The sequence below is a fragment of the Orbicella faveolata genome, unplaced genomic scaffold (assembly GCF_042242905.1).
Source record: "Orbicella faveolata isolate gen_17 unplaced genomic scaffold, um_ofav_v1 contig_12, whole genome shotgun sequence".
NCBI lineage: Eukaryota > Metazoa > Cnidaria > Anthozoa > Scleractinia > Merulinidae > Orbicella > Orbicella faveolata.
In genome coordinates, this window is record NW_028301539.1 from 6,164,540 (window position 1) to 6,225,487 (window position 60,948).

General features: G+C 38.2%; 5 protein-coding genes and 1 long non-coding RNA gene across 9 annotated transcripts; 3 read left to right on the forward strand and 3 right to left on the reverse strand.

The window, feature by feature from the left end:
• Positions 1–14,506: 14,506 nt before the first annotated feature.
• Positions 14,507–18,611, forward strand: LOC110046906 (chymotrypsinogen A-like). Its single transcript, XM_020752626.2, has 6 exons — positions 14,507–14,622; positions 15,100–15,312; positions 15,744–15,962; positions 16,585–16,748; positions 17,732–17,911; positions 18,426–18,611. The coding sequence occupies exons 1-5, from the start codon at positions 14,562–14,564 to the stop codon at positions 17,891–17,893; spliced, it is 819 nt and encodes a 272-aa protein (XP_020608285.1). The 5' UTR covers positions 14,507–14,561; the 3' UTR covers positions 17,894–17,911; positions 18,426–18,611.
• A 1,094-nt stretch (positions 18,612–19,705) lies between these two features.
• On the forward strand, positions 19,706–21,021 carry LOC149116291 (uncharacterized). Its single transcript, XR_016205375.1, has 2 exons — positions 19,706–19,920; positions 20,839–21,021. It is a non-coding gene; the product is annotated as an uncharacterized LOC149116291 (long non-coding RNA).
• A 3,771-nt stretch (positions 21,022–24,792) lies between these two features.
• LOC110046901 (matrix metalloproteinase-19-like) lies at positions 24,793–36,421 on the forward strand. 2 transcript variants are annotated; one of them, XM_020752619.2, is made up of 9 exons: positions 24,797–25,154; positions 25,655–25,850; positions 26,983–27,190; positions 28,502–28,797; positions 29,368–29,400; positions 30,095–30,208; positions 31,514–31,531; positions 33,660–33,782; positions 36,116–36,421. In XM_020752619.2, the coding sequence occupies exons 1-9, from the start codon at positions 25,056–25,058 to the stop codon at positions 36,118–36,120; spliced, it is 1,092 nt and encodes a 363-aa protein (XP_020608278.1). In that variant the 5' UTR covers positions 24,797–25,055; the 3' UTR covers positions 36,121–36,421. The 2 variants fall into 2 exon arrangements, with proteins under 2 accessions (XP_020608279.1, XP_020608278.1); XM_020752620.2 differs by lacking the exon at positions 33,660–33,782 and having other exon boundaries at positions 24,793–25,154.
• A 1,436-nt stretch (positions 36,422–37,857) lies between these two features.
• LOC149116292 (chymotrypsinogen B-like) lies at positions 37,858–45,000 on the reverse strand. The gene is made up of 9 exons (XM_089282253.1): positions 44,754–45,000; positions 44,156–44,353; positions 43,349–43,561; positions 42,691–42,854; positions 41,937–42,090; positions 41,536–41,601; positions 39,916–40,011; positions 39,469–39,510; positions 37,858–38,929 (listed from the first exon to the last, which is right to left on the reverse strand). The coding sequence occupies exons 1-9, from the start codon at positions 44,806–44,808 to the stop codon at positions 38,799–38,801; spliced, it is 1,119 nt and encodes a 372-aa protein (XP_089138379.1). The 5' UTR covers positions 44,809–45,000; the 3' UTR covers positions 37,858–38,798.
• A 1,878-nt stretch (positions 45,001–46,878) lies between these two features.
• LOC110046903 (chymotrypsinogen A-like) lies at positions 46,879–51,785 on the reverse strand. Of its 2 annotated transcripts, XM_020752621.2 has the most exons (8): positions 51,030–51,783; positions 50,435–50,632; positions 49,662–49,874; positions 49,154–49,317; positions 48,600–48,753; positions 48,194–48,226; positions 47,581–47,676; positions 46,879–46,995 (listed from the first exon to the last, which is right to left on the reverse strand). In XM_020752621.2, exons 1-8 carry the CDS (start codon positions 51,082–51,084, stop codon positions 46,991–46,993), a joined length of 918 nt encoding a protein of 305 aa, XP_020608280.1. In that variant the 5' UTR covers positions 51,085–51,783; the 3' UTR covers positions 46,879–46,990. The 2 variants fall into 2 exon arrangements, with proteins under 2 accessions (XP_020608280.1, XP_089138369.1); XM_089282243.1 differs by having other exon boundaries at positions 46,879–47,676; positions 51,030–51,785.
• Positions 51,786–55,414: 3,629 nt separating this feature from the next.
• LOC110046909 (chymotrypsinogen B-like) lies at positions 55,415–60,547 on the reverse strand. Of its 2 annotated transcripts, XM_089282244.1 has the most exons (8): positions 60,456–60,547; positions 59,746–59,943; positions 58,615–58,827; positions 58,236–58,399; positions 57,185–57,338; positions 56,356–56,376; positions 55,712–55,820; positions 55,415–55,493 (listed from the first exon to the last, which is right to left on the reverse strand). In XM_089282244.1, the coding sequence occupies exons 1-7, from the start codon at positions 60,508–60,510 to the stop codon at positions 55,720–55,722; spliced, it is 906 nt and encodes a 301-aa protein (XP_089138370.1). In that variant the 5' UTR covers positions 60,511–60,547; the 3' UTR covers positions 55,415–55,493; positions 55,712–55,719. The 2 variants fall into 2 exon arrangements, with proteins under 2 accessions (XP_089138370.1, XP_020608288.2); XM_020752629.2 differs by lacking the exon at positions 56,356–56,376.
• Between the last annotated feature and the right edge of the window lie 401 nt (positions 60,548–60,948).

Here is a 60,948-nt window from a genome sequence, read left to right on the forward strand (position 1 = left end):
TATAAATTGACGTTTTGCTTAACATTTTGCTGCAGTTTGGGCATTCACGTTTTGGCGGTTTTTCTGTTTCTAACATTTTACAATGGTATTTTTATTGTGCGTGAAGTGTGTGGCATTGCGTAAACGTTTTACCACAAGCTTCACAAGGATAATCCTTAAAGGACCAAACGCTTGGTGATTTGTTTGTTGTCACCCCGTCAATACCGATTGATCTTCCTTCTTTTTCTGCGAAAAAAAGGTTGTTTAGCAAGCTCATACATTTCGCTTACTTGTATGTTGTATTTCTTTAAAGGGAAATTTTCCGGTGCGTGAAGAGCCAAATGTGCCTATTCTCCTTACTGTAACACGTGTCCCGCAGTCATAATTTTGCTGATATTCACCCGTGATCTAACTCCTGTAACGCTATCAAAATTTGGTGGTATTCATTTCCCTCATCACCTACTACTCGACATTTTTTTGTTGCTGTAATTAAGTGCCACCTCCCCATGTTGAGCTCCCTAAAGGGAAGAAACTTCTCAGATGCCACCTTAACAAAGAAGTCATATACGTATTCTCGGTATTGGAGTGGAACAAGCTTTGAACTGAGGCTAATGCGGCGAGTCTTTTCAAATACAAATGACAATAAATATATTTGTAGTGATACTCCCTGCGTGAGGCACTATTTAAGCTAGTTTCAGTTCAATACCGAGAATACTAATTTGGTCTATTTGACTCGACTCGCCAATTATTTATTTATATTCATTTTAAACCTACTGTAACAAATTATAACGTTAACCCCTGAAAAAATCAAAGTTATTTGCGCGAGCGCAGTTGGGTACACGTGTAGCGCAACGTGCTTATTACAAATTCGATTTATACTTACCAAAGTAATAAATTATGATAAAACCGTGTTCCTTATGGCGACAATAAAGCTATTGTGGAATTGAAAAAGTCCATGTTGAAATTTTCACCTACAGTTCTACAGTACTAGTTTGTTTGCAATGCTCGATTTTTCTACAAACGTACCACAGGTACATGTGTGCTACATTTTCAAGACAATAGGCAAATTCCCCATTTGTAACCGACTTATATCTCTCTCAATAAAGAGACGAAAAGGTCAATAGACCATTATCGTATTCTCGGTATTAGACTGGAACTACAATGGGCGACAAAAGTGGTTGAGACACTTTTAGGAAATGACGCTTTTCGATATTTAGCACTTGTTCTATTTTATTTGCATCTAGCGTTAATTCTCTAATACCCCGACCCCTAATTCAATGTTGTGTAGGCGCTGTGGTCTGTGCAGTCTATAAAGAAATCGAAAAATCAACATTGTTTGAGGGGTTGGGGGGGGGGGGGGGGAGGGAGAAAGGGGGGAGGAAATGTGTCCAAGACGCTCGAAAATCGAATTTTACTGCCAAGTGTCTCAACACTTTTGTCACCCATTGAACGATACTGTTTTTGAACATTCGGTTGCGCGTAACATGTTGTAGATGTTTGGTCTCCTGTTACACCATCCAAAATCTCGTAATATTTTGTGGCAGTGTGGCCAAACGTGTATAATTATCCGGAATAAAACTGCAAATGTTCCATGTAAATGTTACGTGCATTTGTCCGAGCTATAAAATATTGAGTAATTTTACCACATTTGTGGAAAGGACTACCATCAGCATTTCGTAGTCCTGCGCAGACTTGGGGACGAGATTTGACTTGCGGAAAAATGTATAAACGTCGATAAGAATGGCCGCCCAAAAGCCGGAGTCTACGTCAGCGGAGAAAAGAGGGCAAATGCGCTGCAACCTCGTTCCCAGGGTCTCTCATCTTACCGCCCCCTGAAGCGAGCGAAGAGAGACCCTGGTTGAGTCTGGTCACGCGCCACTTTGACAATTGAGAACATCAGGGAGGCGTCCTCTGTAATCAGCAGTTTGTCGCGTTGAGCTTTGTCGCGCGCTGCGACCGCCACATTACCCGCGGCGTTTATCAATACTTAGCTTTCAGGCTGAAATTTCGAATAATATCTGTTTCAACGTTTACCTAAAGGTTAAGCAAGTCTGTCTCGAGGCAATTTAGTGGTCGTGATTTTCAGTGTTGCCGTCTTACCCACTAGATTTATGGAAAGTCAGTCATATTTCAACTGTGGACGTCGAGCAGCGCAATTTCATCCCGTAGTAATTGTTGTTTCTCCTTTGAATGCACTCGATCCAATTGATGCAAAAAACACTGGCATAAGAACGTCTCTAGGAAAACGTATAGCTCTCTCGAAGTAAAGCTACAGCAGTCTCTGAAGAAAAGCTGGACGAAGATAAATATGATATTCGTGCAACGCACTGTACTTGCAAACAGTTCTAATCAAATAGCCGGGCCCGGCGTCACCTGCGGCGTCACAATATAGAATGCAAGTAAGCAATATGTTCACGGAATATTTTAATCTTTGTCCCTGGAGAGCCAATACTTAGAGCCTTAAAACATATCTTGAAATAGAAACGAACCTAAACAAAGTATAAGCACGGCATGGCAAATTACAGAGGTGTCAAACTCTGAGAAGCGACGTGCAGTTAACAGCGGAAAGCATGCAGACCTACGACCTCTAAAAATATGCTGTAACATAATCAAACGACTCCGCTCTACTTATAATTTCCATTTCTTCTAATAACACGCCACAAAAAATGCCCCTCAGAAATACGCTTGAAGCAAAGAAAGGTCGAGAGATCGAAAATTAAATGAAAATGTGCACAATTCTCTCGAACCGTTGGCGTCACGTACACTAATTTATTAACGACACAATAAAAATTAATTTTTTCTTTTTCTAGCCTCCTTTCGTTCGAAGTTAAATCCATTTTATCAGCAACGACGGCGAAATGCATACCGCGACGAGTTCGTTGTATTCATATCCTTCGCGCTCTGCAAAGTTCGGGGCGCCGACGGCGCGGTGAAACTTCAGTAAATCTCTTCACCCTTTCGCTCCTTTCGAAGTGACTTTGGCTTTCAGTGATCATTTAAAAGGCCCTGAATTCTCTAAAATTATTTAATCGCCGGTAACAAGACCTACTTTTCCGCCTACTTTTCAAGGACGTTTCTGCGTTAATTATTAATTTTTTAAATTAATAATTAATTTAATTATTGACACAAACTTTTTAAAACAAGATATTGCATAAAAAATCACAAAAGAATTCAATTGGTAGCAGATAAGTAAGCACAAATGATTAAACGGTTTACTGTTTTGTTTCCTTTTGTCTGCGTATCAGTGAAAGAAGAAGATTGTTCATTCCCGTATTCAAGAGATGGCCCGTAAACACACTTGACAGTTTCTTTCAAAGCTTTCAGCGTCTTCACTTGACTTGAAATCTGGGCTCAGAACTTTTCTTTCCGAATGAAGGTATTCCTGCTCGCACATCCTTTTCGTAATATGGTCTAATATATGGTGACGCAATTCGTGATGTCGCATACTTCGTTCGGTAAATCACTATCACTGCCATCCGGTGTGGCCATCCTGGCCAAAACAAGCCAAGCGCTTTGGAAAAGGTCGGAAGACTAGAAAAACTAGAAAGGATCGGGAGGTCAAGGTTACAGACGCAAGTATCGAAAATGTCGGAAATGGACGATATGTTTGACAGAACCTGACAGGGTACAGAGCGGTTGCTATTCATTACTTGAAACCTGACACAGCTATACGGTTCGTTTCTGCCAGCTTGTGGCTTGTGCGCTGGTCAATAACAATTTCTGAAGTCACGTACGAATTGAAATCCCGTATCCCGCTCTGTTCCCCTTGCAAATCCCGCATCCCAACCCCATAAAAACACGAAATCCCGCTCACGCTCGTAATTGTAATTCCCGCTTCCCGCCCCATCCCAAATATCACGGCGAAAAAAAGCCCAATCCCGCATCCCGTCCAACCTATTGGGAACCCTCAGTTATAGCTGCTTATCAGTGCCATGGAGTTTTGCTGTGTTACTTTCTCATTTCTAGAAAGCGACAGCAGGTTCCCATGTTAAACGCGGCTATGGAATACAATAAAGCACTCGCTTGAATGCGACATGTAAAAAGGAGAATTATTCGACGACGACGATTTCAAAGAAAACCAGGCCGTACGGATCAATGGTGGAAAAACTTATTTGAGGGCAGGATGGAGGAATTCAAAGGTTCTGGAAACGAGTAAAAAGTTGTCCCGGGTAGGAGAGTCATCCCTAGCAGAGTTTTTACAAGACAGCTAGGGTTACCCTGGTGCTTGGGTAACCCTAGCACTAGGGTAAAAACGTCGATGAAAACGTCTGTAAACACGTCGATGAAAAAAAAAGAAGAAATATGGGAGTGCTAGGGTTACCCTTCTGCTAGGGTTAGGGTTAGGGTTACCCTACCTGCTTGTAAAAAGGCCCTTAGATGTGTCTACATAAAAATTAAAAAAAATTCCCATCGATTTAACATGGAAAGTAATTCTTATTTTAAGCTGTCAAACAGAAGTTAATACATCGTTTATCACTAATATGGGTTTCATTTGGTCTAAAATTCCAAATAATTTTTTTTGAGGTCGATAAAATTTTGATCCGGTCGAAGTCGAAAATATGAAATTTTAATAGTAATTATCTACTTCGTAAACAATTCATCGTTCGCTAAAGAAGTACTCTTTTCAGTTCAATTTGCTTGTTTAACCATGATGAAGTTGGAAATTATCTTCTATTTGTTTATCCTGCGTCTAGTTCGAAAACATGGCGAGACGCACGGGGCTTCTACTGTAAGTACCGCAGACAAATGGTAGGCAATTTTTCTAGCATTCCTAACAAACTCTTACTAGGGTTCTTCGTCTTGCGGCCAGGGAAGGTGTTTCAGTGACATGTCAATGATATTAAATAAAAAATAAACCAGAAAGGGCCGATGGAATATGAGACAAGCTTTAAAATGAAGTCACGATATTAATAGTGCTTTAAAAGTAAATAGTGCGTGCGAGTCATTCCCGATGCTTTCAAATGATGGCGGACTCCACCGACGCCAATAATCTGGAATAAAACAAGATCATTATATATCGGATCACGTCTAAGCACACGTGAAGAAAGACTTGGGCAGGAAAAAAACGTGATCGGACAAAACCGGGGAATGCCGATAAATCAAGTAATCCCGCAATGATGAACAAATTACACAACATGAACCTTCCTCTGCTTCTCCCGGGGGGGGGGGGGGGGAGGGGGAGGGCACTGCCATATATGGGCTATATAGGTATGTGCCGCTGTGAAGGGGTTTTCAAGCAGTTTACTCTAGGATAGGGTATGTAAGTCAGAGCGTTTGGGTCTAGAATAGGGTACCATTTTTCACTAAACTGACCGGTTGGTTAAAGATTTTATCTAGAGTAAGGAAACCAGGAATTGCCACTCAGCAATATAAAAAAATCAAATCGGCAAATTTAAATTTACGCAAATCAGCCTCAACAGTGTCGATAGATGGGGGAGTTTACTTTAGTATAGGTTAGCAAAATTCAGTTGAACTAGCTCTGGCATAGTCTAAGGGTTCCAGGGTCCCAGCAGCACATCCCCACCCAGAAATTCCCAAAGTACCCCCTCCGGGTGGTTCTCCCCCTGAACCACGTTCAGATCTAGGAACTGAACTTAAAGATAGCAAAGTGCCTACGAATGGATGTTGAGCGCGGCGAGCAGACGTAAATGTCTTGTTTTCCCAATGAAAGCCATCACAATAAACTTTGAGCTTGCATCGAGATGCTTGTCCGGGCGTAAAGAAGCGTTTGATTGATCAATCTAAAACAGATCTTAAGGAACAAAAACCCAGATGATCTGGAACAATTGTCTAAGTATGTCGTTGGCAGTGGGAGCCACATGCAGTATTATCATGCTCGGCAATTGAAGTTATTGTGTAGAAAATATCGCACAATTATACAGCCAAGGGCTAAAAAAAAAAACAAAAAACAAAAAAACAAAAACAAACAACAAAAAAACAAAACAAAACAAAACAAAACAAAACAAAATAAAACAAAAGCGCGACGAGACACTTAGTACATGGAGCTAAGATGGATTATTAGTGCTTTAGGTGACCATGCACGGCTACCAATGGCTTGGCCAATGGCTTGGCCAATGGCTCGTACACGCAACGAATCGTAAAAGTCCGTAAGTAACGACCTCTGAAAGAAGTGAGCCCACCCCCATCCCCTGAAAATAGAGGAACTAAGGTTCAAAAGTATAATTATTTTTCCTATCAATAACCTGAAGAACGTACGATAAACTGATGACGATTAAACTAGGGAAGGTATAGCTTATTCCAGGAGGAGTCATGAAGCGCCCTGGTGAAACAAACCCCGCAAAATTTTCATCAAGTAACAACAAGGTACTAACGGGACCTTTTCTTCAAATTGAGATTACTAAAATTGACAACTTTGCATCATTTTTAACAGGAACGCATAAAAAGAACTTTTAATCATTTTGAAATTAAAAGCTCGACCAGAGCATTTAAATATTTATAAAGCAGACTGACGTAGCAGTGCATCATGAACAGTAAAAATAGTTTAAGGTATCTTACATAACGGTCTACATATAAAATTCCCACCCATGTGCCGGCAACATAAATTTGAACTGGAACGAAGAATTTCTAAACGATTTATAAGAACTCAGTGTTTTTACGAATTGCACCCACAACCCTAGAGGAATACAGCCCTGTTCTCAACTTTCTTTTCTCTCGTAAGTTCTCACGCGTTTAGAGATGCGCCACACTCGCGTTTTAGGTGCAGGGATTCCAACCAATGCTTACCTAACTTTTTAAAGATGCTACTTTTAGCCCTCCCCCAAATCTACACACGTGTATTTCACTTGTGGAAAACTATCGATTTGCACAGTGTTGGGGTTGGAGATTCTCGCCCATATCTACTTTCTTTTCTCTCGTAAGTTTTCGCGCGTTCAGAGATGCGCCACACTCGCGTTTTAGGTGCAGGGATTCCAACCAATGCTCACCTAACTTTTTAAAGATGCTACTTTTAGCCCTCCCCCAAATCTACACACGTGTATTTCACTTGTGGAAGTCTTTCGAGTTGGACAGTGCTTGGGTGAGAGATTCTCTCCCATATCAATTTTTTTTTCTCTTGTAAGTTCTCGCGCGTTTAGAGATGCTCCACACTCGCGTTTTTAACCAATCCTTACTTAACTTTTTAAAGATGCTACTTTCAGCCCTCCCCCAAATGTACACGCCACACTCGCGTTTTAGGTGCGGGGATCCCAAGCAATGCTTACCTAACTTTTTAAAGATGCTCTTTTTTAGCCTCCTCCTAAATTTACACACATGTATTTCACTTGTGGAAGTCTGTCGCTTTGGACAATGCTTGGGTTAAAGATCCCCCCCTCCCCCATTTATATCTTTTTTTTCACTCGCGTGTTTTCGCGCGTTTAGCGATGCGGCACACTCGCCTTTTTGGTGTAGGGATCCTAAACTATGCTTACGTGGCTCTTTAAAAATGACCCTCTCCCAAATCTCCCAAATCTACACAAGCGCGTATTTCACTTGTGAAAGTCTATCTATTTGGACAGTGCTTAGGTTAGATATTCTTTCCCATGTCAATTTTCCTTTCTCCTGCGTGTTCTGGCACGTTAAGCGAGGCGGAAAACTCGCTTTTAGGTGTGGGAATCCCAAACTTTGCTTACCTAGCTTTTTAATTAAAGATGCTAGTTTTAGCCGTCCCCAAAATCTACACAAGTGTATTTCACTTGTGGAAGTCTATCGATTTGGACAGTGCTTGGGTGAGAGATTCTCGCCCATATCAACTTTCTTTTCTCTAGAAAGTTCTCGCGCATTTATAGGATGCGCCCCAATGGCGGTTTTGGTGTCGGGATCTCAAACTATGTTTACTGGACTTTTTAAAGATGCTAGATTTGGCCTTTTTCAAATCTACGCAAGTGTACTTCACTTGTGGAAGTCTGTCGCTTTGGACAATGCCTGAGTTATAGATTCTCGCCCATTTATATCTTTTTTTTCACTCGCGTGTTTTCTCGAATTAGCTTAGAATCCCTGGGACTCGGAAATATCGCCCAAGTTCTTGGAAATCGACCCAAAATGTGTCAAAATTACGCTGCGCGTAGCCCGGTCTCGGCAACTTTCTAGTCACTAAGTGCGTATATTTCGGCCAGACTGCTCATAACCAAGCGTTCAAAAGTTTTTCCTCGGTCCATTTCCCTGGTAACCAAAGTCTTCTCGAATTAGTTTAGAGTCTCTGGGACTCGGAAATATCGCTCAAAATCCTAGAAATAGACCCAAAGATGGTTAAAATCACGCTGCGCGTAGCCCGGTCTCGGCGACTTTGAGAACTGTCCAAATAAATAGACTTCCACAAGTTCAAATACACGTGTGTAGAATTGGGGAAGGGTTAAAAGTAGAATCTTTACAAAGTTAGGTGAGCATTGGCTGGGATCCCCGCACCGAAAACGCGAGTGTTGCGCATCTCTAAACGTGCGAGAACTTACGAAAGATAAGAAAGTTGATTTTGGGAGAGAATCTCCAACCTAAGAACTGTCCAAATCGTAAGACTTCCACAAGTAAAATACATTTGCGTAGACTTGGAGGAGGGCCAAAATTAGCATTTTTAAAGAGCCCCGTAAGCATAGTTTGGGATCCCAAACCAAACACGCGAGTTTGCCGCAATGCTAGACGCGCGAAAACACGCGAGTGAAAACAAAGATGTAATGGGCGAATATCTTTAACCCAGGCATTGTCCAAAGCGACAGACTACCAGAAGTAAAATTTACGTACGTATATTTGAAAAAAGGGCCAAATGGGGGGAGGGAGGGCTAAAAGTAGTACCTTTGAAAAGTTAGGTAAGCATTGGTTGGGATCCCTGCGCCTAAAACGCGAGTGTGGCGCATCTCTAAACGCGCGAAAACTTACGAGAGAAAAGAAAGTTGATATGGGTGAGAACGTCCAACCCAAACACTGTGCAAATCGATAGTTTTCCACTAGTGAAATACACGTGTGTAGATTTAGGGGAGGGCTAAAAGTAGGATCTTTAAAAAGTTAGGTAAGCATTGGTATCCCTGCACCTAAAACGCGAGTGTGGCGCATCTGTAAATGCGCGAGAACTTACGAGAGAGAAGAAAGTTGGTGGGGGCGGGAATCTCTCACTCAAGCACTGTCCAAATCGATAGACTAGTACAAGTGAAATACACCTGTGTAGATTTGGGGGAGGGCTAAAAGTAGCACCTTTAAAAAGTTAGGTAAGCATTCGTTGGGATCACCGCACCTAAAACGCGAGTGTGGCGCATCTCTAGACGCGCGAGAACTTACGAGAGAAAAGGAAGTTTATATGGGCGAGGATCTCCAACCCAAACACTTTGGAAATGGATAGTTTTCCACGAGTGAAATACGCCTGTGTCGATTTGGAGGAGGGCTAAAAGTAGCATCTTTAAAAAGTTAGGTAAGCATTGGTTGGAATCCCTGCGCCTAAAACACGAGTGTTGCGCATCTGTAAACGCGCGAGAACTTACGAGAGAATTGAAAGTTGATATGGGCGAGAATCTCTCACCCCGAAGTCTTGTCATTTCTCTGCATGACTTGTTTACATGAGGCGCCATGCCGTGACTACTGACAGCGCAGGACAGTTAAATTATGTGTTTCCCGTTTGTTAGAACTTTTGCTTCGAAAATTGCGGCGCAAACTTTTGCATATTAAAATTTAGAAAGTACTGTGTAATATTTACCAGAGTTTGCAGGTTTGCCGTGAAGAAAGGTGCTTCTCTGCAACTACCGCACCGTTTGGAACGAAAGAGATCTCCTTGGAAAACATTTTTAAAACGCTGGGCAAGAAATTTATCTTGTACGTGTTTATCCCAAGTTTACTTCGAAAATACGTTTTGTCGCCATTCCAATAAAATAACATAATAATACAAAAAGTCTTGTCATATCTCCGCATCTTTGACTGATTCACCTGAGGAGCCATTGCTGCTGACAAGAATTGGGTTCCAACCCGCTCTAACCACTGTTTCTCGAAAAGTACTGAAGGGACTGGAGCTAAAAAGATCTCTTTGGAAAGGTCTTTCGAAGCGCCAGACAGTTAGAATTTTTATTTTCCTTTCCTTACGAATTACGGTCCGAAAATCCAGGCGCAATTTTTTGCATATTTGATTAACTATTAAAATTAAACCTTCGATGTTATTTAAACGTCATTTATCACTTCTACGCCATTTAAGGTTACACAAGACCTTAAGAGTGCTACTTTTGTGATATCAAATCTGACATTTCCCAGAAAATGGGAGTAAAATCCTAAAACGCGCGGGATCCATTAAGAAAAGAAGGCTTTTTAATGAAAGTTAATAACACAGTTAGGAGTTATAATCCTCATAGCGCGTCGACTTTTTGCGCGAAATGTCCTCCTCTGGTGACTCTTATTACACAATACCGTAAAAAAAATATGTTCTGTATGTCTCTTTTCCGCCAATAGTTTTAAGTATTTGAATTCTTCGTTCTACATTGAAATTATTGAATATTCTTACTTTGTTTAAGGGAGATAGCGGAGGACCTTTTGCTTGTGAAGAGAAGGCAAGTGGGTTTTGCGAGGTGTAGTCAATTGGGGAACAGGATGGTGTCTCAAAGATTACTACACTGTGTTTGCTCATGTCTCCAACTTTGTGAAGTAGATAGAGACAAACAAGACGTTCTGATTGATGAAAGATTAAATCAAAGGTATGTTAATAAGACTCTATCTTGACACGTGGCAGATGCCTAATCACCCGAGTGACAGATAGTTCAACTAACAGGTGATCCACGACGATTAAAAGCTGCGACTTAACTTTAGTCTTACATGTAGAGTAGTGAATAATTTTTTACTTACGAACATTACCAAACAAGCCAAAATCGTGAAAAATGAGGTATCTTGTCGCATAGGCGGAATTTTAGATTCTCGCCTAATCCTTATGCTAGAGAGTCAACAATTTCTGCTAGCTTGGGCGTTTTTTATACACTTGGCCGCTAAGAACTGCGCCCTTGGATGAACTTTTAAGTCAGTTTGATTACACGAGATTTCTTTTTAAGTTATATTTTGATTGGCGTTTGGTTGAATATTTTTTTTGTTTTTTTTTGTTTTTTTTTTTTTTAACTTAACGCGGTAAGCTTGTTCAAAACTTACATCGAATTTTCATAACTGTGCCTGGTTGTTGAATAGCTTTCACGTTTCTTTCCAGTTCTTTAGGTCAGACTGTCAGAACTTGTTGGTGTATACATGGACCTAGAAGAAAACAAAAGGAGAACTAGCAGGGGAGACATAATTTGGGGAATTGAAGATTATCTGACTAGAGAAATAAAATGGATGAATAAATTGGGGTTTTGGCTAATAAAGGTGTTGTTGTATCACTGTTACTTTGTTTATTTCGATATCTAATGCGCCGAGACGAATGTGTGAGCTCTAGTCCGCTACTCAAGTCATTATTTACAAGCGAGTGACACATTTTTATTTTCCAAGAGCCTTATGTTTTAAGGTTACTTCCCACCTTCGCGGGAGCCCTTCGGGAAAAAAATCGTACGCGCGCCAGTTTCAATAAAACCCCAACAAACTCTATATCATAAGAAAGCTTAATAAATGTACTTTATGAAAACAATACAATTTCAGCAATGCTTTCTTTTACGAAGTGTCAGGAGGCGGTAAGGCGTGAAACGACCGAGGCTTCTTCTACTGAATTTATCGGCTATCGGATTCCGCAGTACGAGCAAAATGGCTGCACAGTCTTATTCACAAGGCATCAATCAACAAAAGGGTGTCGTGGTTTTTCGATATTCTGATTGGTTGTCTAGATATCCACATCTAAAGTTGGAGTAGCTAAAAGTATGCGAGACGTATTGCGTAAATGTCGCCACGGGAAAAATGTGTTAAATATCAAAATTTCCCGACACACTTTGGTTTGTCATTATCTCTGGAATGTTCTGGCGAAATTTCACGAAAATCCGTCAAATCTGCATACCCTATAAATTCGCTCAAAGTGGATGTATTCCGCCAAAAATCAAATGCGAGATTTTAGCTTGTAAAGGTTCGTAAACGACTCCCGCCACGCCCGGAGATTATCACGCCTGATAAAACCGCAAACCAATGGAACAACAGGACCTCCTCATCTCGCTCAGTGGAGGTCAATTTATATAATGGGCACAAACGCCAAAGGCAAAGGCAAAGCCAAAACCCGCGCCAAAAATGTTTAAGGCGGAAAATGTGCCGCTTAAAAACAAGACGTTCAGAAATCGACGGACGGCTTAAGAAATACCCTTATTGCTGAAATGAGTTCCCTTGGGTAGGTCTCATTTTCTTCATCGCTCCCGCCAGATTCCGACGAAGAATCTTATTTTCAGCCTGCACTGACGTTGACTTTGAGTTTTAAGCTACTTGTTTCAAGGATATTTGAACCCTCCGGATCTTCAGCAGATGCCGAGATTGTCGAAGGCGTTTGGCCAAACCAAGAGCCTTTGTCGCTTTCGGCAAGGTTTTTTTTTTCTTTCCTTGGGGATATGGCGCTTTTTCTTTCTTCTTTGGGCCGGGTTTTTCGTTTTCTTTACCCAAGGACTTTTTTCTGCTTTTGATTTTTCCATAGGAGTTAGCGTAAAGAGCTTGCACGTGGGAATTTTTGTCAAGTGCGTAAAAATATGCAAATGACATGAAATACGAACGATGAGCGTTTGCCGCGAAATTTCCCTACGGTTCTCACCCGTTGACAAGATTATGACACCTTCCTAGTTTATTAACTTTATTTGAAAATACGTTTTTTTCTAAATAACTCGGCCGCTTTTTGAGATTTTTAATGTTTTTCCTTTGGAAACACTAGATAAAATGACGAACTTAAATTTTGTCAAATAAAAGAAAAAATGATCTTTTTGGCCTCTGAAGGTGGGAAGTAACCTTAAGTGTATGTCGCATGATACGTTCTTGTCCAGTTGACAGAAAAAAACAGGGAAGATTCATTAGTGATATGCGATCATGGCTGGATTTATGATCCTGATCGATGTCCCGAGTTCAAATCCTCTTCCCTGCCACTGGATGGATTTGTATTTAGTGGTCCCAGATTCAACTCTTCCATACTTTGTAAATAGTGCTCAACCGCACCGGTTGGAATTTTCAACGAGTTTTTCTTCAGGTTGCAACATTTGTTTGCTTGACTAGCAAAGAACTGGAAAGCACTTCGACACTTAAATAAAATGCTTCTTTCTTTTAGAATGTTTGTTTATCATCTTAAGACTAGCGGCGTCGCGTTCAAATGTTTACGACAACTTATCGTCGGCTGAAAACATAGCTATTACTTGAAAACAAAAGAAAAAAACAAAACAAACAACGAGTGAAAAGCCGCTAGTCAGCTCTCCTGTCTTCTTTTATTATTATTAATATTGTTCCTGGCCAATCGCGAACTAGTTCACAAGCTAATTCTGAAAAGAAAACTTCACTCCAAAGTTACTCGTTTCCAAAAGGTTTTCTTTTAGTGAGATGGAAAAGGAACGATTCAAAAAAAATTTTCGGACATAGTTCAGTCACATTCTCGTAACTTTAACTTTTAAAAGGAGAAAGCTGCATGGTTGAGAGAAAAGGTCAGTTCTATACAGTTCTTTAACGAACCAATTCGCATGTATGGGTCTTCCCAGCTGATACAATTCATTGTTCTGTCGTCAGCATTGAAACATATACTGCTAAGGCGAAGTATTCACGATTAATGGCTAAATCTTTGCTATCAACTAATGCAAATATTAACTTTTTTTCGAAATGCACCAAAATTACCTTATTTAAATGATACATTTTGAAAACATTATTTCGCGGACTAAAAGTTTTCATGTTGGGTCACACCATTGTAATATGTTACGAGACGATGGATAGTGTGACAGGATGGCCAAGCATAGTGCAACATACTGTTGGCAACGATTGTGAAATACATTGCGTCGAAATGCTGCGCGCTTACATCTTGCCGGGCTTTTACTCAGCTGTAACAATATACATTAGCAGCAATTCAACGTTCATATGCCATAGAGAAATTGGTTTCAGCGAGCTAAGAAGTTCTATATTGATTATACAGTGCAAAATGATTAGCTAAGTGTTTTGAAAGAAATGATAGTAATCTAGTGTATCATTTTTCTTGCCCATCTGATATCGGAAAATGGAAACATGCCGCAATTTAGTTTCCAGGTTATATTAAAAGCTTGCAGATGTTCCAATATTTACAAGCGATATGGCGCAAGCTTGCATAGAAGAGTTCTTTCAATTTCACTGATGCTTTCAGTATCTGAGTTCGTCATCTTGTTTTAGATCATTTTTTATTTCCTCCTCATCGATGTTAGCTTGATAAAGAACTAATATATATATCATTAAGATATATCATCGGAAGCTGAATGACTCTAGTAATGAATTGCTCCAGTTTTCATTTTGTCCCTCAAAATGGGCTCACGACCTTGAGTTTAAAGAATATTTACGTACCGAGTTACTTGTGCTAACTGACCTTTACGGTCCTTCAGTAAGTTTGTCAGTGTGTTGATGTAAAGGAAGAGAAATAAATAAACAAATCGGAGACTAAATGGATATATCTGAGTCTATAAATGATGAATACCTCATTTAGTTGGGCGCAGTTTTAATGCTCTTTCGCTCGGCGCAAGATGTTGATGATTTTGGGATTACTGGCAGTTTTATTCGTTCCTCTTCCATCGCTTACAGAAGGTAAGAGGGTGAAGGGTTCTGCTTTGTAAGATATGAGGACCTCAATACGAATGACCAAAACTAAGACGGAAAATAATTTATACTCAGTGAACCGAGATCACATTAATTCCGAGGAATGAGCGATTTCAAAGCTAAATACAACTGAAAGCATATTACATTTATGTTGTAAATCCAACTTTCGATGCTATTTCACCAGTTACTGTTTTCATGTAGCCCATCTACAAACACAATCATGTTAAAGAACACTGCACTGTGAAAAAAAAAAAAAGTGGCTAAACATTCGACCTCAAAGGTTTTCCCTAGACTTTCCTTAAAACGCTTCCTTTACATCATACACAAAAAATACTGACCTCAAAGCATCGACATACTGCAGTCAACTGATTGCCAGTTTAATTAAGTTACGTCTCAACTCGCTCGCTCAAAATGAAAAACGAAGCAATGGCTCATTATTGATTATTTTACTTTCTTTGATTAAAGCTAACAGTAAATGTGGAAGGCGTATCGATCAGCCGTCCCGCGTGGTAAATGGTGAAGATGCCGCACCTAATTCATGGCCGTGGCAGATTTCTCTCCATTACAAACATTACGGCCACATTTGTGGGGGATCACTTATTGAGAACGAGTGGGTTTTGACAGCCGCTCATTGCGTAAAGTTTGACCCCACTCCTGCGTCATTTAAAGTCGTTGTTGGTAAGTTTGCCACAGAACAGAGTCCAGGATGTGGTTGGGCAGTAGTCTATTGCTATGTCCTTATGAGAACTTCTTTGACTTCCCTATGGATCAGTTGTTTTCCCTTTCCCTACCTCCCGACCGACCGACGTCCCTACCTACCTTCCTCACTCCCAGCGACCTCTCACAACCGCTTCCCCGCTTGCCCCTTTCATCCGTCGCTTCCTCGCTTCCACGTTTCCTGGCTTACATTGCTTCCTTGCTTTCATGCTTCTATGTTTGCTAGCTACATGTACGTTTCCATAATCTCTCGCTTGCTAGCTTGCTTGCTTCATCGCTTATCTGCTTGTTTGTTCTTTTTCGTCTTGCCTGATTCCTTACTTGCTTGCCTTCTACCTGTCTGTATACCTTCTCTTAAATCACTCGAAATGTTTTCTTCATTTGGTTTCTAGGTGCTCATTACCGTGAGGGTTCTCCGACCTCGGTTCAAGAAACAATCAATGTAACCGAAGTTATCACTCACTGTGGGTTCAGCGATACAACACTCAAACACGACGTTGCATTGCTAAAACTTCAGAAGCCGATCACACCAAGTGGGAAGGTCAACGTAGTCTGTCTTCCGAGAGATATATATGATCAGATATGGCCAGGGAAAAAATGTTTTATCACTGGTAAAGTATAAGAAGTGGAAAGTTGTAGAGAAATAATGAGTATATAAACTTAACTTTCCCTTAACTAGTTGGTGAGGAGCTGGTTAATTAAAGCCCGGTTCAGGTACATGTCTTGTACTGGTCAAATGTTTCTTGCCACATTGTATTTCTCCATCCAAGCATCCAAGTGTACAAATAGGAAGAAAACGATTGTCCTAGTAGCCTGGTAGAGTTGCCGGTGTTTTCAGACGCTCTTAAAGAAAAAATAAATAAACAAACAAACAAACAAACAAACAATCAATCAAGCAAGCAAGCAAGCAAGCAAGCAAGCAAACAAACAAACAAACAAGCAAAGAAAGAAAGAAAGAAAGAAAGACAAACAGAAAGAAAGGCAGAAAAAACAAACAAACAAATAAATGATAAATAAATAAATAAATGATAAATAAACAAATAAATAGATAAATAAAATGCAGGGCTCTTGTTGTGTAGTAGATTCTGGGAGTCAGGTCTGCCCAAATTTACCAAAATTTCTCAGCTAATTCTCAGTAAATTTTGCAGAGGACGCGTCCTTGTTGTCAGCGTTTTAAGTTTAACTCCACCTAAACACTCGTTTTTTGTTTGCCTATATATGTTTTTTCCTCAGGGTGGGGACGCACAGTCGGTGGAGGGAATGCATCAGATGTATTGCAACAAGCAGTGCTTCCGATAGCGGATCACCTAACATGCCGCATAAGAAACAAGAACTTGACAAGAGTCTTTGAAGGACCAATGTTGTGTGCTGGAGGCCAAGGCAAAGGTGGATGTCATGTAAGAATTAGCAATGGTTTTTCACATCTAGGTGTACAAGCTAAGTTCTCAAAAATTAGAAGAAAAAAAATGGATTTCTCTGTCTGTCTGTCTGACTGTCTGTCTGTCTGTCTGTCTGTCAATCTATTTGTCGGTCGGTCCGTCTATCGGTCTATCTGTTTATCTCTCTGAATGTGTGTTTCTGTCTGTTTGTCAATCTGTTTTGTCAATCATGCCGCGAAAGAAACAACTTGATAAGAGCCTACAATGGACATGTGGCCATTTCATATCCATCAAATATACATATATATATATTTTTTTGTTTTGTTTTTGTTTTTGTTTTTGTTTTTGTTTTTTTGTTCAAATGAGAAAAAATGTTTGCAAAATCTATAAAACATGGCAACAAAATTTAGACACCCTACGACGGTTTGTACAAATTCAAAAGCTTGAAGGACGGCGGATTCTAGGTTATTAATAAATTCAAAAAGCACAATTTCGTGAGTAGCTGTTTTCTTCAAAATCCTCAAACTTTGAATTTCGCACATCGATTTCCCCAAATTAATGATTTCTGTGGAGATTATGTTCAGGTTTGCTGGCAGATTACCACCCTCGGCTACATGTTAATTGTATCATTATATAGTATATATCTAGTATTAGGACCTCTATGTAAACCACTTTTAGTGATGGAGCTTCCTAATAAAAGATTGTTACTACTATGTCCAGCTTCAAAAGTTAAGATAGACTACAATTGAAAGTTCCTTCGCTTAATCATGTGCTTCGTATACGTTTGTCCCGTCTGTCCTTTTGTTCATTCGTTCGTTTTTTCGTTCTTTTGCTGCATTCTTAATAGCGTTCGTGTGCCGGAGCTCTGATCGCCTTCTTATACGGTTGCTGTGGTTAAAACATATCCATTTCTAGGTTTCTCTTTTCTGCCAAGAGTTTTGATTATTTGATTTCTTTGTTTTACGTCGTATTATTTTTTTAACATGTTTACTCTGTTTTAGGGAGATAGCGGTGGACCTCTTGTTTGTGCAGAAAGAGGAGGCAAGTGGGTTTTGCGAGGTGTTGTCAGCTGGGGACACTACAATTGTGAAACGGATTACTTCTCCGTGTTTGCTCGTGTCTCCAACTACGTGAAGTGGATTGAGTCAAACACGATGTCCTGATTGGTAATAGTTTATAAGGTATGTTTATATAGCGTGCTCTTGACATGTCCCGGATGCCTAATCACCTGCATGACTGATAGTTCAACGAGTGATCCACGACGATTAACTTTAGAATAGTGAGAAATTTTTCATTTACTAACACTATAAAATAAGTCAATAGCTTGAAAAGTGAGGTAGCTAGTCACATAGGCGGATTTTTTAAATTCTCGTCTAATTTTTATTCCAGAAAGTCAAAAATTTCTGCTAGCTTAAGAGTCTTTTTGTATACGTTTGGCCGCTAAGAATTGACCCCGTGCTATGCCGGGATCTTGGATAAACTTAACTTAGTTTGGCTATACGATATTTCCCCTCAACTTATATTTAGATTAGCGCTTGGTTGAAAGTTCTTTTAACTTAACGAAGGAGCTTGTGTATAATTCACATTTAAATTTCGTAACTGTATATTGTTGTTGAATAGCTTTTTCGTTAAAAGTCACGTCGAAATGACAAAGTCTAATCTGGTTGTTTTAATAGTTTTTACGTTTCTTCCCAGGTCTTCCGGTTAGAAGCTTTCAGAACTGCTTGGTGTCGGCGGACATGGACGTAGAAGACAATAATATAAAAGGAGAAATAGCAGGGGAAACATTACTTTGGGAACTCTAAATTATCTGACTATAGTAAATGGAATGAATAAAAAGTTATCAACTTAAATTGAATAAACTGAGGTTAAGGCTAATAATGCTATCAGTTGTAACATTTTTATGTTGTTCATTTCGATAACTATTGCGCAGGGAATGTGGTTGAGCGCATGGGGAAATAAATGTGTGATCGCGGGTCCACGGCTCAAGTCATTATTTACCAAGCCAAGAATGACACATTTTTATTTTCCAAGAGCTTTATGTTTAAAGTGTGTCCCGTTTGTAGCCAATATAACAGACGTTCTGATTGGCAATTGTATCAACAATAGCCTCCATTTTTTCGCGAAAATATGCTCGGATATTTGTTATCCGTTCCGTGAGGCGAACAGTTCCCAAGAGCGTAGCTCGAGGAAAACTGTGAGCTCCGAGGAACAGATAATGTCCAAAGACAAATAACCGAGCATATTTTCACCCTAAATGGGGGGTATTGCGTTTATTTTCCTTCAAATCTTCTTCGCTACACGCGCAGTTTTGAAAATTGGAGAATATCACTCGTAAATTCCCCAGTTTTAGCTGGGGCATATTCGGTCACGTGGTGCGTTTAGACCAATCACGCGCGAGAGAAAATATTTGATGGCTTATAAAGGTCTTTTTTTATTTTTTTTCGCCTTGCCGTGTCGACCTCCTTACTCAGGTCCGTACGAAAAGGTTCGGCCTTGGTCTCAGATTTCCCCTTAAAGATCTCACTTTCGGTTAATGAGTAGTTAATCTAAAAACTACGGAACTCGTGCTCAAAAGCAAATGACAACTTATCGTCGGCTGAACTCATAGCTATTACTAAAAAGAATAACAAAACATCGTATCACCTGTCACCTGTCTACAACCCACCTGTCATACTGTTGTTCAGACCGATTCTGACATAGCGTCGACAATAGGAACTTGGCATAACAACGAAAAAGGAAATTACACTGTAAAGATACCCTTTTACCGAACGTTTTCTTAAATTGAGCTGCAAGAGAAAGAGCAATTCAAAAAACAATAACGGAGAAAGCTGGTTGAGACGAAATTCAGTAGTCTAAGTTTCTTTAATGGCCTCATTCACGCAAATGGGCTTTGCAGCTGATACAATCATTGTCCTGTCATCAGCATTGAAACTTAAACATGTCTTGCAGAGGGGAAGTAGTCATTTAAGTGGTTCCTTTTCCAAGTGTATGTACAGTATACCGTTGACAAGAGGACCCATTTAGACAAGTTTAACTGAGGAAAAATACCAAAAAATAATGTTCTGATTCTGACATAGCGTCGACAATAGGCACTTGACATAACAACGAAACAGGAAATTACACTGTAAAGATGTCCTTTTACCAAACGTTTTCTTAAATTGAGGTTGAACTGATCGTTATATCAAAGGTATGTTTATATACCGTCATCTTCATAGCAGATAGGGCAGTTAACTGTCGACAGTCGAAAAAATAAAAAGCAGCGACTCAATTGAAGTCATAAAATATTGTGTAGTTTTCATTTTACTGATACCATTTAACATGCTAAAAACTTGAAATATGAAGTAACTCATCATATCGGTGGAGTTTTCGGATTCTCGTCTTATTTTTCTCTCAGCCGGTCAAAAATCTCTGCTAGTTTGGGTGTTTTATTGCACATATTTGGAAAGTTAGAATTAACTCCGTATTAAGCTGGACTCAAGGATGAACTTATGTTAATTTGAGTATACGATATTTCCCCTATTTTTGTTATATTCAGATTGGCGATTAGTTGAAAGTTTTTCGAGCTTTAGGTGAATTCATATATTAATATGACAATAAAAGAAGTAGTTTATAACTAGACGTTTAAGAAGGAATCCAGCACGAGTTCGAGTAACAAGCGGACAAAAACTTTGTATCGAGGTTATAAACTTTGTATTGCAAACTTCTGTGCGACTCTTTGCGACTCTTCTCCCAAGAAATCATTTCTAACAACAACAAAATCATGTCGAAAACAAATTTTGAAGTTCATATGAAACACTTGAAAGTACTGGTAAAATGAAACTGGTGATGAAATTTTAATTGTGATTGCGCAATTTTTATGAACTTTGAAATTTATTTTCTCAATTTCCCACAGCAAATTGTTTGTGGTGTTATTTCAGACAATTATTTATATCATTAACTTTTAGAAAATGCAAAAAAAAAAAGACTGTAGTATGCTTAAAGTTATTCTGGTACAAGGTTTTTAATCCATTAAGAACTTAATTTGCTATCGGATTTCGTCTTAAAATTCATATCGAACTATCAAAGATGTTTCTGGTTGCTGAATAGTTGTTATGCTCCTTTCTAGGTCGCCATGCAGGTCAACAGCTTCCACGACTGCTGAAAGTAGACATGCACCCAGAACACAACAAAGGGAGAAATAGCACAGGGGAAATTATTGTGGGAATTCTAAATTATATATGACTAGAGCAAATGAAATGAATGAAAATATATCAACCTGATTTGAATAAACTGGAGTTATTGGCAATAATGTGGTCAGTTGAATTATATTTATGTTGTCCATTTCGATATCTTAAGCACGGGGAATGGGTTAAGGCGAATCAAGGAATCAAAGGTTGTCTCCTTTACATTCGCTATTTGGATTAAGGGGGGAATGGGGGGGGGGGGGGGGCGAGGGGGAAGGAGTGAGAAGGTGGGAGCAGATGGAGAGAAAGAGGAATTAGTCTAAATCTCTCCTCCTGTCTCCTACTTGGAAACTCCCTCGGGTCTTCTTTAATGTGATATGGTTCATTGCGAAGGAAGATGTTTTTGGATTTTTCACCAAAGATGTCTTACATTTAGAAGACTGTCATTGTAAGCTCTTTAAAGGAATAGTAAGCGGCTTTCTTTTTAGAATAAATATTCGACAAAAATAGACCATGACTAATTACTGATATTTTATACATTTTATGCTTCCGAGCGGAACAAACAGGATAAAAGGGCCAGGATAAAACACTTCAAATGATGTCAAAGGAAATAACTTTTTTAACCCTCTAGAGTGATTGTCGACAGTGACATATTAAATTGCCCAAATAAAATCTTCAAAGAAAGATAATTTTATAACACTGTTAAAAATAAAACTAATTAAAAAAAAAAAAATCACAGCTTGGTATAACTATACTCACTATGAAAAATTACAAAATAATTTTTTTTTGTTAAAATTTCAGCACCGCTCAGCGATCTCATCTCTCGATGTTATCTCATTGAGTAATTTCGACAGAAGTCTCAATATATTGGAATACATCGCAATTATTCGAATCTTTGTTTTCTCCAACCTTCCGATAACTTGAACCAAAAGGCACTTACAATGAATTTGCCGTCACTGCAGGCTGAATGTACTGCTACAAAAGTTCAACTTGGCAGCTAGTACAAGTTTTTCAACAATTGAAGATTAAAAATAAAAATTCACAGTTTAAATAAATGGACGTATTTCATCAATGTTTATCATTTTTACAACAATTTGTTAATAACTGCTATTGACTGCGGGGTTTAACGGGGCTGAAGCCCGTTTCTCGAGGGTCCCCAAAAAGGTTTCGCATCCGGAAAGCCGTAGCAAAATCTCAAACCCTATGACTACAGAGCTGTTTTATTCTCATGTTTTTCATATGACCAGAGGTTCTCTTCATTCAACACATTTCAGACGTATTCATCTCTCTGTTTTTAGATACCGATTGACTAAAAATGGCTTTGCGGGCCCGAAAAGTTTCCGGGACTTTCGAGAAACAGGCCCCTGGTTAGGATTGGTAATTTTAGACGATTTCTCCACCATTTGATAGGAAAGTCATACACTACACTGTTAGCGTGCATGCTGTGATCCATGATCCAGTTTTACTCACATCGACCTAAACCCAAGGTTTTCGCCATTTGAAATGAATTTTCCTACGTGTTGGCTATACACTTCTATTGTAGTTATACTGGACATCCTTGACATTTCCATTCATGATGTTTTTGGACTGCAAGCAAAGATTTTCGTCTTAGCTTCTGCTTGTCCATACTGTCCACTTGCTGCAATGATTGTGTAACAAGGGCATTCAATTGATCACTTTCTAAAAAAAAGTAATATATAAACAAGGCATATAAGTGCTCGCATTTATTAGAAACGTGGAGCAATTTCAAAGAAATAGACCAAAATATTTGGTTTAAAAACTCGAAGAAGTTCTTATTTTCTTACTATTTATCCTATTCTGCGCCATCGGAGACTTAACTCAATGTTTGTCATTCATATTGAAACTTCTTTCAGTGTATCATATAGAGGCTTGAACTAATACATAATTCAGTCTTCCTTTGTAAACTTTTAATATGTGAATTTTTTTTTTCTTTTAGAATTTCTTTCCTATTGTTATGTATAGCGTGTAAAAACGGTAGGAGACAGTTCAGTAAGTATAGATTTGAACTCAAGCCATTTACTCAATATTACTTTATACAGAATATTGTTCTAAAACCTAAAGGTACAAAGGTAGCATAGCGATAAAAGATTTGACTAAATGTGTGTGTGTCCCCAACTACATTTTTTTAAAGCTAAATAAACTCAACGAAAATCTTTTATTCATCTCCTTGTTTCTTAGTTAATATTATTTAATCATTTTGGAATTTCAAAAACACGCTGCAGCTTTTCACATACTGTACTTTTAAGACACATCGTTCTATTTTGAGCGTAATTGATCGTTAATTTGTCTCTAGGGCGCTGAATTTTGCTGCTAGTATCTGATTCATGTTTGACTGTAAGTTCTTATTTCATCTCATTTACGCGGTGTTGGTGATCCGGCTAATGACAGCTCTAACTGTTACGAGAAAGATGTATACAGTATATGAGCGATGAAATGGTTGACCTATAATAATTTATTATTATTATTATTACTATTATTATTATTATTATTATTATTATTATTACTATTATTTTGCTTAACTTTTTTGACGCTTGAATGTGTTCGACATCTTGTTAGATTCGCTCGGAAAACAGGGAAAGGCAGAATATGGCAAGTTCAATTATAATTGGAGGACTCTGTTGTTGTGAGAACTTGAGTAAAATACTTGCAATTGGTTTAAAATTTAGAAAATAGTTATCAGATAAAAGGCCAAAAAAAAAATATTCTAATTAGAGATATTTTAAGCTTTCCATGCAAAACAAACGGGAAAGTTCACACTCGAATAGGGCACTTAGGAGGAAATAAATATTTTATTCTCTAAGAGAGGCTCTCAGTGATATTCAAATTACCTAAACAAATCTCTTAAATAAAACCACTTTTTTCGACCAAGTAAGGACGAAATGTATATATTTTTAACTGACACATTTGTTTTTAACTTTGAGCTTGAGGACTTGTAGCAATGCATATTACGTGTAGTAAGTTGAATTGTACTGGCTGCTTGAGAGAGATTTGTGACAGGCAATCTTTCTGTTAAGAATTTTTCTGTTTGATCCAAGGTTAGAAATCGTATTCCCGTTTTGGGTGAAAACATACATATTTTTCCCATTCACTTCAAGTTTTATGATGTACCTTGTGTCAAACGGTAAAACTTGAAACCTCTCTTGGTTTTGTCAAAGAGATAAACCATTTAAAATAAACTTGATCGCAGAAGAGGCTTCAATGTAATTGCATCATGTCAGAGTTGTGTTTGCGCTCCCACGTCTTAAGAAAAATCTTCTTCTCAGAGACTGCGCCTTTAAGAACAAAGAATTGGAAAACAAAGAGTTGCAGTTAGTGGTGACAAACAATGAGCATAATATCTAGTGACACGAAAACAGATCTTTTTAGTAGATAAGCAAATTGGTTAAATGGCTAAAGTAAAAGCTGTGTAAGTACTTTCGGAGGTTTTTCGCGAACTATTGCTTTAATTTCCTAGATAATGTTTACTTTTACAAGATTCGGCGCTAAAGAAATTATGAGAGCTATTTCAACTACTTTAATGGGCTTTGTTATCTTTTCTGTCAGCAAACAATTAATAAAAATAACATCTTTCGAAACGAACTTTAAAACATCAAGACTGATACAGGTTTCTGAATTCAATTTTTTTTCGTGCTAATCTCGTGCAGAAGAAATCTTGCGAACGTCTCTTTTCTTGGAGGGCCTCGTTAAGTGACAACAAAAATAGAAATATAAAAATAACATAAAAGCTTCTTAGAAACATTACACTCAAGAAATTTGTCTTCTTTATTACTGGTACCACTATTGACGTCTTTGCTCTAAATTGAAGATGAAATTTCACTCAAGAGAATGGAATAAAAACAACTTAAGGTGATTTTTCTTTATTTGAAAAAGTCGAAGTAAAACGAAAGTGGACAAAAATATAACAATAACTTGTTCAAGTGTTTTTATATTGAGATATTTTTATCGAAAGATACCAGATGAAACCATGAAATTTAGCCCAAATTTAAGGTGTTGATTTCTAATACCAGTTATATTAAGAGAACAGTCTGCTCGGCTAGACGGCATAGTTTTCGATCACGTTAAGCCTTGAAGACAATTTACAAAGAAACGCCTTCGCAGAGAAGAAGTAGCACTGAAAGGAGGGGAACAAGCGAAGGCCATGAAACCATCGCGAGTTTTGCGATTGGCTCTACTTGTCTCGTGCCTTGAGTCGGTGTGGGGAACTCCCGTAGATCAAAAGGAGAAACTCTTTGCGTTGGTAAGTATAAAGTTCAAGATTTTCATGCTGGTTTCTTTTTAAATAATTCACGCAACATAGCGTTTCTATAGAGAGGCTTAATGCTAAGATTAATTTTATAAGTTAATCGAGTTCATACAACTCATCTTCATTAACCTAGCTCCCAAATACACTGCTACTTAAATTTGGATTTGACAGTGATAACCAGGTATTTTTAAACGTATACGCTTTTCTAGCTATTTTATTTCTTATCTGTGTGTTTTTCGCTAAATTACAAAAATCTTGACCAAAGGAAAGATTTAAAAGATTTGCATGCATAGATCGTTAAGCCTCCGTCAAAAGTCCAGAATATTTTAGCAACTGAATATATCCTGATAAAGATAATAGGTGAAATACTTTATCGCACGCGCGAGGATCAGTTCTTTTAAAAGAAACGTTATGAAGGGATAACCACTGCTGAAAGTAACTATGAGAAGGAGTGCTTGTATATGTTTTGACTCTTCTTTCCATGTTTTACTCAGAAATATCTCAAGGAATACCATTACCTGTCTCCCTTGAAAAGTGGAAATCACAACTTCAAGGATGCGCTGAGGATTTTTCAGCAAAATTCGGACATTCCAGACACTGGCCTACTTGACGCCAAAACAATAACAGAAATGCGCAAACCGAGATGTGGTGTCCCGGATTTTGACGAGGGTGGGAGCTCAATCAACTCTGGTGAGGATATAATGGGGGTGGAGTGGTTCAAAGACCAGAGTACTCGTGTTAAATCTGTTGGTCTAAGCCTTCTGGCAGTACGCCCGCTGGGATCTGTAGCTATCCCCTGCCCATTTGCAAAGTTTGTCAGACCGCGGGCTCCCACAAGCACAACCTTCAAATAAAGATTGCATGCACAAGACTATATTTTCACCCAGCTTACCCTCTAACCAATGATATGTTTCCAACCGGTAGTTTCAATATGGAATCAAGAGTGACTTAGGATGCTTACCATTTAGCCAAAAAATACGGAAAATTCCGGTTGAAAGTCAAATGGACCAGTATAATCCTTTCAGAAATTGTAACTTCCTCCAGAGGTAGTTCTCTTTTTCCGATTGGAACGGAACGGCGAAAATTTATTTACCATTTGCTACATTTTCCAGTTTCCAGTCTCTCAGCAGCCGAAAACAATAACGAGAATTCGAATTGCAAATGGTAAGAGCCATCTTGTTCGGTTGGTTTGCTGATTTTTGACATATCCTTACCAATATTCAACGGTCATCCCAACCGCTTTATTATGACGAATGGTAAACATCCTTATATTCGTGACGAAGTTTCTGGTATTTCTGATCTTATCAAACATTGATCAATTTACCAATTTTGAGCCCCCAGTTCTTTTCTGTATATAAAGCCTTTTTTAACAAAAGACAATGGGATAGGGAAGCGTTTAGTGAGTAACTCTTGAGAACTTTTTATATATTTTTAAAAAGGCTAAAATGTAGACGTACGGTGTTCACCTTTAGGTTTTTACCTTAGGTGTTTACCATGTATAAATAAAGACTGATTGAGTGATTTATAAATTGATTGATTGAAGTAAAATAAAATACAAATTAGAAATAAAAATCCTGGAAATACTACTGTAAGCCTTATGGGAAATTAAACGACGGCACACAAGTGTCTGTGCTCAGTCAAATACATATAATTGATTAGAATATTCTCCTCGGGTTTTGTCAGTATCAAATTGTAAGACGCATCTTAAGAACCACAACAATTTTCTCCAGGATTTTTGTTTTGATTTCCCAGGCGATGTTCTTGCTTAACCTTAATAATGAAAGTACTAGTACTGGTCTGGTCTTATCTTGCCGAATTTCAGAGAGAAAGAAGCGGTTTTCAGTTTCCGAGACCTTTTGGACGACATTCCAACTAACTTACAAGTTTCATAACTACGCGTCGAAGGGCGGATTGACTCCTGCTAAGCAGCGCAGTATCGTACTGAAGGCCTTCACGCAATGGGAAAATATCAGTCCGTTTTCCTTTAGTGATGTCACTGGCTCTAGTTCCAGTCCGGATATTACAATATCGTAAGTGCAGTCAAACGGAAAATAAATAAATAAATAAATAATAAAACAAAGAAGGAAGTTAACGTCCAGGCTCAGGCCGTTCACAGGATCGATAAGCTATCAAGCTAAGGCCAGTTTCTCAAAGGGTGAGTGTGAATAAGTGTAGGTAGTGATTTATCTTATGGATAGCGTTATCTACCATTTTGAGCAACAGGGGGCCGAATAAATCATTTTTTTTTTTTCTAGCGTGATTTGTTTTGTGAAAATTTATCCACTGGATAGCGATTTATCCAGTCCATAGAATTATCTATAAGACATTCCCAGAGTGAGCCAAAATGTAGAGCAAAAACGACGTTTGTAGCACAATTGGTTGATATGTTAGTTGCGATGTGCAAATGGAATATAGGCGGTGGGGAAATTTTCAAAATGGCTTCGTGCTTTAGAGAGGCAGGCAACAGTTTCCAGCACTTTTCTAACGGTTAACAGTTATACTTCAAATGATGAATACTACGACTGTTTAACAGGTAATGATAATGGTATCACACAAATGCCCAATCATTGGAAAACAAGTTGCGGTCATCTTGTCTATATAGAGCCGCCTTGATTTTCGAAAATTTAAGGAGGCTCTGAATCCACTCTACCAGATGTTTTTAAACTTTGTAAAAGTCACATCTTACCATGGTTATAAAATTCGATAACAAAAACTGATGGTCACCGAGCTCTTTTTTGATGTTAAGGAACTGAAAGCTAAAATTAAGGGTGTTTTTAAGAGGTTGTGTTGTTGCTATGGTAGCCTATTGTACCAGTTGACACTAACATGTTCACTAATGATAGGGCATTTGTTTGATACCATGATTGTGGCATCAACCGATACAGTGTGGTTATAATGACCCATCATAATCTACATTTTGGAAAAAAGTTGGAAAGTGTTTGAAGCCACCTTAAGGAGTGTTTCTCCGCATAGGAGGTATGCCCTGATGTGTGTAATTATAATACTAAAAGTTGCAATGGTTTTTATTTATGAACTCTAAAAAGTTATGAAATATGAGACTGTTTTAAAAAGTAAAACTCCCTGGACGGTGGCTAATTTTTATATCAGTTGAGTTTTAATGGTTAAGCTAGGCCACTGAAATCGTCAATTATTTCATCTATCTGCATACGTTTCTGTCGCGGATCTAGAGGGAGTACGGAGGACTCGCTGGAACCCCTAAATTAACAAAAAAAATGAGAAATTTTAACACCCTGACCTGGCGTGCATCTCAAACCCCCTGCACTAAAATCCTGTGTGTGCCCCAGCATTTTCTTGACGTATTCTGTAATCTGTTATTCAAGATTTTTCGCCAAAGGCCACGGCTCTTGCCCATTTCCCTTCGACAATGTTGGACAGGACCTTGCGCATGCATTTTTTCCTGAGGTGGGAACTGTGCACTTTGATGATGATGAAACATTCACCGATGGTACACCCAATGGAATTAACCTTTTTTCAGTTGCTCTCCATGAAATTGGACATCTCTTGGGGTTGAAGCATTCATTACACGCTGCGGCCATCATGCACAGCATATATAAGGCTTATGATCCAAACATGCAACTCACGAACGACGACAAAAATGGAATTGATTACATTTATGGTAGGTAAATCAGTCTTTTGATGACCTGTTGTGAGCTCAGTTTTGACCAAGTAAATACAGATGCAAATTAATTTTTCTTTTTGGGGATGGAAAGTGATACCTTTTCAAACTCATTAATAATCCATCAAGTTAAAACAGAGGAAATCATGACCTTCGTATTTTTAGTTTCTCTTCCCGGTGTTTGGAAGTGTGGTTAAACACGGTCTTTCGTGTTTGATATATTACATTAAAAAATATATATATAATTTTCTAGAGATTCAGCACGCAAGAGGTAGTGATGAGACATACTGCAAACGTCTCAAGATTAAATTACATAAAAAAAAACATGATAAAAAATGCATAGAAATAAACGCTCATTTACAATTTATTTAATTCTGTTTTGTTGCTTTTTGTTCATTTCTTTAAACATACGAATAAAATATGCACGTTACTTGATTATTCTATCTCTTTTATAATTCAAACATTAATAATTGTAAAAATTCGGTTTACAACTGTATTTGTTATTTGATTTAATTCTCCATCAATAAGGCTAAATTTTGAAAATCTACTTTTCAACAATTGTCTTTACAGCTCAGGGAAATGTGACGCCAGGAAGCACTCCCTGTGAGTATGAATGCGTTATTCTGCACGATATAAACTAGTTATGCAAAAATTTCGACTGATATACTTAACAATTAGACCCGTGGCCCTTGAGGGCGAAGGGTCTAATTGTTTTAGTATCACCCAACTAGTCGGACAGAAAAGGCAATAATAAAGTTAGCAAATGCAAGTTGAAGAAATATTTATTTGGGAATAAAACGAAAAAAATGTCACGCTCGATTGCGCCAATTTCGCTACTCGAGGACTATTACTAATAGTCCTCTAGTGGCGTAGCCAATCAAAATGCAGGATTTGCGTTAGTCCACTAGTTGGGTGATACTAACATGGAATATCCCACGAGTCACTTGTATTTTCTCGGTATACACGCAAGCCTTTAGATCCGTGGGATATTCCATGGTATACCACAAGAGAGCGTTGCATTATACAGTGGCTAACACGATCGATGCGACGTACGCGCGGCGCATGATGAGAAGGTTAGATATAATGCCGTCGAATATTCGACGGCTTTCCTGTATTTTGATTGGCTGCTTTTCTATAGCGTGGTGTAAATAGGGATCTATGCATCCCTACCACAACAACTCCGTTGATTAATTTTCTACCGTTGTTCCTGATACATTAATTGCAAAAGCCAAAAAATAGGTAAAAAAAAGTTGATGCCATATTTTGAAAGTAACCACTGTTGCATCCTTTGTTGTAGCACCATGTTCTGACAAACACCCAGGATGCATAGCTTCGCAGTCTTATTGTGATAACGTAGGTCTAATTGGTGACTCTATGAGGAGAATTTGCAGTAAAACTTGTGGACAATGCGGTAAGTTTCATATTCGGCTGCCCAATCAAGCAATTATTACATTTGGAAACTTTAAGTGCAACTAACTCCTCAGATGTTTTGACGCTGTTGTTGTTTCACACGGGTTTAGTGCTGTTAGGGTATTTAGATGAAAGTTTCAGTTTACCTCATCTTCGAGTATTCTTTGTCGATTAAGAAGATTATGACCGTTTATCTTTTAAGTTACATTTATTTTCAACCATTGATCTGGATCAGTGGAAGGACTGGACTTTGACTCCATCGCATGAGTTTTACCTTGCATTTTGGGGAAAATTTGGGAATATTTCCGAGAACCTAGAGATTTTTTTGACTCTCCAAAAGCTGAAAGTTCTGTTAGATTATATTACCCCTTTTCGTGTTCATTGACATCTTAATGACTCTTCAACAGCTGTAGGTTAACTATTCAGCCATTGTTTTAAACTGTATAGGTCAAATGGACGGGAAATTGTCGATCCTGACTTAATAATAACCGAATTAAAAAAATAAATAAATAAAAAAAATCATAATCATAATCATAATCATAATCAATTAAAAAATATACCCTGTAGCTGTCCTAATCGTATACGTAGCTAGACTCCGAATTGTTTTGATGGATGATACGTGTATTTCATTTTGCAAGTCTTGTCCATTTTTTGATAAAATATGACGTACAAATATCCCAAATGTGTTTTCAAAGTGCTCTAAGCCCAGCCAAACGTCTTTTGAGTGTTTTCTGACCAGTTCTTCCGCTATCGCCAAAAGAAGATTCCGACCTAGATCCTAATTTGCGAGGTCGTGGCTGCAAAAATTACAACTTCAAACGCCTGTAGAAGCGACGGGATCTTATCAACCGAGACTTTTTTCGCTGAGTTGGGAAAACTAGTAGACTTTACTAAAAGAAATAAATTGGGAGCACAAAGCACTTTCAGGAATTTAGCTTAATTTGCTCTTCAAACACTTTCAAATGGATGGAGAAATGCGTTCTTCTTTGTAGTGGAATGAAATACTATATGTCAGATTGAGAATCTAATAATTTTAAGCCAGTGCGATCAAACGTCTAGCTTAATCAGTTATAAATACACAAACATGGTCACAGTCAATGATGGTTTGGCATTTTGGTTTTATTTTATGATGAAGAAGATATTGCGCCATTCCTTTGGTGAGAGAGAACGCAAGCTACACGTTATCAATGATAATGATCTAAGTCGCCTATGAATGCAGTAGTTTTTCCTGTTCTAGAGTATTTTCAAACTCAAGTTTATGACTGACCTATACCAGTTGCCTCATTTCAGTTCTGTTCTCTTCTAGATGGATCGGGTGTCGTCGGTAAGTAAATCAATTTTAGTCGGCAACGGCTATTGATTGCAATGCATGCACATCACATCACATCACATCACATCACATCACATCACATCACATCACATCACATCACATCACATCACATCACATCACATCACTTCTCATCACTACGCATCACATCACATCACATCACAGCACATCATATCATACACATCACATCACATCGCATCGCATCACATCACAGCACATCACATCACATCACATCACTACGCATCACATCACATCACTTCAGCTCGTCACATCACACACATCACATTTCATCACATCACATCACTTAACATCACATCACACTTCACTTCACATCATTTCACATCACATCACATCACCTCACCTCACCTCACTTCACTTCACCTCACTTCACTTCACTTCACTTCGCTTCACTTTACTTTGCTTCATTTTACTTCACTTCACATTACATGACATGACATGACATCAAATCACATCACCTCACTTCACTTCACTTTACGTCACTCCACTCCACTTCACATCACATCACATCGCATCGCATCACATCACTGATATCATAATACATCACATCACATCACTACGCATCACATCACATCACATCACTTTACATCACATCACATCAAATCACATCACTTCACTTCACATCACATCACATCACATCAAATCTCATCACATCACATCACATCACATCACATCACTTCACATCACATCACATCACATCACTTCTCATCACTACGCATCACATCACATCAAATCTCATCACGTCACTTCACTTCACATCACATCACATCATATCACATCACCTCACTTTACTTCACTTCACCTCACCTCACTTCACTTCACATCACATCACATCACGTCACATCGCATCGCATCACTACGCATCACATCACATCACTTCACATCACTACGCATCACATCACATCAAATCACATCACTTCACTTCACTTCACTTCACTTCACATCACATCACATCACATCACGTCACATCGCATTACATCTAATCACATCACGTTAGATGTAATCACATCACGTTAATCACGTCATCATACCACGTTAATATTGAGACAAACTCTCTTTGGTCACTTGGTTTCTGTTTTGATACTGATCCAAATGCCAATCGCAGTTAGATTAATAGCCTGACCCACAGCAAACCACAATAATAACAGAACTCCAGATACAGTTGGAGACAAGAAGAGCTATTTTACGCCTTAGCATGTGTGTAATAGACCATATTTGTACTCCTGGTATTGGACTGGAACTAGACTGCAACTGAGGCTAATGCAGAGAGTCTTTTCAATTGCAAATGACATTAATCTCTTTTTAATGATATTCCTCCCGCATGAGCCTCCATTGCAAGCTAGTTTCAGTCCGGTACTGATAATACGAATATTTATTATATGGAGAAGAGTGTTTTACTGGGAACTAAACCACTCGTAGATTCCATACGCCACTTCATTCCGGACCCGAGTGGCGTATTTTCCGTATGTCACCTTTGTGAGTGTCGTATCGTTCAATGACGTCACGATTCCCGCCTTTTGCTTTTGTTGAATTGGTTTCAATATTTAGTCTCCATATAATAAAAAAAAAACAACATTACACGTTGGCTCGAAGATATGAATTTTATGTTCTCGTGGCAACAACAATATCTCACGAGTGAGCGAAGCGAACGAGTGAGATATTGTTCTTGCCACTCGAACATAAAATTCATACCTTCTCACCACCGTGTAATATCCTCTTTATATGGGTTATTGACCAAGTGTGAGGTCATGATGGCTGGATATTGGTCAAGTTCTTTTTTTTGCGTGTTTATGAAGCGAGACGAAGTCGAGGTCCATAAACTCGCAAAAAAAGAACGATGCTAATATGCAGGCCATCTTGACCGAACAAGCTTGGTCAATAAAGGGACACGGCGGGTAGTCCCGACCGGGCAAGACAGCTCCATCTTGCCCGCTCGGGTAGCTGATCACAGCGCAGGATTTGATTCATTTTGCCCGCTCAAGGAGCTAGCCATATAAGAAGGTCTATTATTGGACAACAAATTCCTCTAATAATCCTAGAATGACACTGGGTCTCTTACTTGTGATTCTTACAACGTACATTGACAGGCTTTCGCTGTTTTCTCTAGCACCCTGTCAAGATGCCGTACCACAATTTCTGTGCGCGTATTATAAAGGCCAGTCGCTCTGCTCTAAAACTAACGCTTACGTGTTTGCCAACTGCAAGAAAACGTGCAATTTTTGTAGTGCTGGTAAGTTACATGTATTATTCTTTTGTTTGATTATTGAAGAAAAATCATATATTACTTACAGGACATACATTACATGATGGGGAGGACAAGATACGATTCAATACTAAATAAGAACACTGAATATCTAATTAATAATAAAAATAACTGAAATTATAATCCATCAAATATTTCCGCTCGCGCGCGATTGGTCTAAACACGTCACGTGACCGAATATTATCCAATGTTCAAAGCTGCGGGTGTTGCGAAAAATATTTGAAGGATAATACGCTCTCGGAAAACTGTTCGCTTCTCGGAACAGATAATGTCCGCAGACAAATATCCTAACATATTTTCGCGCCAAATGGAGGCTATTGTTTATTTAACAATTAGTAAGTAAAAGAGAAAAAATAAAACAACAACAACAACAATTAAAGAGACATCAACAAGCAGACTTGTGTAACTGGTGCCTAGTGAAAAACCATAAGAAATGTTTTTAGAGTTTGCGGTTGTCGTAGTTGTCATCTTCATCGTTATCATCATTTTTTAACAAAATAAAAACAGATACAATCACAAGAAAATGACAGAGCGAAGGGACTTCTAAAAATCCACCAGGCTTTCAGTGGATGCCACCTCAGTTGTTACTTAAGTATAAATTTTAAGCTTTGTGTGCGGCATAACTGATTCAGCATCATTTATTTCATTAAAAATGTAATAATCTTTTTTCTTAAAACTAGAAAAGCTTGTTGAACTAGTAATAGATACTTCCAGGCAGAGAATTCCAAATTGTTACGATTATTTCATGCTAGGAGAAAAAGGGGCTGGCAAGTACGTTTTTACGGCAACCAATGTACGCGGACAGGGACTTCCATTTCTCAATGAAAGCTTTACTGGGAACAGCTTTGTTTCTCCACAAGTGCCAGTATTGATACGGGTCGCAAGCTGAATCCCGCGGTATCTTTTGGTGTATTTTGCAGGTGTATGAATAATATCGTGTAAGTCGTTTGTCCAGGTCAAGTCTGGTCTAGTGTTTAAGCCAAACGTCATAGGTTAGGCTTATTTGCCTCAGTTTCCGAATAATGCAATACCGAACGCTAAGATGAGCCTGGAATGTCATTCATCTCCCGACTTTAGCTTAGTCCCCGGGCGAGAGACCCGGGGACAGGAGATGACCAACATTTCAGGCCAGGCGAAGATCGACCGCTCACGAATTCGCTTCGATAAATTGCTTTTTCAGAACATTGCTAAAAGAGAAGGACGTTTTTAAGTGAAAATAATTTTCTATTGATATTTGGCAAATTTATCTATCATATGCATTCCGTGAATACCCTGATTTCTATGCCCAGTAGGACCTCACGCTAGGTTGATGACATACATGCTAGAGTTACAGAAAAGCATTTTCTTGTCTAGAAATATTTCAATAATCTTTAATTGGAAACTCCGAATTTTAAACTAGACAAAATATTTCATTCTACAATGCTTCCAATCACAATTACGACATCGACCATCATACTTTAAAAAAAAATAATAATAATCGTTAGCAAATCACAAGTTACGCGACTTTCTTCAACCTGCCGAATTGGAGAATCCTTGTTTACAATATTTGCCTCATTAGCATAAGTAATTCAGTTTCTGATGGAACTTCAAATAAATCAGCTCTGAATATTGAAAGGCCACAGTACGGTTGATTCCACCAATAAATATGAACCTGATGTATTGAATACCTTTTGCCAACACGGGTTTAAAAACTCAAAATTTTACAAAGAATGTATGCATGAGCTCATTAGCGCTTTTGCCACCCAGAAATTTTGCAGTGTTTGAAAGACAATTTCTCCTTGAATATTACACGCAAAGAGCTTAAAATCTCACCATGTATTAAGTTTCACTAGCTCTTTAGCTGCCTGGGGTCAATTCATATCTAACATGTTTCCTTCTGTACGCAAAGCCGTATGCAAATGAGCATAAATGTAAACAATGACGTCAGCATGAATCCCCCCATAGAATAACTTGATTTGAAGTAGTCCGGCTATGAACTTTATAATTAATTACAGGTAGCATAAATTAGTTATTTCTTCTGAAACTTAACTCCCTTGGCTACGACCACTGACCGAGGGCAAATAAACTTTAAGTAATTTATTCATTAATAATCTTTACACTTCTTGCCCGGGTTGTTAGAAAGGTGGACAACGTTATCCATCGGATAAATCACTATCCAGTGTATGGCGTGGTTTGTTTCATTGACAATTATCCACTGGATAGCGAATTATCCTGTGGGTAACGTTATCCACCTTTTGAACAACTGGAGCTTTGTGTTTAAGTGATTTCTAGGTAAATTTCTCTCTATATATTATCTTAAGGGTGAGGGACCAAGCTTACAGGACCGGACACCGTCTTTACAAGAAACACGAAGGAACAAAAACTTACAGCAAGTCCACTTTATAAGTAGTTTTAATTTACACGTTTAAAGCAAAGAAAACCAAAATAATATGAACATGCATAAAGTAATAAAATAGGTGAACTAAAGAAATAAAACGAACTGAGTGAAGTAAAGGTTAAGTAAAATGAATGAGAAGTAGATAATATAAGTAATCACTGTTATATTCCAAAATGTTATAGATGTAGTATTTCGTTAAAACAATAAAGAAGTGCATACAGAGATCAAAGTTATTTGTTTGCTTATATGTAATGAATATTGTGTGCCTGTAGACTACGGACTATATGAACTCTCCATATAAGTTCTTTAATTCAACGGGCAAGGGTGTCGCATGTGAAGCCACAACCATGGACAAATTTTATGGGAAATTGCGCAAAAACATGAGATCATAACCGTAAAACCTACAGAATAAGTATCAGGACCCCCATGCCCCCTTTAAATGTTGGAAAATGGTAAAATGCAAACTTGTGTCAGATAAAAGTGTTTTGTCAACATTACACAGGGGTGGGGGAAGGCAAAAAGCGTATAGACTGAATTATTCTAACCCTTGTGACCAAGGTTGTAGGTGAGTGACATGATACACATTCGACTAGCCACCACCAAAAATAAGTTAAACATAGTTATGGGAACGGAGAGATAGAGGGGTATTCTGTCTAAACAGTGACCCTCTCTTTTCCTTGCAAAAAGGTACCACGTTTAATGCATGTTCGATTCTAACTGAAGCAAAGCGTTCTATAGTATCAAATTCACTTGCAAGTGAATGCAAGCGAGCGAGTGCATTTTTTTGTTCATTGAGAAGCTAGCTTACGCAAAGTGGAGAAAAGTACCTTTTACCAGTTTCCATACTACATATGTGCATAATTTGGGCATATAAAAAAGAAAAATGACAGGCACTTCACAATTACCAGAAACCGTCTTACACATAGCAGACGTAAGGATGTGATCATGCCTCAGTTTAGATGACTGCGTCAATGAGCGATAAAGTTGCACTAAGTCTTTTTAGAAATCGGTTGAATGATAACTGATTAACGATAAAAAAGGCACGACGTTTCCACCTCGCCGAGGTCATTTTCAAGTGCTAGTAAATATATTTCATTTGGTATTTTTTCTTTTAAATATTGTATTTAGATCTAGAATTTCTAAGAAAAGCGGGGCCTTGCGACTGGACAACGACAGGATTTCTAATAAAAATTAAACCACTCGCTTCTCCAGCGGGGTCTTTTTAGCAAGAAGCTGAAGCCGGAAACAGTAGGGTTTGTTGAAGAAAGCATTTTGGGAACTGAGAATTATACTTGTGCTCTTTCTACTTGGTATTACTAAATAGCACAAAGAAAATACGCGGGCTGATAAGTTTAAAATCGTGTTTTGGGTGCGGGTGCGGCTCTTGTTTTGTTTATTTAAATTTTGATTAAAAAAAAAGGCTTTCGGCCAGAGCCTGGTAAATTCGTCTGAAAAATATCATGTACATGTTGGCCAAAGAGGACAGCGGGGTAACATAAACGAGTAATAAAATTCGTTATAGAAATTCAGGCTTTCAAAATTTATATGATCTACGTAAAATGAACTAGACAATGCAGCCTTCATTTGTAACACTTTATTCAGATTACGCAACTACAGGATCAGTGATTATCCACGTTGTCAGTGATACGGCGCTTCAACCTAGCAGAAATGCAAAATGAAATATTTCAAACAACACGTTTTATATCAACGCACCTCAAGAGAAAAACGTCTTTGAAGCCAGTCCTTTTTTTATAGTTAAAAGCTATATTATAGAAAAAAAAAAAAAAAGTATTGTCCCTGTTTTGTACTGGAATTAACGAGAGCACTTAAAAAGTATGGAGTAACCCTATACATCTTCAGGGCTTTTTTTTAAAATTTCATTTTGTGCTTTAGAAGGCAAACTAACAACAAAAAGAGATTGCAATGTTTCCAATTTTATTATATGATTGAGAGCATCAAGCAAGAGCAAGCCAATTTATCGTTGACGCGCGCGCGTTTGCAATTTTCTCAGTCATACAATTAATGAGTGATCGTATGAAAGCTCGAGCAATTAAGCATTTACATTATACGTAATATTTGAAAACTCTTTCACATTTTTTAGAGAACTTTCAAATATCACTTGTTGTGTAAATCCCTAATCCCGAATTGCGGTCGTATTCATACGATAACCTATAGTTTTTTCGAGGTTGTAAGTTAGAGAGAAAACCATAGGAACTGGAAATTATATGCACTGAGCACAGTTTTAAAACAGATTGGAGAATTGATGGTTTTGAAACCTGAAAAAGGTCTTTGTTCGTTTTTTTTTTTTTTTTTAATTTTGCCGTGAACGTACACGAAACAAAATAACTGTTTAGCTCTGAAAGAGAGATTAACCAATAGACCGTTTCAGTTGCATAATTCATGCATAGTGTTTCAGCGAAAACAAAAGATTGTGCACAGTCTTGGATTTTCTAACATAAATCTGACCATCTTTGTTTGCTCCTTTTAATGTTCGCTGGGCTTCATAACCCCTCTATTCACTATGCATCGAGGCACTGCGGTTGGCTGGTACCAAGTTGGATAACTTGCCCCAATTCCTCTCGCTCTCGATGCTTACGGACAACGCTTCAGCCAGTCCAATATACATTACTTGTGTACTCACATGCATGACATGTCTTCGGGCACAGCTCCTTCACGGACGGCATAATTTGGCAATACATTTTCCAGCCAGGACAGGCTTCATTTTTGTCTTGACAGCCTTAAAACGAACGATAATCATAGAAAAAAATAACCAAAAAAAAAAAAAAAAAAAAAATTAGAATAAAATAACAACAACAACAAAAAACAAATTATACAGTGTTTGCTGGGTGCTAAAAGTTATATTTTTGTTGCCCTGGAACCAAACTGGCGACTGCTATGCCCCTGTGTGTGTTTACATTTTTCGTGAACTACGTACCTTGCAGAGATATGGGACATGTGTTATGGTTAGAATGTGTGAAAGCTTAAGCTTTCAAACTAGATAAAGACCATGCAAACAGCCTTTTTTGTGCCAATACGGCCGCTATTCTGAATTCCATTGTTTTCAATAGCTATTATGGGAAAAAAAACGGGTCAAATTAATATTTGACCCCTTAGCATCCCATAATAGCTATTTGAAACAATGAAATGTAAAATGGCTGACGTATCGGTAAAAAGTAAATTCATTATGTACAGCTGTGGTAGAACTGAGTTTTAAATCTGTTATGTGATAATAGCATTTCTGAAAAACTTGATGACAGCAAGGAATTTTAAACTCACTTCCGCCACCACCACCTCCTCCTCCTCCTCCGCCACCACCACCTAGGGAAAAGAAAAAAAAAATGTGGTTCAAACTAAACGTGTGTTTTTGTTTATTCCCTATTAATGTTCACTGCTCTCTTAGCTTATCCCTTTTACCTGACAGAAGCTCGTGTTACAAGTTTAGCAACAGCTGCTCTACTTAAGCTCTTGTCATAAGTCACATATCAATGTTAAGCTTAGGCTATTCTTCCAAAAAAGTCCATTTTATTACAGATTTGGTTTGAATTCAGAGCTTCTTCCAAAACTATAGCTCCTCCACTTCAAAAGGATTCGCCGTTATGTCTTCCAATAACTTTATGTTTATTCCGCAGTTTCATATGTACAGATGAATTTTATATGATCAAAGGAATGCTAGTCAAGGGCTGTAATGTTTTGCGCGTAAAATGCAATGGACATAATACTTACATATACCACATGTTTTGGGGCAGTAATCCCTCACAACCTCGCTGGAACTGCAGTAATTCTTCCAGTGCGGACAGGCTAACTGTTTGTCCTTGCAGCCTTTGAATAAAACAAAAATTGCAATAAATTTTTAACTTTGAAAACCCCATCTAATGATGAAACACGAGGCGATAGAACAGTAGGGTAGAACATCGACTCTTGTTGGCAATGATTATAACCTTTAACAACTGCTCATTATTTTAAGTGTATCACCTGTCCTCATTGCACCGTTGGACGCATAAGTTTTCCAAATTTCGCCACTTTGTCTGAAATAAGACTTTTAAAAGTCTTGAGCTGTCAAGTCATTTTATTTGGAACTTGATGTTTCCATCACAATCTCAACTTGACCGGCATTGTTTTCAAAATTTTGGAGTATCGTTGTTTCCATTAACAAAATTTAACTTCAATGCAGTAATTTAAAAATTGTACGACCATAGCATTGCTCTATTGATTTTGATTAGATCTGCGTCATCACTGGAAGGTTTTTAAGCTTTTGTAAAAGTAAGAGAAAAAAGATGGCGGCTTTATGGATATCAGAAGTATCATGAAAGAATTACCAAGAGCATTGAATGTACTCCTCTCATTATTAATATTCATATTTCTTGGAAGTAATTAAGGAGGGAGAAAATTCTCACCCCATCTTCAGTGGTAAGATGTAAAAGAAACATGGTATAAAGAGCTTTAGGTGCATATTCAATTGCTCAAAGCATCTCATTGTTGTTTAATTTGAGATGGTTGTATCATGCATCGACTTTCTCTCTTATCCATGCATGTATAGTGGTAGGTAAGAGTAAACTAATGTCATATTCGGTCCATACTGTTAGAGCTTATCTTCGTTTGCGCCGCCTGCTGAATGGGATTCTTGTTCAAGTCTATAGGTTCCCTCCCAGCAATAACAACTAAATTTCAATTTAAAATAAGTAAATAATTACAATGACAGAAGCTGAGAAAAATTTGCATATAAACAATGCCAACTAATAAAGATAAAGCTTTTCGCTGCTTACATTACATTTAGGGTGGGTTTTAATTCCCTTATTAGCAGAGTCTCTTTTATCTTGCAATGTGTATCTGTCCGACCTTTTGCTTTGTACCCCTAAATAAGGTAGAACTAAGATTATTTCCTTTTTAGGGACTGCGGTGGTTGGATTCTACGGTTTGCATTGCTGCCTGTTCAGAACATCATTAATGTTGTAATTGATAACACCCGCAGGTGTCAACGTCAACTGGTCACAACTTCAAAAGGAACCGCTTTGATATATTAGCAAAAGGTCGGACAAATACACATTGCGAGATAAAAGAGACTGCTAATATTTTAAATTGAAATTTAGTTGTTCTTCTATTCCTAACGGTCACTTCTGAAGATGTATGTTGAAACATACGAAACGTCAAGTAAGTGAACTTTGTTTTTTAACATGCGTTTTATTACCATGTTTATCACCGCAGTTTGCGTGTTATTTCTTATCATGCTGTAAGACAATTGAGGAGAATTGGTTCGTGCTAGCTAGCCTCGGTGACACACCTACTTTTCCTAAAAGTGATCTATCCTTTATGCTTTATGACGGCTTGGACGTATATTTGACTTACTTCCGCCACCTCCACCGCCACCCCCTCCTCCTCCACCTCCACCGCCGCCACCGCCACCGCCTCCGCCTAAATGGCAAAAGAAAACAAGCTTCGTTACAATAAGGTCAGCCATAAATATCGACAGTAATTGTTAATTTGTCAGCAAATTACGGTGGGGAATTTAATCCAACGAAGTACTTCAAATAAATCGGCAAATAAAAAAGAAAAAAAAAATACAACAGATACACAAAGTCAAACTATAAGACTAAAACTTTCAATTTTGTTGGAAACCGACAATAACTTCCGAATCCAATTTTAATTTTTGGCCATTTACGGATTTACGACCTCTTGATTGAGTAAATCAAGAAGAGCCATGTATTGAGAAAGAATCAACAGACATTTTTTTTTTAAATTTTCATTACCTGACATCTTGTTGTTGATCCATCCGACGAAACTGCTTACTCGAGCGAACACTGTGTAATGATCGGTCCTGCAATTGGAATGTCCCCAACTAACAGCACCTCTTAAGACAAATCTTCCACCCTCATTGCAAACAAACGGCCCACCACTGTCTCCCTGGTTTTATACAAAAGAGAAAACGGAGGAATATTCACAAGCAAATTTCGATAGTATGATTTACACATCTCACAGTAAATTCCCCCTGGAATGAATCCCATATAAAACAGGAGGGGGTGCTCGTTGTGCATTTTGGGGGTTAAAAACCAGGTTTCCTTACCTCTTTGGGTGCTCAGCCTCAAATGGTCGCGAGCGGGAAATTTCGCGGTACAGTTTTGGAGTTTAATTTCAGCCAAAAATATATGATAGGAGATATATGACAATCAACTTTACTAGTGGAGGTATTCGAAGCGACCTTCTTTAAAAAAATTATAAAAGTGTGAGTTAATGTGAAGTTTTAGAATTGCAACTCTTAGGAGCGGAAAAAAAAAAAATCAAGCCATGCCCACAAAACAGGACCTTGGTACCTCTAAGGGGTTGTTTTCAAAATTTCCGACGAGCACTTCTGTCTTTTATATATGGGAGTCTCCACCGATGAGAGTAAGTCCTGTTTGAGGAATTTATACGTAGAAGGGCCCCTAAGCAAGTTCGCTGTTGGCTTGTAGGGAATATTCTTTTCATCGTAGATCATTTTCCCAAAGAGTAACACTCTTTGTTTACCTGACATCCACCTTTGCCTTGACCTCCAGCGCAAACCATGGACCTCTCATCAACAGGAACTAATCTTCCGTTCACTCTGCTGCAGGCACTGTGTTCAGCCACTGGTAACATGGCCTGCTGGAGAGTATCAGCGGCACCTCCACCTCCAACAGTTCTTCCCCAACCTAATAAATTAAATTGAATTATATTACGAAAAGAACAGTAAAATAATAAGAGATCTGGATATGCCATTTTAATGCCTTGTACAGGCAGAACGCTCAGATGCAAATCGTGCATATTGGCTCTGGAGTTCTTGATCAAGAATTAACAATGTATGTAATTATACTTGAAAAAAGCAAGCATGCCTTAAGCTTTAAACTAAACCACTAGTTGAATCGACGAACCCCTCAGTGGCCGTGTATCTAAAATAAAAGAAATACGAATATAGTATAAAATTAGATAAAACAAAAATATCTGAACTTTGTATGTTTCGTAATATGAATCAGAGTTTACCTTTATTTGTGTGCATTCATTGTTGTGTAAACGATCGGCGTTCCTAAGAAATTTTTGGGAAATCTTTGGGGAAAGGACACCTCTGAAATTTTCCTCACTCGATCCATTTTTCTTTAGAGGCAAGTAAGGAGGTTTACGCAAAATTGGCGAGGAACATTTCATTTACCTGTAATGTAACATCGTGTTCCCGCGGGAACCCTACTTCCTGAACTCGGCAAGCACACCGTGTTCACTTTGCTGCTTGCTTGTATTGGCCGCTCTAGTTGCAAAAGGGCGACGTCGTTACGCAGCTGCCTCATGCTAAATTTCTCGTGTTTGAACAACTGTTTCAAGCGGAAAGTCTGTTGAACGACAGTTGATCCAGTCCGGCGATGGGCTCCTGATAATGAAATCAGAGCTAATCAAATAATAGGCTACTGTGTTCAAGAGATCAATTAAGCGTAGGGCTTATTTTGATGGTTGGAAAAGTCTTGCAAATATTAAGTTCGCTTTCATATTGCCATTGTTTTAATCACCTAACCCTAGGAATAAGAAATTCTTGTAGGGTCCCTTTCTGTAGGGAGATTACAGATCGTGCAGTCCTTTTCAAACCTAAACTCATAATGTCTTTGTTGCCTGTTTTTGGATGTTGTTTATTTTTTCATCCCAAAGTTTGTGGCCCAACGATGGAATAAAGGATGAATTTAACTGCCATTTTCAGGGTTAAAAATAATGCTCGAGGAGGTGTACTAGATCTATGATACTTTCTTTGCAAAATACGAAAATAAATGCGAATTAAAGCCGACAATCTCCGATGGTTAAAAAGAAAAGACTTAATAGTTTTTCATAGTTGACATATCCATACTTAATAGCTTTTAAAGAGTTTTTCATAGCATCGCATACCGAAACGTCTCGTTTTAAAAACATTTTTAACCTCAGAAAAGTCCCGCGAAAAACAAAATTTACTATATTAATTTCTTTAGAAAAGACCTACCCACAACTACAGTGTAGCCACTTGGCCTCGGGTTTCGATCCACGCAGTGGGCCGCTGTGAGGACCCAGTCATTCTTTATAAGTGATCCTCCACAGATGTGGCGACCGTTGACTCTGAGAGAAATCTGCCAGGGCCAGGAGTGGGGCTGGGCATTTTGGCCATTTACGACCCTACTTGTAAATGGTCGATTTCCACAGCCTGAAATAAAGGTCGTACGCGTATCTCTGAATCTTTGGTAAAAATATTACCTTTAAATTACCAATCTACATTTTGATCCTGTTCAGCAGCGTGCTAGAACATGGTTGATTTCCACATCCTTAGCAATTAATGAAAATAGCATCGCGAGTTATATCCTGTGATACTAAACTATCATCTGGACAAAACATCAAACTGTACATGAAAACAGAAGGCTTACAACTGGCCCAACCAGATATAGATTAATTTTCCAAGATGGTTAGGTGTAAATTTCAGTTTAATTTAAATAACGATCATCAAGGTTAAATAGCGAGATCCGGAATCATTATGAGTGATAGATTTTGCAAGACAGTTACTTTACAAGACATTTTGGTTGAAAAGTAAAACAAATCCTATATCATACCTTGGGAGAATGAAACTCCAAGTAGCAGAAGCGCGACTACAATCCAGACAGTCATCTTGAAGAAATGATCTCCAAATGTCCCAACAAGGTAACATTTACGTTATTTATTGCCTTTATTGTTGCATTCGTCGTAAAGCACCTGAATTCCCTATACAAAGACATTGCACACCCATTTTCTAAGGACCTATTTACTTTTTAACCAGCGTTTTCAAAAGGTAATAGCTCAGCCGACGAATACTTCTTTAGCTTTTGATAATTCTTATTTCTCTGAATAAAAATTGTTTTACGCAGACTATTTTCACAGGCTCTTCGAAATTGTTGAATGAAAGAAAAAGATGCGCCTAGTTAAATTTGCAAGTACAGCTGAAAAAATCTGAGTCGACTTTGCGGCATTCCGCTGTGCACTGGGCAGGGTTTGCTTTGAATTCATTACAAAAGAACCATAATCCCATTTTTGCTAAAAAGTTCCACAGCTTAAACTTTTCGTTTATTGTAGTTGCTTAAGAAGTGAATGTATATATTTTTTTTAAGATTTGAATAGGTGTTGATGCAGATGATAAATGTTTATTCTGGTCTTTTGTTTAAGCTTATCCTTATATTTTTTGTTTTATGCTGCAGTGTTGTCCCAGGTGAACCGCAGAATGAAATACAGAGACAACAACAGCAATGAATAGTTCGGACTCGGTCAAGTTTTAACAAGCAAATTAAAGCCAGCCCGTAAACAACGGTACAGGTAATCTTTGTTTACCATCAAAAAAAAAAAAAAAAAAAAAAAAAAAAAAAAAGGAAAAAATGCTGTTTTAAATCACAATCTTATTTGAAAGAGGCTGTATAGAGGCTTCATTCAAAAAAACGGTTTTATCCGTACTGGTTAAGTTAATATTTCAAAACAATTTTAGACGATAAAGTAAATACCATCATTCCCGTGGCAATATTTCATATTTTCTCTTTGACAAAATTATTATGAAAACCAAAGTGCACATTGAGACCAAATAGAAATTAAAAGCCAGCTGTAGTATCTATCCACCTTTGGAGCAGTAACTAATTTTACGCATTTTTAAAAAAATATAAAAAGAATACTTTATGTACTCATAGCGCAATCAAAAACCTTGAAAGTGGGGTATTTCGTTCGAATCCACCGAGCTTCTTCAGCCACAATACAAATTTGAATGTTAAGTAGGGTTATATGTTCATTACGGTCTCCAGCGGGCTAAAATGGTGTCATAGATATTGACTATTTCGAAGCCATAGTCTCGGTTCAAGGAGGGCTTACTTAATCTGATATCGTGCGTCCCTTACGCGGTGTTTGAACGTGTTGCTTTACGTGGCAAGAACTTTTGTTTCGCTAGAACCTACTGAACACCCCGTGAGCTGGCAAATTTGCACTGTGGCTGACGAAGTTCGGTGGATACGAACAAAATATCCCACTTTTAAGGTTTTTAATTGCGCTCCGAGTAAAGAAATTATTCTTTCCATAGTTTTTAAAATCATGATTCTGCGGCAGGAAAACAATTTTTTTGACTCTAATATTACGCAGTTTGTTATGTGACTGGGAAAATTACTTCTTTGTGATTAGTTGATAGCAGGCTAATTTATTGTTAATTTGCACTGCAGTGCAAATTAACGCGCGCGTGTTCGCAATTTTCTCAGTCTTATAATAAATGAATAATCGTATGACAGCTCGAGCAATTAAGGATTTACACTACTTGTGATATCTGAAAACTATTTTCAAATTGCACTCACCTAAAAAAATACTGCATGTTAATTTCAGCCACTTGGGTCAGATTTAACTACTTTGGCAGTAATTAGGATAGCCAAATCAAATTCCAAGTCGGTACTGTATTTTACTCGTTGGAACATCGCCAATTTCGGGGCGAAAACAAATCTTTTCCTTGGATATTTTTTTCTTCAATTCTAGAATAGGGTCTAGGAAAGATGCTGATGCTTGAGAACGACTAGGAAATCATGAAAGATTTACTTGTGCTCGCCAAAAACAAGCTTCGCATAACCCTACTGCTGCCCTGAACACGTTCACATCATACACGGTCGGTATTGTTCAGGCAATACGATAGGAACGTGTCCTTGATTTAAAGACAGTGGAAGACGGAACAGAGACGACATTAAATATGTTCTTGAACTACTTTATTGTTTCTCTACATGGCTAGATATATATGTCTGTTTCATCTTGTCATGGAAGTTTAGTCCTGGTTTCAATTCCTGAAGTGTCATGTTCCATCTTAACCTAAAAGAAGATGATGTCAAAAAAGAAGATATTTATTTTTATTCTAGAATAAAGAGAGACAATGAAGAATGAGATTGCCTGCCAAACAACACATCAACATAGGGAACCGGACAAATCTGAGAAAGATCTTCCTGATCACGTACTACCCTAAAGACCAACGTATTTATTTAGTGATAATTTAGTTAAAATGAAGACCGTGAAGTGTCTAACGGTTTGAATGCTGTGCAACCGCAAAATGAAAAGAAATCCAGCCCCTCCAAAAAAAATAAACAAAAACAAAAACAAAAACAAACAAACAGCTCTATGAAGTGAAAACAAACAAAAAAGTGGGTAAAAATAAAACGATGTTTGCAATCTTTTTCTAAACACTTCAATAGTTTCAACAAAGATTGTTTTTGCACAATTTTGTCACTTTTTTTCGATAATAATTATTATTTCTAACATTAGATTTATTTAGCACTCAGTCTTTCTGAAACTATTGGTTAATTCATTAACAGATCAACACAGGACCACCACGTCCCCATCTGTAAATATTAATGGTGTGTAAAAATTCATGGTAATGCATTAATGTGATTCCCTACTTACATAGACCGCATGTCCTCGGGCAGGCCCTCTGAACATTGATGTCGTATCGGCATTGATACAAACTGTAACGACATCTCGAGCTTTGGTCTACGCAGCCTAGATGGCAATAAAAAAAAAAAAAAAAAGACAAATAAAAAAATATACATATACGCCCATGTTATGGATGTAATGGCGGTGGAGAAGGTTTATCAACCTGTTTAAATGCACGTGTTGACCTTATTTAAGATAGTCAACACGATGATATGCAATGTAGATTTGTGGTGTACCAGCGGGAAGAAAGCACTGTACGTATAAGCAAGACAGGTTTTCCCAAGATTTCCCAATATGAGTGAGAAGATTTTATGTCAGTGTCAGATGGGATACTCTTCAATCAAAGTATCTTAGAATCATTTTGCTTTGAATAGTTGTTCTATGTTTTGATAATATAATAATATTAAACAGTTCATGCTTTATAAGAACACCAAGGAATCTTTGTTATTTAGCTTTTCGGGGTAGTTATTTTATATTATTTACAGGTTTGACATCATCATTTCAAGCCTCTTCATAGCATTTAGTTTGTAATCAAATAATGCAAGTTGCAGAGTGTAGTAAAATAGACATTTATCTTACTTACCTCCTCCTCCACCTCCGCCACCGCCGCCACTCCCTGGAGAAATACAACAACAAGCAAACATGTGATGATATCTGTCTTACTGTTTTACGGCTGATAAAATTTGTAACGTTCATTTTTAGAAGACCTGATTTGACATTAGTAAGGTTATATACACCTTCTCTACGACTTTGAGAAACGCAGGCTAAGGATAATAATAATAATAATAATAATAATAATGATGATGATGATGATGATGATGATGATGGTGATGATGATGATAATAATAATGATAATAATGTAATTCTTGAATAAATATCATGCATGCATGCTCGATTAAGACATAAATTCGTAGCTAATTAAATGCAGACCTCAAAAATGAATATTTTAGTCAAACATAGGTAGTATTTTAGGCAAAACAGGAAGATACCTGACTTTTTCTGGTTAATCCATTCAATAAAGCTGCTTATACGAGCGAACACCGTGTAATGATCTGTCCTGCATTGCCTATGTCCCCAACTGACCGCCCCTCTCAAAACAAACTTTCCACCCTCGTCACAAACAAATGGTCCACCACTGTCTCCCTGTATACGTTTAAAACGGAAAAATATATATGTATATAAATTATAGTTACATTACGAGACGAGAACAGATTTCTATATGCTACAACACAGTCAGGTTTTTCCAAACCATTCCAACATAGTATTTTTTTCTGCGCAGGCCTAGGATCCTTTGAACATTGTCAAAGCTAATAAGAAGAATTGAAATGATTGCCCTCTAGCATTTTGAAAATGTTTCTCATGTTTTGACTTCATAAAAGCAAATTGTGTCATGGTTTAGGGTTAATCAGTATTATATAAATATAGGATATGTTAAATAAAATAGGGCGAAAATATGTCTTTTTTATGCTGTTGGGACAGCCTGGCAATACCGTTGGTGTAAATGTTGAATTTCAAGTTGAATTATTTGAATACCCTTGAGTACCTGACATCCACCTTTGCCTTGACCTCCAGCGCACACCATGGAACTTTCATCAACAGGAACTAATCTTCCGTTTACTCTGCTGCAGGCACTGTGTTCAGCCACTGGTAGCATGGCCTGTTGGAGAGTGTCAGCGGCACTTCCACCTCCCACAGTTCTTCCCCAACCTAAGAAATAGATTAAAATTACGCAAAGCACAACAAAAGAAAAAGAGGTATGCCACTTAACCGACAAGCCTTTGCTAGTAATTGCGTATCTTTAATTAAGCGTTTTACGTTAAACAAACGTCCGAGCTTTGCGATTAGACATTCGTTAAGAATTGTTAAGTTTGGTGACTCTAAAAAAAAAAAAAAAAAAAAAACGAACCGTGGCCGGGTAAGCGGGAATTCAAAGTTCCACGATCGCTATCATATGCGGAAAAAGTTTATACCATAATAAAACAACAACAGGAACAACAACAACAACAACAGGAACAACAACAACAACAACAAAATTTAGATTCATAAGCAACCTGTGATGTAGCAATGTGTTCCTGCCGGAATCCTGCTTCCTGAAGCTGGCAAGCAAACAGTATTCACTTTTTCACTTGTTGTTATGGATCCCTCAAGCTGAAGAAGTGCTATATCGTTACGAAGCTGCCTCATGTTGAAACCTTCGTGTTTGAATAGTTTCTTCAAGCGGAAGGTCCGCTGCACAGCCGTTGTTCCAGTACGGCGATGGGCTCCTGTCAGTGGAAAAGTGAATAAAGTGACCTTTACTAGTCATGGGTTGAATTAAAAAAAAAGCGAAAAGTAAAAAAACAAATAAGCAGAGAAACAAACAACCAAAAAGGAACGAAAACAAAACAAAACAAAACAAATACAAATAGAAGCGTGCGACCGCAGGACCTGCGACAAGTTTTAAAAATGTACGGAGTGCGTCAATGACGGCACGAAATACAAAAGATGCTTAATCGACCCTTAGGCAATAAAATGTAGGGGGGATGGGGCGGCAGGGATGGCGCAGAGCACTCACCTCCTGCCGGGATCGATTTCAACCCTGCAGCATGCATAAGTCGGTTTAGCTATAGTTTGCTGTTGGTCCTCGCCTTGAGCCTAGTGTTCTCGGAGTGCCTTAGTTTTCCTCCCTCCATAAACAGCAACCACCAGCTTACGCTAATGTGGCTTCCTCTCTAGCTAAACATTTTAATTTATTCATTTGCTGCTCCCTTGCAATAGGTGACCCGTCATTCGATAGGTATGTAAAAACCGCAGTACTAACAGAGCTTACAAGCACAAAACTCACCCACAACGACAGTGTAGCCACTTGGATAGGGATTATTTTCCACGCAATGAGCCGCAGTGACAACCCAGTCTCCGTCAATAAGTGATCCTCCACAGATGTGGCGACCGTTGACTCTGAGAGAAATTTGCCAAGGCCAGGAATGGGCCTGGGCATCTTCGCCATTCACTACCCTGCTTGTAAAAGGTCGTTTTCCGCAGTCTGAAATAAAGGTCGTATCTCGGTGAAATATTTCCTTTAGAAAGCCAGTCTACACGCGTGTTCTGAACTGAATCATTTCAAGATTCCTTAACTAAACTTGACTAAACTGTAGTTTATACCATTTCATGGTTGCTTATGCGACGATGCAACTTCTTATACTAACAACATTGCATGAAGACTGCACGAAATTTTGAAGTACTTCAGAAATGTTTTACATAACGCCTTAAACAGTATGTACCCTCGAAAGACCAAAAGTATCAATTGAATAAAATTGAACTCGTAAGAAGAACTCGGAAAAAACTTGTGAAATATCTTTACTTTCAGAACTTTACAGTAACAAAGCAATTTTGAGCAAAAATGGAAGAATCGTCATATAAATGGTAGCACAGAATCTTACCTTGAGAGTACGAAACTCCAAGCAGTAAAAGAGTGACTCCGATCCAGAGATTCATCTTGAAAAAATAATCTCCAATTTTGGTGACCAGCTATGCTTAGCACTTTCTTTTATGAATTCTTGTGTTTTATTAGCCTTAGCGCAGCTGGGCATCCTATCCAAACAGTTTCTCGCTTCCTTTCTATAAAGTTATAAACTTTAAATTATGGTTTATATTATTTGATGATTCAGATGTCCAAGGACGCTTTTCACCTATGTTCACTTGTATATGAGCTTTTGTGGAAATTTCTTCCTGAAGCTCCCCGCTAGTGCTTGATAAGGACAAGATGAAGCTGGAATGAAAATGCCCTTTTCTAGAGGCGGCTCAGAAATTTTGACTGGGCAATGAACGTTCTGCATTAAAATCTCGAATGAAAGGGAATTTAATCAGTATTTAAACGACCGTCTCCAAAGTCCTGGTTTGCCTGATGTTGTACCTTCAGCTGGATACATTTCAATCAATATTATTTTTTTTTAATTAGTGTGAACCGCCTAGCACCACGATGCAACTAAATGTCTGAGTAAAGCGAATGTTCATTGTTTGATCAACCATTAGTAAATCCCTTTAATTTTTAGTGATTCTCTCTTTTATATCTCTCTCCCTCTTGAATTCTTCCCCCTAAAAATCTCTGATGTATTGCATACACTGATTTTTGCAAGAGTTAACTAGATCTTTTGATTCCGTTTATAATATTAAATATGTTTTTCTTTTATAAGACACTAAAAATAAGATACGTTTTTTTTTTCTTTCTTTTAATAAGTAATGCTTGAGTCAATCATGTCATTAGCAATACATTTGTTATTTTTATTATCAAAAAAAGCATACACTAACAATAAAAACCGAATTGAAAGTTTCGGTGTCTTCATGACGCCTTTGTCAAGGTACTGAAAAATAAGGAATACAAATGCGTCATGAAGACATCGAAAAGTCGGTTCTATCGTTAGTTTTTGCTTATTTACGCATAACCAAATCCTTATTAATTTCCATTCTTCGCAACCTTAATAGCGATTACACGATATCTCACTACAAAAGACCGATAAATTGCTTTTAAATCTCAGGCCTTTATACATTCAAATACCCGGTCATTTTTCTTTTTCATGGCTCAAATTTTTTAACTGTCTAGGCTATTTAAATATTTAATAAAAAACGTGATTAAAGGTATATTTACGTGACAACGAAAGAACAACACCTGGGACAGCTTTATGTCTGTTCGTCTAACGTAGGTTTGATGTAGGGATATCATAACCTATTTTCAATTGAAATTTTTCATTTTCACATTTCTTTTCACAAGAATGGTAAAGTTTAAGTTTTAGCCAAAAGACATAATCATGTTTTTACCAAACTTTACGCTCACCTGTGAATTTTTAGGTCAAAATATTGACCAAGAAATTTAACTAAAGAAAAGATACATCAACAAACATTAAGCAAATAATGTATGCACAAAATGTATCTTGTACCAATAGCAGAAAAAAAAATGCTTGCTTAAAATTTGGCCGATGGATGGCGACAAGTATGTCGGTGGAAAATGATATTTGGAAATGATATACAGTGGTTTGATTTTGATAATTTCGGGATGTGCGCAACATGATTGAGCACAATTGCGCGCTTTGTCTAAAAGAGCGAAATTTAGTGGTGATAGGCAGAATACGAGATTTCAATTCAGATATGGGTGAATTGCTCAACTTCTTTCTGCCCGTACGTAATTATGAGAATGCTTAGCCTGAAGAGCCACCAACTTGTCTGTAGGTGATTATGGGGTTTACCGAAAAACCTTTACGTGATATATCAAACACAAAAGACTGTTGTAATATTTCTAGAAGCCACTAAGGTCAATAACTCGAGCAACACAAAGTCTCACTTCAAACGCACGCTCGTACACACATGCACATGCACTCGCTTGGTCATGTGACCACTGTTCATAGCCCTGGATGTCCACAGGACACCAGACCACATTGCCAAACACCGAAAAGAGAGTTGAAAATAGCACGCGACGCGGAGTAGTTTTGACAAACTTCGAAATGTTTGGAAATGTGCTCAAACACTGTATTTCTTGTTTGATATATTTTCTCAATCGAAGTTAAAACTAAGGAGAAAACGGAGAAATAAAATCGTACAATTTATGTTTTAAGATCAGTTATCCCAACACCGCTACGTTCATTATTTCGTTTGCTAAACTTGAGGAATTATTAATAAGTTCGAGGAAGTGAACTCATAAATTTTAAAGAAATTCAATGACTGTTCAGTTCAGTTGATAAGACCAAAATTAGCCGCTTTAAGTACTTAAAAATTGTACAATGCCGTAATCAGTATAAAATGCATTAGCTAGCTAGAAGTCCAGCGATGACATTTAAAATGGCTGGGCATAGTTTCCATTAGTCTAATCCTCCAACCAGTCTGCAATCAACCGGGATATTGAAAGAGGAAGTGGTATCAGTGAGTTCAGGCTTCCGCGTGATTGGAATGGCATTCTGCGCCTTGATTAAAAATAGAGCTCTTCCTAGCTCCTTGTTAAAATTTGATAGGGCCCGACAATAACTGACCTATTCCGGTGCCATGATCAAAACTTGCTTTGATCAAGAAAAAAAAAAATGAATAAGAGAATTATGTTCTCCCTACCTACTTTTGGACAGTTTTTTTGTTTTGTTTTTGCTTTTGTTTGTTTTTTGTTTTTTGTTTTTTTGTTTTTTGCACTTAGCTTGTCAAGTAAATTCTTCATCAATGAAAGCTATCTTTATGAATCGTCTGCTGAACAGAAAACGTTATGCCTTTTGCCTCAAACCAGTGGCCAGTTGACTTGAGCAAATGTCAAATTTAAGTCGTAAAACCTCAGTAGTTAACCAGCTTTCATCAGGAGCCATAATCGGTGACGGAGACTACAACTCTCGCACCCATGATATGGGACACTATTAGTATTTTTAGAACAAAGTTCGCTACCCTGACGACATATATCCGAGCAAATCCAAGCACATGTCGGGGGTTCTCCCGTGGATGTTGTCATGTTGCGTGATCAAATGGCGGGAGTAACGAGATTCTCTTACCAATTTTTACAGCGATGGCAGGGAATAAGAACCAGGGAGCTTATATGTAGGACGGATTCTAGAGCGATCCGAGCAAAAAGGTGTGATGTAAGAGACTGGAGTCTCCTATGAGAAGATTATTTCCCGTCTGTAGCCAGTGATTTGTAAAGAAATTCGACAACATGAATTGATGATGGCGACTTCTTTCGTGCATTTTATGATCTGGGCTAATGGAAAAGGTGAGCTTTTCAAGGTCGCAAACAAGACTTCAATTTCGCGCTGTGAATACTCTGGTATCGCGTTAATTTGTGCGTTTCTCAAACACTGCTTAAACATAGCCTAAACCTGTTTTTGATAATTTCTTATTGTTCCTGCTTGTTTGGCGAGTCGTAGTTAATAGAGGGAAATGGTTATAAAATTCGACAAACTTCTTTTTTTGGTTTTTGTTCGCTTTTTTGTCCTTGAACGTGCTCAAAACAATAGTTGTTTACTCCGCACTGAGGAACTAACCAATAGAAACGTGTTGGTTACGTAATTCATGTATAGTGTATGAACAAAAAACAAACGAATGTGCAAAAGATTGTAGATCTTAGCATCTTTGTTTGCTCCTTTGTTGTTTGCCGGGTTTCATAACATTTTCCCTCTAAAAAGTATGGGCGAGTCTGCAAAATTTTTTGAAAGGAAGGTCCAACGCGTGCAATTAGCGCATTTTCATAGTGCAGCTCGTGCACTTTCAACTCCGTGTCGGTTGATTTTACAAAACTTCAGAAGACAAACAAAAATGACTCAGAAATGATAATGTAAGGGGACTTATTGAATTGTTTATACAATAGTTCAGGATAGGCCTTTTGCACGATCACATGCTGGTAAGGAAGTTCCGCAGTGGGACTTCCAAAACAAAGGCAGGTCCAGGTGGACTGGTACGAGTGGCATTGTTTTGGAAGTCCCGCTGTGCAACTTGCTCACAAGCATGTGTGATTTTGTACCATGTGACCGGATCGCGCGAAGGGCCTATTTCATCGTGACACTTTCGAGAGTGAGGGTCTTTGAGTAAACTTTATTTTTAAGGCGTAGTTTTCGGTCTTATTAAAATTTGGAGACTTAGCTGTGTAATCGCCTCACCAACAATTAAAAGATTATTTGTTTTGACAGCAGAAATATGCTGAGTATCTCACAATATCACCCGCCTTGCACGGAAGGAGTACGACCCCCATTTTTACTGGGTAATATGCTTTTTTATATCTGAAAGGTGGATGTTTCAGGAGGTGGGATTTCCAAAAAAAGAAAAACAAACAATAAAATTCGTCGTGATAGTGAGAAGAAGCAGTTAACGAATTATTCGTTTATAATGCTTTATTTACTACAACAACAACTACACTAGTCCTCTTCTTGTTCATTTTCCGCTTCAACCTAAGATGAGACAGAGTGAGAGAACGAAAGAGAAGAAAAAAAAAAAAGAAAAAACAGTCGCAATTACACACATACCACAAATAAGGGAAACAGACAATAAAACTCGATCTGATAAAATTTTACTAAACAGTTAAGTAGGTAAAGTTAACAGGAACTCATGATGGATAATTGAAAATTATACTCCGTTAATCGAGCCTGTCTTCCGTGTGTGAGCTTACATTTTAAATTAGCAGCGGCGGCATGTTTTCCGGCAGTTTGCCTGGACAAATGGATGCCAGCTGCAATACCTCGTCCATTGCCGACAATTTGGGTGTTTGTCTATACAACCTAAAAGCATGGATAAAACAGTCAGCACTGAAAGCATGTAAACGTAGACCTAGTGCGCAAAACGAATCAGGCCAGGCGGCTTTAGGTCGAGAAAAGCCCAAAAGTGCTCTTAGTTGTTACATTATATTAGCACATGTCTAGGTCACTCAAGGGTAAAGGTAGATTGGTTGGAGTACAATAGATTGGGATTATGCAAGAATCAGGAGACAGTCAAGCACTTTCCATACATTACTAGAAAGTAAGATTGTGCAATTACCACCTGCTACTCAATGAAAGTAAATAACCTCGTTGCCCAGGATCGTAAGAGGGTAACAGGGGATGCTTGTTCAGTGTAACTGTCTCTCTTAGTCTGTAGGGGTTAAACTTGAAATCGTTCAAGTAATCAAGCCCCCTTAATCCCTGGCTTTACTGAAAGCCGTTTTACTTGAGTCTTTAGCAAAAATAGCTCGACTGTTGCCTTAAATAATTCTTGTTATCAATATTACTAGAACCAACTCGAGAGAGGGGATAACAAGATAAAATCGCTTTTACTGACCTCCTCCGCCACCTCCACCACCTAAAACAAAAACACAAAGTGTTTTCTTTTTCTTTTTCTTTTCTTTTTTCGGCCAAAACTGGACAATAACACCACTGTTTCACGCCTTGAGCGCTTGGGATGAACTGGGTACAACTCAAGTCAGGAGACATTGTTTTTTTCTTGTCTGCCCTCTTGGGAGCGAGGTTTGTAAAATGTGAACAATATATATTTTTTTTCACTATTTGCCGTTAAATTGAGCATTATATAGGACAACAACGAAAGCCGAAGACTATGTTATGTTGACATTCATTCGTGCTGATTAGTTTTTAGTATCCGTAGTGACCACAGTTACTGTATACGTTTCATTTTCGTTTCCTTTCATTTGCTTGGACATTTATCGTATGCCTTGTTGGTTTACTTTTTGTTTATTCCTTTAGGGAGTCGAACACTATTATAAACTCGTAAAGTTGTGCTGGGATCTAAGGAATTCTATAACTGAAATCAGTGCAGAAACAATCGCTCCTGAGCTATAAGAGCTCAGGAAATGAGAAAAAGTATAATTACTTAAATCTGATCGTCTCAAAATGAAATCCGGACTTGTGCATTTTGGATATAAATGTGATCGAACTCTAAATCAATGTTGACACAACAATGTAAATGCAATGCCATCCAGTAACTTTTGCCAATATGTACAAAGATACATGTTAATAGAATTACTTATTAAACGATTTTAAAAATCACGTTTATGTTTTGTGACAAATCGCTTACTGTTCTTTTTGTACATAGTTATTTCTAGAGCTCTGTAATGGTAAAAGAGGAGAATTTTTACCGAAATTTATTAAAGTACCTGACTTCTTCTGGTTGATCCATCCAATAAAACTGCTTATACGAGCGAACACTGTATAATGATCAGTCCTGCATTGGGAGTGTCCCCAGCTAACGGCACCTCGCAGAACAAATTTCCCACCCTCTTTGCATACAAACGGTCCACCACTGTCTCCCTGACGCACATTTTTAAGGAGAAAAAATAAGGTTGACATCAATCTTGTACAGTAAAATAAGAAGCAGGGTAATATATTGCATTCTGCCTCCATAACACTCTTCATACTGTAGTTAAAAGGTTACCAAGTAGCTCACTTTATTATATAGCTAGCTCCGCGAGCGGGCAAGATGAATCAAATCCTGCGCTGTGATTGGCTACCCGAGCGGGCAAGATCGAGCTATCTTGGCCGCTCGGGACTACCCGCCGTGTCCCCGAAATTTCCCCGAAAGCAATATAATAAATCCTTTATTGACCAAGCTTGTTCGGTCAAGATGGCTGGATATTGGCCTCGTTCTTTTTTTGCGAGTTTATGGACCTCGACTCCGTCTCGGTCCAAAAACACGCAGAAAACGAACTTAGCCAATATCCAGCCATCTTGACCTCACACTTGGTCAATAACCCATATAGGTATTGTCTAAAAGAGGCTGACAATTAACGCTTGATAGCAACGGGGGGATGTGCTTTAATGTTACACATTTTCGGGAAGTATCAGCCGACATTTCCTTCTGAAGTCAAGCATGAATTCCTACATGTTAACATGTTTCTCCTCTTACATCGTTGTTGCTGTCGTTGTTACTGGCGAATAAGATCGATGAGTTGAAAACAAAACAAAATATAGAAAGATGGCAAAATTTCCCCCTTAAAAGGGGAAAGGAACTTGCAGATTACGATAGCAGATAGTTTAGTTATTTTGAGTAGTGTAAATAACTTTGAACTGTACTCCAACATGACGGTATCTTTGGTAAAGTCTTACTGTAAACTTAACAAATCGAGGTCACTTTAAGATAGGAGCGTAAAAGAAGAGAGATACTTCCCTGTAATTTTTTTGGAATGGTCCCATTTTAGGTTTATTTACCTGACATCCACCTTTGCCTTGACCTCCAGCGCACACCATGGACCTTTGATCAACAGGAGCTAATCTTCCGTTCACTCTGCTGCAGGCACTGTGTCCAGCCACGGGTAGTACAGCCTGTTGGAGAGTGTCAGCGGCATTTCCACCTCCGACAGTTCTCCCCCAGCCTGCAACAACATCATATTTATTCAAATCTCACGCAAAGTGCCTTGCAGTAACAAAGAGTAAAAACAACATGTTGTTCTGAAGATGTCAGTTAAGCACAAGCGTAAAACCGTGAATTGACTCAATACGGCTTATCACAGAGTGGTAGACTAGTGATTAATGAATCAGGGTCAATCAATGATAACACAAAAGGAATATCTGCATGCATTTCACATACCTGTAATGTAACACCGTGTTCCCGCGGGAACCCTGCTTCCTGAACTCGGCAAGCACACCGTGTTCACTTTGCTGCTCGCTTGTATTGGCTGCTCTAGTTGCAGAAGGGCGATGTCATTACGCAGGTTCCTCATGCTAAATTGCTCGTGTTTGAACAACTGCTTCAAGCGGAAAGTCTGTTGAACGACTGTTGATCCAAGCCGGCGATGAGCTCCTATCAATCATGAAATTCAATAAATGCGAACTATTTTAATCGAAAAGGAAAAGAACTGGAAATTCAGAAAATTCACTGCAAAAAGTGCTAAGTGACAGTTGCGTATTCGGCAAATTGTAATAAAGGAGGGGATCGCTTCTGTCACAAAGCATTGTTAGATGTTAATTTGTGTTTCATCAGTTTATGGCGCCTTGGATTTCTTTCAGGGTAGGTAGCACAAGTAGAGTTCTTTCGGTGCAAATAGTTGGCGGCTTCTATCATAGGAAGACTATTTGGCATTTTTGGCGTGGCTTTAATTTAGCAAAAGAGATATTTCACTTGTTTATCCAGAGGCTCCTTGATCATAACAAAATTGAAAGAAAGTTAACGCTAAAACGAGGACGGAAGTGTATAGGACTGCAAAACTGGAAACGAGTCACCGGCACTAAAAACGAAAAAAAGAAACAACAACAACAACAACAACAGCAATAAAAAACAAAAACAAAACCAGAACCCTGCCTCGAAAAGTTCCTTACAAGAGGGTTTCCATGGGCTCGTGGCTTTTACGGCTAACGGTTAAATTTTAAGCATTTTTACGCCTAATGGTTAAATTTTTGGCCTTCTTAAGGCTAACGGTTAATTTTTACACGTTACGGTTAACCGAAATTTTAATGAAATTTTTAAGGCTAACGGCCTTTGAAAATTCATATAATATGTAATAATGACTTTGGAAGATGCAACGTAAACGAAACCTGAACATGACGAAACGTTACTTAAGTACGCTTAGTAAGTACATGAATTGGTGCTTTAGCACATGAAGGGCGGTGCTTCAGTAAGTGAAGGAGGCTGACGCTACTGCATGATGCAACAGCAGTTTCGTAATTCTCTCAGACAATGGGAAAGCACTACATTCCTTGTCGATAGTCTGCAATAACTTACCCACAACGACAGTGTAGCCACTCGGTCTCGGGTTTCGATCCACACAGTGAGCCGCAGTGACGACCCAGTCTTTGTCAATAAGTGATCCTCCACAGATGTGACGACCGTTGACTCTGAGTGAAATCTGCCAGGGCCAGGAGTGGGGCTGGGCATTTTCCCCATTCACCACCCTACTTGAATATGGTCGATTTCCACAACCTGTGAAGTTTGACATTAATCCAGTAAGATGCGTAACTCACGCAATTACTTATAGAATCTGTGCCACATTTTCACTCCAATCAGCTTTTACACACGTGACTTTCTTACGAGAAAATCTGAAGGTAGAAGTAGGCAACATTATCGGGATAACTTATGGCGTTAGTTTTATTCCGGTCAACGGCACAATTAGAAACACGCCAGGATTTCTTTAACCTTAAAGCCGGCCAGCAGGTTACGTTAAGGCTAGGCTTGACAGATAAATGAATTCTGAAGCTCAAAAATGTAGTTACATATTTACGTCATCAGTTTCAAATAGACACATATAAGACGGTTTGGTCTCAGAAAAGTGCCATGCCGTACTGAAGTGACTTTGCAGCTTTAGAATTTTTGTCTGACTTTGAGGGTTTCATCCTTAATCAAAATTAAGCCTTCAATTAACCAAGACATTTTGGAGTGAATGTACACTTATTACTCAAATATTTGAAAGAAAATTGTGAATGGACTTTCCTTACCTTGGGAGCGTGAAACTCCAAGCAGAAAAAGCGCAACTCCGATGAAGAGATTCATCTTGAACAAATGATGTCCAAATGCGGTAAGGAGTTATGTTGAACCTTTTTAAATAGACCGCAATGTTATTTTAGTTGGATCTCAGCTGGATGCCTTTTTAAACACCATAGACAAGAACTTTCTAAAGGTTTCTTTCAACTTAGACTGTAAAGTTTGGCCAGGGGATCAATCAGGCGGCCAAGAATTTTCCTCATTTGAATAGCCTTTTGTGAAGACTTATTCTTTTCTTTTATATTTGATTAGAGAATACATAGTTAATGGAGCGGAATGGATTTCCCTCTTAAAACTTTGGAGAATATTGATCGAGTGTCTACGTTCTTATTCAATAGTAATTAAATATTTTTCAAATGCTAATGGGGTAAGCGCAACTGAAAAAACTGTCTGCGTGAATGCAATCTCTCGTTATTGGCATTGAGTTGTCAAAAGCAGACAGTCACG

Excerpts from the sequence above, each read along its gene's own strand:
- LOC110046906 (XM_020752626.2), top strand. The coding sequence starts at position 14,562 with ATGTTGATGATTTTGGGATTACTGGCAGTTTTATTCGTTCCTCTTCCA. Across the intron at positions 14,623-15,099 it reads TCTTCCATCGCTTACAGAAG|CTAACAGTAAATGTGGAAGG; the intron begins GTAAGAGGGTGA and ends CTTTGATTAAAG. Across the intron at positions 15,313-15,743 it reads GTCATTTAAAGTCGTTGTTG|GTGCTCATTACCGTGAGGGT; the intron begins GTAAGTTTGCCA and ends TTTGGTTTCTAG.
- LOC110046901 (XM_020752619.2), top strand. The coding sequence starts at position 25,056 with ATGAAACCATCGCGAGTTTTGCGATTGGCTCTACTTGTCTCGTGCCTT. Across the intron at positions 25,155-25,654 it reads AGGAGAAACTCTTTGCGTTG|AAATATCTCAAGGAATACCA; the intron begins GTAAGTATAAAG and ends TGTTTTACTCAG. Across the intron at positions 25,851-26,982 it reads TGGGAGCTCAATCAACTCTG|AGAGAAAGAAGCGGTTTTCA; the intron begins GTGAGGATATAA and ends GCCGAATTTCAG.
- LOC149116292 (XM_089282253.1), bottom strand. The coding sequence starts at position 44,808 with ATGACTGTCTGGATTGTAGTCGCGCTTCTGCTACTTGGAGTTTCATTC. Across the intron at positions 43,562-44,155 it reads TGGCTACACTGTAGTTGTGG|GAGCCCATCGCCGGACTGGA; the intron begins GTAGGTCTTTTC and ends TTTCATTATCAG. Across the intron at positions 39,511-39,915 it reads CCCCAAAACATGTGGTATAT|GTGGTGGTGGCGGAGGAGGA; the intron begins GTAAGTATTATG and ends TCTTTTCCCTAG.
- LOC110046903 (XM_089282243.1), bottom strand. The coding sequence starts at position 51,084 with ATGAATCTCTGGATCGGAGTCACTCTTTTACTGCTTGGAGTTTCGTAC. Across the intron at positions 48,227-48,599 it reads GATTAACCAGAAAAAGTCAG|GGAGTGGCGGCGGTGGCGGA; the intron begins GTATCTTCCTGT and ends GTATTTCTCCAG. Across the intron at positions 47,677-48,193 it reads TGGCGGAGGTGGAGGAGGAG|GCTGCGTAGACCAAAGCTCG; the intron begins GTAAGTAAGATA and ends ATTGCCATCTAG.
- LOC110046909 (XM_089282244.1), bottom strand. The coding sequence starts at position 60,510 with ATGAATCTCTTCATCGGAGTTGCGCTTTTTCTGCTTGGAGTTTCACGC. Across the intron at positions 58,828-59,745 it reads TGGCTACACTGTCGTTGTGG|GAGCTCATCGCCGGCTTGGA; the intron begins GTAAGTTATTGC and ends CATGATTGATAG. Across the intron at positions 58,400-58,614 it reads AACACGGTGTTACATTACAG|GCTGGGGGAGAACTGTCGGA; the intron begins GTATGTGAAATG and ends ATGTTGTTGCAG.